At 49.8% G+C, this 69,516-nt stretch overlaps 3 protein-coding genes across 9 annotated transcripts in view; all 3 read left to right on the top strand.

Moving 5' to 3' along the window:
- The first annotated feature begins 2,144 nt into the window (after positions 1 to 2,144).
- SDHB (succinate dehydrogenase complex iron sulfur subunit B) lies at positions 2,145 to 41,006 on the top strand. The gene is made up of 8 exons (XM_004425630.3): positions 2,145 to 2,304; positions 12,549 to 12,676; positions 29,167 to 29,252; positions 32,507 to 32,643; positions 33,256 to 33,372; positions 36,435 to 36,536; positions 38,057 to 38,179; positions 40,776 to 41,006. The coding sequence occupies exons 1-8, from the start codon at positions 2,233 to 2,235 to the stop codon at positions 40,851 to 40,853; spliced, it is 843 nt and encodes a 280-aa protein (XP_004425687.1). The 5' UTR covers positions 2,145 to 2,232; the 3' UTR covers positions 40,854 to 41,006.
- Positions 41,007 to 47,545: 6,539 nt separating this feature from the next.
- Positions 47,546 to 66,404, top strand: ATP13A2 (ATPase cation transporting 13A2). Of its 5 annotated transcripts, none has more exons than XM_087446728.1 (30): positions 47,547 to 47,693; positions 53,520 to 53,614; positions 53,728 to 53,910; positions 54,215 to 54,273; positions 54,444 to 54,558; positions 54,818 to 54,897; positions 55,413 to 55,589; positions 56,110 to 56,187; positions 56,389 to 56,458; positions 57,342 to 57,476; positions 57,565 to 57,631; positions 57,708 to 57,839; positions 58,426 to 58,581; positions 59,084 to 59,194; positions 59,279 to 59,325; positions 59,413 to 59,601; positions 60,785 to 60,991; positions 61,496 to 61,591; positions 61,676 to 61,835; positions 61,949 to 62,069; positions 62,210 to 62,334; positions 63,035 to 63,195; positions 63,313 to 63,429; positions 63,551 to 63,630; positions 63,933 to 64,085; positions 64,173 to 64,269; positions 65,166 to 65,389; positions 65,473 to 65,624; positions 65,732 to 65,901; positions 65,993 to 66,404. In XM_087446728.1, exons 1-30 carry the CDS (start codon positions 47,684 to 47,686, stop codon positions 66,125 to 66,127), a joined length of 3,702 nt encoding a protein of 1,233 aa, XP_087302854.1. In that variant the 5' UTR covers positions 47,547 to 47,683; the 3' UTR covers positions 66,128 to 66,404. The 5 variants fall into 5 exon arrangements, with proteins under 5 accessions (XP_087302856.1, XP_087302854.1, XP_087302855.1 ...); XM_087446729.1 differs by having other exon boundaries at positions 57,369 to 57,476; XM_087446730.1 differs by lacking the exon at positions 58,426 to 58,581 and having other exon boundaries at positions 47,546 to 47,693.
- A 2,648-nt stretch (positions 66,405 to 69,052) lies between these two features.
- Positions 69,053 to 69,516, top strand: part of MFAP2 (microfibril associated protein 2) — a 6,454-nt gene continuing 5,990 nt past the window's right edge. Inside the window, exon 1 of one of the 3 annotated variants that reach the window (XM_087446734.1) lies at positions 69,053 to 69,400. The gene's annotated coding sequence lies outside the window, so the exon portion shown is untranslated. The remainder of the gene's footprint in view (positions 69,401 to 69,516) is intronic. The other 2 variants (XM_087446733.1, XM_087446732.1) reach the window with 2 other exon arrangements.

The following is a 69,516-nucleotide window of genomic DNA, read 5'->3' on the forward strand; positions in this document are numbered from 1 at the left end:
TCCCACTCAAGATTGCTCAGCTTTCTCATTATCCAAAGACTAAGAAAGTCCATAAAATGGGAATAGTTATTCCAACTCAAAAGGGTTGTGATGAGGACTTAACAAGACTGTTTACGTAAACACATTTGTAAGTGATGAGGCTTAGCATAAATATAAATCATCTAGCAGACTGTCTGGTGAAAAGCAATATTTCACTCGCTAGACAAATGGAAACAAACAAACCAACCAACCTCGGGTCTTCTCACGAGGACACCTTGGGAAGACGTGTCAGGAGCAGGACCTGAAAATCTCTAAGTCCTTCTGCAGCTGCGCCTTTCTGGAATCTCAAAGTTCAGGGCGGAGGTGCAGCCGCCCAGGAATTTATTTCTCCATAACTTTGAGCTCCTCAAATCCCCATGAAGCTCAGGAATAATGTGACTGCAGGGCGCGTGGGCCCCTTGGCACCAAGAGCCCTTCCATAAATCAAGGTCTCACTTCTGTTGGCCTCAGCCTGCTTTTTCCAAGGTGATCTGGCCAAAGTAACAGGGTAGTCACTTATCTAGAATTGGCATCTGCCTTTGAGGTGAAAGAACCCCGAAAATACCAAGAGGACCGGTTCTCTAGACTCATGTTCCTTGGAGGGAGAGGACACGCTTCCTTCATCTCAGAAGACAATTTGGCCAGGAGGACTTAGACGGAGAGTGACAATCTTCCCATGATTTCGTCCAATTTGGGGCAGACTCGGAGGAGGCCTATGCCAGTGCTGGGTCAGCCCCAGAGAAAAGTCAAGGTGACCTCAGCCTTGTCACCAGTTACCCACAAGACAGCCTCCCAAGGCAGCCACTTGAATCACGGAATCTTAAATCAGCTGGCCCCATACCCTGACGATACAGGCCAGGAAACTATGGGCCAGAGATGGGGAAGGACTTGCCCAAGGTCACATAGACTTGAGGAGAAGATTCAAGGTCAAACCCAGGAGTTCAGGCTGTTTCTTGTGGCCTCACTACACATCCTTTAATGAAGCCACACGGCAATGTAGCCAGGTTCCAGCCCAGGACTCCAGAAACTTAGCGCCATCCAACCAACTCATCTGACCATCTTGATTTCTCCAGTAGCATCTAAATGGTGAGTGAGGAAACCAAAGACTATAAAAAAGTGCCCTTCCTAGGTCAAAAACAAGTGGACAAAGACGGAAACACGTCATTCCTGAGAAAGACAGGTACTTGCAAAGTTAACTAGCTACATAAACACCTGAGGTGGCCAAAGAGACCAAGGGACTGGGAGGACTGAGGCCACGCACTGCCCAAGGTAATCCAGCCCCTCAGTGAGCCAGGCTCAGAGATGACCCATGGAGGCGTCTGGAAAAAGCAGCTGAGATGACTAAAATGGACACAAATCACACAGACACACAGACACACACACACCCCTCCTTCACAAGACTGTCATGGGGATTAAGTAAGATTATGGATCATAATGTTTGGCACATAGTAGGTGTTCAAGAAATGGTTTTTGACGCTAAATGGCTAACTAAGCCGCCAAGGGCTGGGCTCCTTCTCACCCCTATTTTACAGGACAGAGCTTACTGTTCTGTAATTGTCCCATTACCTCCTATTAGAGTAAATTCAGCGAGGGCAGTAACTGCGCCCGGCTGGCTCGCTCACTGTAGCATTCCAGTGCCCAGCACATAGTAGGTGCTCCATTCATATTTTTTGACTGAATGAATGAATGACACCTTTGCCCGTCATCTTTGAAATCCCCTCCGATTTGCCGGGGACTGAGGAGTTTCTCGGGACGAGGGGCTCTCAGTGCTTGAACCTGAACTGTCTCGAGCAAATCGCACTGTGTCTGACCGAAATGTCTGATTAAAGCCACTGAGCGACAGAGTGATATGATTGACACATTTTCAGGAAGAAAGGGGTTAAAATCGGGACTAGACTTGGATCGGACGGCTCCGCCCGTCAGGCTCTTAGCCCCACCCCCTTTCCTCTCAGACTCCGCCCCTTCCTCTGGGAAGGTCACTTTAGCAACGCGGGAGGCCAACTGGGCATGCGCCGGGCCCGCCGCAACTGCGCACGCTCGCGTTGGCTTTCTCCGCCTTCCCTCCTCCCACCCGGGAAGCCGGAAGCCTCTCGGTGGCTCCTGCGCGGCTAGCGCGTCCTCGGTGGGCGCTGGCTCGGCGCCGCGGTGCTCGGCGGGACGCCGGCGGAGAGCGACCTCGGGGTTAAGGGGTGGGGCTCGACGTCAGGAGCCAAGATGGCGGCGTCGGTCGCAGTCTCCTTGAGGCGCCTGTTGCCGTCCACAGCCCTGGGCGGCGCCTGCCTGCAGGTGAGCTCCGGGGCCGCAGGGAGAGGGCAGGCTTGGGAGTCACGGAGACGGCCTGGAGCTGAGGGGGCCGCGGAGGAGGTCGCGGGAGCCCAGGGCGAGGAAGGCCTGAGGGAGGGGAGCACCCGCTCCCCGCTGCGCAGTGCCCTGGATTGGGCCTGGAGCATCCCTGTCCGTTGTCCTTCTGCGCCTCCCCGCAGCCTGTGAGTTGGTCAGGGTGGAGGCGAGATCTTAGAGATAAGAAAAAGAAAACCGGGAATGTGAATTGTGCAAGGTCGTGTGGCAAGCGAGTGACTGACAGGTGAAGCAGAATTCGAGTCCAAACATTTGGATCCAAGCCCTTTTTCTGCCCCCAAACTGTCGCCTCTGTGGAAAAGTCAGACCTGCGAGAATGTAAAGGGTGGGAACTGGGAAGCGGGGTCACTCCTCCGGGGTGCAAGGCTGAGGGCTCGGTGAAGAGGGGCTGGACCGAGATCGGTAAGGAAAGCGCGGGTGAATTGCTGGGGACAGGGCAGGGGAAGGAAGGAGTGGAGGGAAATCCACTCGGCCCCCTGAAGGATCGGCCTCTTCGCCTAGTGGGGGGGCTGCGGGAAAGCCGGGGCTCCTTAAAGCAGTCTCGTCCTCTCGGTGTCCCTGTCTGTAAAGGGCGTGTAGTAATGCCGACCCCACAGACTGTTGACATGAGTCGCTGCGCCTATTTGGATTATTCAGTGTGCCCTGGTAGGTTTCCCCACACCCCTTGTGTTGTCAGGAAAGTACACACTTCTGATCTGCATTCTAAATGGGAACGTTTAAAGGGTGAAGATTGTCATTGCACACATAAAGGACTAAGGATTTACAAATCCCTTTCCAGTCAGTTTCCTCCTCTGGGCTCCTCAGCAATCCCTGTAAGGTGGGCGAGCAGGAATTCTTGCCTCCTTTTTAGAGATTTGAAAACTGAGGCCGCAGAAAGAAAATTTTTTGCTTGCTCAAAATGTCATAGCCAAGAACTGGCAGATCCAGGACCTAAACGCTTTTTAACATAATATGTGAAAAACTCCGAGTACAGATCTGGGCACGTGGTGGTGTACAAGAAATATTAGTTCGTTTCCTCTTCTTGCACTTACACGAGACTCTCTCTCATTTAAGTACTTGCTGTGGCTGCATAACACCGTACATATGGCCTGTCTTCTAATGCTAGCTCTTTCCAATATGCTGTATGTGAACTTGGACAAGTCATTTTATAGTCTTTCTGAAATGGCAAAGTGGGGGAAGGGGACTGCCTACCAGAACCTCAGCTGGTGTCCTCTGAGCATTAAACTGATGATTGACAATGACCTTGTTTACCATTTCCTTCTATAGTTGCTGAGCAAGCAGTTAAGTTGTGAGAGTCCCACCAGTGAGAGTGAGTTCTAAAGCTCAGGTCCCTTTTCCAAGAATTAACTGTAGAGGAGGCTAGTTTCATAGGTCAGTTTTGTAATTCCAGGTGAGGCCGTTGTAAGGCCTCCTGAGGGCAGAGAAATAGGAGAGTCCCTCCCGCTCACCCCCTTGTAGGAATGTGCATTCATACCCACAAAAGCCGCCTCAAAAGAATCCAATAATGAGCTTGGGGTATTACCTATGGGTAATATTCAGGTTCCTAGGACACGGTGGAATTTCTCTGCCGAATTCCTTTTATGCGTTAGTTTGTACCACTGAACCACAGTTCTGCCTCTAAGTATTTAACTGTAAGGTATTAACTGTTATTTGTGTTGCCTTATTTCTTCATCTAGACTCTGACCTCCTTTAGGGCAAGTTCCACCGACTTTCAATTGTGTATCTCATTGCTCCTTGCACTGGCAGGAGCCAGTCGGAAGAATACAAGAGCTGATAAGGTTGCCAATATTGAAAAGCAGAAATTATTTTCTGGGCTATCCTAGAAGCTTGACCCTCCAGTTATTCTTATGAGGTAGATTTTAATACTCCCTACCCTTTTACAGAAGAGGAAATAGAATCAGAGAAGTTAAGTAATTTGCCTGATTACACACAGCTACTAAGTGGTAGAGCGTAGATTGGAACCAATGCCACTCACACATTTCAGAAACAAGCCTGCACCTTCTGTTTTACTCGGGTTTCTACAGACCTCTTCCTCCTCTCCATTTCGACACCTTTCTCTCCTACCTCCAAATCTATATCTGCTCTATCTAGCTCCAAGCCTGCTCCTTAAGAAGCTTTCCTAGAGGAATAACAAGCAGCCTTTGACACGATCCAGAATTCACCCTTCTCATCCTCCTCAGTGCGGTTCAGTCCAGTTGTTGATTATCTGACTTCTTTCGTTAAATTATAGACTATGAAGTTAATCTTATCCAAGATTTCCTAGAAAGGTACACTCAGCCTTGAATACTCATTGAGGCAGAAATGCTATTGAAGGACCCATCGTGGATTTGTAGTATAAATTGCTGGACAGGCAACAAGAAAAAACCCTCAAATTTTTGCCCACCTTCCAGCTTCTGCCCATATATTCTCCTTGTCTTCCTGTTACCCTGGGAGAATTGGTGACACTGCTATGGCTGACCCTTCATTCATGCTCGCCATCCCATCACTTATTCGGAGATAGCTCTCCAGTCATTCTCCCCTCTCCCCTGCATGATCGGTTTTTCCTTCTCTGTCAGATCAGCAGCAGCAGCACACAAGCATGCTGTAATTTCTCCCATCTTAAAAGAAAAGCCATATCCAGCTACCACCCCATTTGGCTATTCATCTTTAGAGAAAAACTTCTCAAGAGACATCTAAAGTCACTGTCCAAATTTCGTCTCCTCCGGTTTTCTCTCAACCCTATTCCAGTCAGGCTTTTCACCTTCCCCATTTCACTGAAATTGCTCGAGGTCACGGTGACCTTGGCTTTGTTAAATCAGTGGTCGTTTCTCAGTTCTTGTGATATGTACTTTTCACTCAGAAACATTTGTCGCTATTGTTCACTCCCTTCTCAGCATACTTTCTTCATCTGACTTCCAGGACATCGCAGTCTTCAGATTTTCCTCCTCACACGTTGGCTATTCTTTCTGTCTCCTTTTGCTGGTTTCGTCTTATTGCCCCAAACTCTAAACACTGGGGCTCAGTCCTTAGGCCTCTTCCTTACAGACACTCCCTTGGACTTGAGATACCACTTACCTGTCCATGCTGATAACTCCTGAATTTGTGTCTCCAGCCCAGACTGGCCCCAGATCTCCAGGTTCAGGTGGCCACCCAGTTACATTCTCTGAACCTCCACGTAGATGTCTAATAACACATCATAAACTTGCCTGCCCAAAACCACAACCCTGACCTCCCCCGCCACACACACTGACTTGCTCCTCCCCTCTCAGTGGATGGCACCTCCAGCCTTCACATGGGCCAGAAACTCTGGAGACATCCTTGCTCTCTGCCTCACTCCCACTTCCAGTCTGTGAGCAAATCCGGTCAGTTCCTTCTCAAAATAGATTCAGAAACCAACCACTTCTCACCGTTTCTGCAGCTCCCAGCCTGGTTCAGGCCATCGTCATCTCTTCGCCGATTATCGCGGTTGCTTCTTAGCTGGTTTTCCTGCTTTCTTCTTTGCACCTCTGCAGGTGATTCTCAAAACAGAAGCCGGAATGATCCTTTCAAAACATCTAACTGTCACTGCTGCTCAGAGCCTTCTGATAGTTTCCCACCTTACGCAGGGCAAAAGCAGAAATCCTTACAGGGCCCTACGTGATCTGGCTCTCACATTAACGTCCTGATTCCCTCTCCCATTCCTGTCCCTCTCGCTCCATTCTCAACTACACTGGCCACATGGTTGCTCCTCAGACACCTTCCCACCTCAGTGCTCAGTGTCCGCTGCCGACGTGCTCTTCTCCTGGATATCTGTGTGGCTCGCTTACTCACCTCCTTCAGGTCTTTGCTCAGCCGTCACCTTTCCAGTGAAGTCTTCCCTGGCCCCCCCATTTAGGATTGTAGAATTGTAGCCAGGGTCCCCCTCCTCCTTTCCCACTCCCCCCCACCCCATTGCACTTATCAGCACCTGACATACTATAGATTTTATTTATGTGTATCCCCTCCAGTCACTGTGTAAGCTCCGTGAGGGTTGGAATGTATGTCTGTTTTGTCCTTGATCACCAAGGCCTAGAACAGTCCCTGGAACATAGTAGCCACCCCATAATTATTTGTTGAACAAATAAGTGAATGAGTATGTCTGGGCCAGCTACTACCCAAGATCTTGCTGATTGTATGAGTAGAGCAGCAGCTTCTATTTCTCCTTGGATCTTTTTGGGAGAAGGAATTACCTTTTTGTGCTGTTCTATTTTGGAAATGCATTTTCACCACTGGTATAGTGGCTAAAAGGTTGGGCTTTGGAGTCAAATGAGCTGTGTTTGAATCCTGGCTCTTTTGTTATGTGATCTTATTCTCAATTTTTAACTGAGAATAATAAAAATCTCCTTGTAGAGGTGTTGTAAAGATTAGAGATAATTTAGTACAACATCTGGCGCGTGGTAAGGGCTCAGTGAATGAAAGCTATGAAGTTATTACTTCTATGAACACCTACATAACACATTTTATATCACAGCTCCCGTAATCCTGTGGGTTAGCTCTTGGTGCAGCCCTCAAGATGACCAACACCCCATCACTTTCAGAAGCACACCCTCCTCTGCTCATGTTGATCTCAGTATCTGCTCTCCTCATTCCTGTTAGCTCCCCCTTACCCCACCAAGTGTTGTCTAAAATATATTTTTAGCTCAAAATTAATTTAAATTAGCTGTTTTGAAAAAAAAAACTTAATGACACTTTGGGGTACCCCAAAACTAATGTTGGGGTTTTGTTGCCTTCTTATACTCTGTTGTGATACATCCTCGCATTGCTTTTGTCTCACATCATTCATATGGTAAGACTTTTTTAACAGTTTCTAAATAAACCTAACCCCTTTGGGGAAGATCTGCGTGGCCAAGTCTAGACCTCTGTATCTTTGTGGAGTGGCACTGAAGCAGACATTGAAGTATTAGGAGGAGGTGCTGAAGGGAGGACCTGCTGCAGGTAACCATGCTCATCTTTGACAGGCCTTTGCAGGAGCAAGACCAAGCCTGCTAGAGCTGGATGCCTATTGCCCGCTGACAATATTATCAAATCAGGCTTGAGAACCATGGAGTTAAAGCTGACAACCCCAAAGTCCCCGGTTCTGTTTAAAGTCCAAGTTTTACTTTACTAATGTTTTGGTTTAAAAATTTTGAAGAAGTTATATTTTTTAAAAGGCATTTTGTCCCTCTCCTCCTACCGCCTGCTTCGGGCGCAGTGGCCACCCACGCTGCCAGCAGTGGCCGAGTTTCTTGGAAAGCTAAACACGCAACTACGATACAACCCAGCAGTTACACTCCTGGGCATTTATACCAGAAAAACGGCGCCGTGTTCACACAGAAACCTGCCCACGAATGTTCATTACAACTGTATACAACCCAGATGTCCTTCAGTGGGTGAACGGCTAAACAAACCGTGGTACATCATGCCGTGGAACGCTGCTCAGTGATAAACAGAAACACACAGCGCCTTGGCTGAATCTCCAGAGAAGCGTGCTGCCTGAAAAAAAAACAATCCCAAAAGGTTACATACTAGATGATTACATTTATATAACATTCTTGAAAGGACAAAATTATAGAAAAAGAAACAGATTAGTGATTGCTCGGGGTTAAGGAGTAGGGGAGGGAGGCATGAGGGATGCGGGTGTGGCTATAGAAGAACAACACTAGGGATTTTTGTGGTGTTGGAAATGCTCTGTATCAACTTAGGTCATTGTTAATATTCTGGTTGCGATGTTGTGCTGTAGTTTTGTATGATGGGACCATTGGGGGAAAATGGGTAAAGGGTACATGGAATCTCAGTATTATTTCTTTTTTGTGTGTGTGTGAGGAAGATCAGCCCCGAGCTAACATCCATGCCAATCCTCCTCTTTTAGCTGAGGAAGACTGGCCCTGAGCTAACATCTATTGCCAATTCTCCTCCTTTTTTTTTTTTTCCCTTTGTCTCCCCAAAGCCCCAGTAGACAGCTGTACGTCATAGCTGCACGTCCTTCTAGTTGCTGTATGTGGGACGTGGCCTCAGCATGGCTGGACAAGTGGTGTGTCAGTGCGCGCCCGGGATCCGAACCCAGGCCACCAGTAGCGGAGAGCATGCACCTAACCGCCAAGCCACAGGGCCGGCCCCTCAGTGTTATTTCTTATAAATGCATGTGATTCTACAATTATTTCAAAATTAAAAGTTAAATATTTTTAAAAAGCAACAAACTATGGATATATGCAAGAACATGATGAATCTCAGAAGCATATTGAGTGAAAGAAGCTAGACACAAGATGGACTGTCGGGTTGCATTTATATGAAATTCTATAAAAGGCAAACCTGTAGTGATAGAAAGCAGATCAGTTGCAGGGGGAGGGAGAGGGCACTGGTTGTAAAGGAGCACTAGAGGACTTTCTGGATGGAAAGGTTCTGTCATTGTGGTAGTAGTTATACCACTTTATCAAAACTCATCAAATTTTACACTTAAAATTAGTGAATTTATTGTAATGAATTACACCTCATTAAATCTAACAAAAACAAAAAAATGTGGTGGGGGGCATTAAGCAGGCGAAAGCTGCTGGAGCTGCTATTAATATCCTCAGGAATCGATTCTTCCCGCTTCTCCGCTTCCTCTGGTGCACCACAAGGTGGCGCTAGCCAAACGTTCCTGTCGTTTTACAAAATGGAGTCCCTGGTGGAAAATGTTCCCTTGCAGCAATGACTTTTCTTCTGTTAATGATCTTAGCCAGCTTCGTGATAAGGTAAAATACAACTTTTGTCTTCACCTTCACTTTCATTTTCTTCATATATTTTCTTCTTTCGTACTGAGATCTGATATTTATGTTTTCAGCTTCACCCTATTTGGGGCACTTTCTGCTACAAGTAGCAAACACCGTTGCATTTCTCGTAATTACTCAGTTAACCTTCAGAGTTTTTACTTTCAGTTAAGGAAACTTAACTAGATGGCCTGGAATATAGTCTGAATTTTTCTATATACAAATTGAGGGTTCCGCTTTTTCTTTTTTTTGTGTGAGGAAGATCAGCCCTGAGCCAACATCCGTGCTAATCCTCCTCTTTTTGCTGAGGAAGACCGGCTCTGAGCTAACATCTATTGCCAATCCTCCTCCTTTTTTCCTTCCCGAAAGCCCCAGTAGATAGTTGTATGTCATAGTTGCACATCCTTCTAGTTGCTGTATGTGGGACGCGGCCTCAGCATGGCTGGAGAAGCGGTGCGGCGGTGCCGGCCGGGATCCGAACCCGGACCGCCAATAGCGGAGCGCACGCACTTAACCGCTAAGACACGGGGCCGACCCGAGGGTTCCACTTATAATTGCTGTTTGGACTGACAAGATCCTCCCCTCCCCATCACCGTAGTAGGAGCTCAGCAGGACTTGTTGTGGTCTCCGCCTTGTTTCATCTGCCTCAATGGAAAAGGGCTTCACGGACTCTGGAATGAGGACAGCCTAGCTGTTGACTTAGCATTATAACTAAATGTCATATACTGAGGGGTGTTTTTTTAATTTGTCAATGGCTTGGTGTAGGTTGTACTATTCAGCCTTTTAAGGTACATTTAAAATAAACCACGTTTTTGCATTAGTCTAATGCTCAGTTTCTGCTCTTTTCTTCAATCTTTCCTAACCATGGATTAACCTGCTGTATGGAAAGGCCTGGACCAGGTATGCTGGGACATGTAAAGTGTAACCTGTTCCACGGTGTGATGGTTAACTTTATGTGTCAACTTGACTGGGCCACGGGCTGCCTAGATAGTTGGTCAAACGTCATTCTGGGTGTTTCTGTGAGCATGTTTTTGGATGAGTTTAACATTTAAATCGATAGACCGAGTAAGCAGATTGCCCCCCCGACATAGGTGAGCCTTATCCAGTCAGTTGAAGACCCAAATAGAACAAAAGGCCCTCCTCTGAATAAGAGGCACTTCCTCCTGCCTGGCTGCTTTCGACTGAGACATTGGTTTTTTTCCTGCCTTTGGACTTGAACTGAAACATCAGCGCTTCATGGATCTTGAGCCTGCCGGCCTTTGGACTGGAGCTACGTCATCACCTCTCCTGGCTCACAGTCCTCCAGACTTGGACTTGATGTACATCATTGCCTCTCCTAGGTCTCCAGCTTGCCGATCTGGGCACTTGTTATGCTCCATAATTACATGAGCCAATTCCTTATAATAAGTCTCTTTATGTATATATGTGTGTGTATATATATGTACACACTGTTGGGCCTGTTCTTTGTGAGCCCTGACTGATAATACACACACACCCTCAAGGAGTTTAGACATAAAGAGAAGGCAGCACCAGGAAGACCTGAGAATATTCACAGATAAATAGGATAGTACAGTGTTTAGGAACGTGGGTTCTGGAGTCAGACAGGCAGGCCTGGATTCCAATCCTGACTCCACTCAGCAGTTCTGTAATTGTGGGCCGATCACTTGATCTCTGAGCCTCATTTTTCTCATCTTTAAAATGAAGATTCAGTGGAGTAATTAATATAAAGCATTTAATACAGTACCTAGCAACAATAAATAGTGGCTTTAAAACGAGTATGAATTTAAATTTAAAACTTCGTTTTTTTTGAACAACAGCACCCTTTTTGCAAATATGTTTCTAGGGGGAAGCTGTTCTGGTTGAAGGAGGGAGGGAGGTCAGAGGCCCACCCTCTTAACTTGAGCCTCTCACAGCAGCTCTTGAGGTGGCGCTCCACGATTCCTTGGCTAACTGAAACCCACTGGCAGAGACTATAAGTGCCCAAGAGATGTAATAGAATCATCATAGACACCAGGACTCGGCTATTTGTTAGTTCCTGAAATTTGTTTTAAGATACAGTATTCTTTATCGTGTTTCCTGCTTAGTGCTATGCACTGAAGGTTTCTGTTTCCCCCAAATTCATACATGGAAGCCCTAAACCCCAATGTGATGGTGTTTGAAGATGGGGCCTTTGAGAGGAAATTAGGGTTAGATTAGGTCAGCAGGGTGGGGCCCTTATGATGGGGTTAATGCCCTTATAATAAGAGGAAGAGACCCGAGATCTCTCTCTCCACCATGTGAGGATACAGCAAGAAGGCAGCCGTCTAAAAACCAAGGAGAGGGTCCTTACTGGTCACTGAATCTGCTGATACCTTGATCTTGGACTTACCAGCCTCCAGAACTATGAAAAATAAATGTTTGCTGTTCAAACCACCAGTCTTTGGTATTTTGTTATAGCAGCCCAAACTGACTAAAAAACCTAATCTAAAAACAGTATCTCGTTTTGACAGCTGCAATAGCTTTCTGACTGGTTTCCCCAGATGTCATCAGACAATTTTCCTTTCATAACCAGTGATATTCTTCTCAGATGATTATGTCATCCACGTGATAAAAAATGTTAGCTTTTTTTTTTTTTTAAGATTTTATTTATTTATTTTTCCCCCCCAAAGCCCCAGCAGATAGTTGTATGTCACAGCTGCACATCCTTCTAGTTGCTGTTTGTGGGACGCGGCCTCAGCATGGCTGGAAAAGCAGTGCGTCGGTGCGCGCCCAGGATCCGAACCTGGACCGCCAGCAGCGGAGCGTGCACACTTAACCGCTAAGCCACCAGGCCGGCCCAAAATGTTAGCTTCTCATTCATCTTGGGATAAAATCAAAACTTAACATAAGTCTTTCTTGACTTCCTCACATCTGCCACACCTCCATCCTTACTCAAGCCACCCTGCCTCATACTGGACTTCTCTCAGTCCCTCATAGATGCACCGTGCTCTCCCCCATCCAGGCCTGTACACATGTTGTTCTCTCGGCTTATAACACCCTCTCCCTCCCTTTAATCCTATTCATCAAGCCTCACTTAAATATCATTTATGGGGCCTTCCCTAACCTCTTATGCTAGTGTAAGTCTCTGCTATATTCTTCTAGGGCACCTGCTGTATTCATCCCATGAAGGTTACTCTTTACACTTTATTGTGAATACTTCGTTTCTTTCTTGCTCACTACAAAGTAGATTCTCTGAGGGCAAAGGCTCTGTCTGTTTTAAGTGTCATTTCACCAGCCCCCAGCACTATGTCTGGCATATGATATGTAGTTAGTACTTCTTGAATATTGGATGACTGCCTTTCCCAAGAAGACTGTGTCAGTAACGTGTAGGTTTGCATCCAGTATTATAGTTTTTGGTGCCAGCTAAATAGAAGAATTTATCTTGCATTTTTAGTAATTATTTTTCCTTCTTGTGAACTTTTTACATTTCAGGCCTGCCGAGGGGCCCAGACAGCTGCAGCCACAGCCCCCCGAATCAAGAAATTTGCCATCTACCGATGGGACCCAGACAAGACTGGAGATAAACCTCATATGCAAACTTATGAAATTGACTTGAATAAGTGAGTATCTCTGTGAAAGCTGGGTGTTTAATAAATGAAGGTGGGCTCTTAATCTGATTCAGGGACATGCTTTTCACATCCTTGGAAGGTTTAAAGATTGAAATCATCCAATGGCTCTGGAATTTATCATCTCTTTTTAAAACAAGAATGAGATAAGTACCTGGTTCAGAAAGATAATACCGGGAAGAACTTTTGTAAAATTCTTATCCTTCCCCCAAATCAAAGTATGACAAATTTCTAGGAATACTGGTGGAGTTGTCTTTATGCATAATATTTGAAGTCATTTAGCACATTACCAATTTAAAAATATTGAATTGTTTTTATGTTCGTTTCATATATCTGGACCTATGTGTTCTATAATAATGATAAACACCATAAACTTGGCTGGAATGGTGATAGAACAAGATAGGGATGTAGTTAAAATATTAAAAATGATCTGTACCTATGTGTTAGTTTTCTATTTCTGTTGTAACAAATTGCCACAAACTTAGTGGCTTAAAAGAACGTAGATTTATTATCTTATAGTTCTGTGGATTAGAAGTCTGATAGGGTTTCATCAGACTAAAATCAAGGCGTCAGCAGGCTATGTTCCTTTCTGGAGACTATGGGAGAATCCCTTTTCTGTTCCTTCAGGCTGTTAGCAGAATTCAGTTTCTTATGGTTGTAAGACTAAGATCTCTCTTTTTTTGGTGGCTGTAAGCTGAGAGCCATTCGCAGCCCTTAGAGACTGCTGCATTCCTTGGCTCAGTGTCCATCTTCAAAGCCAGCAGCAGCAGGTTGAGTACCTCACATCACATCCCTCTGCACCACTCTTCTTCCTTCATCTTCCACTTTTAAAGATCTCCACAGGTAGCCAAGGGGAAGGAAGAATCTAGTGAGCTAGGCTCTGGCTTCCCACTGCTCTCCACCTCCCCCTCCCAGGATAACCAGAACTGGTCTGTTTTATGATCTGTTTTATTTGTAAGTGAATAAGTATTTTATTTCTTTGAACAAAAGCTTTCATGGCACCAAAAAAGAGATTTAAAAACTACTGATACTCTAAATGCTCTTTTTGACTCTCTGTATCAACACATAAATTCTATTAATGGGATCGAGTTAGTTAATATATAACCTTCTTCTCAAATAGACAAAATTATCAAATACTCAGCAACTAAAAATTATTAATAAAATTCAAAGAAAAGGAAATTGCCCAGGCCACATTTTCTCACCGTAATACAATAAAACTTAAAATTCTTATTAAAAACAAAAAACACTAATTACTTGGAGATTAAAAAGCACTCTTTTAAATAACTACTTGATTAAGAAATAAATAAAAATATTGTCAGATACTTAGAAAATAAAAACATTACATATCAAAACTTACAGAAAGTAACTAAAACTGGAAGAGTTAAATTCATAACTCTATTTTTTAATGATAAAAAAATTTAAAGAGTGATTACATTCACTTCCAGTCATGGCACAGTAGCTTTCATCAGGCCAGCCCTCCTACAAATAACAGCTCTAAAACTCTGGACAAAGTTTAAGCAGCAGCAACCTGAAGGCACAGGAGAGTAACCAACCAAACCAGGCAGAGACTAGAAGGGAGTTGACGCTTGGAAGACTGGAATGTTACTGGGTGAATGAACTGTTTCTGCAGGTTTTTACCTGAGGGCAGCCCCAAGTTGATTTGGGAGTGCACGGGCTAAAACTTAATTTAAAAAACCACAGTCTTACTAGCTTGAATAACAAGAGCATATATTTTAGGGCTACCACAGAAACCAGAAAATAAGGGGGAAATCCTGGAAAGAAGTACAGAGGGGAAGCCACAAATTCTGTTTATGAACTCTACCCAAGTCTTGAGTTCAGCCGTATTAATTGTTGCTTAAAAAAAAAATCAACACTTTTCAGGGGCCGGCCCGGTGGCCTAGTGTTTAAGTTCGCACACTCCACTTCGGTGGCCCGAGGTTTGCAGGTTCAGATCCCAGGCGTGGACCTACACACTGCTCGTTAAGCCATGCTGTGGCAGTGTCTCGTATACAAATAGAGGAAGATTGACATAGATGTTAGCTCAGGGACAATCTTCATCAAGCAAAGAGAGGAAGATTGGCAACAGATGTTAGCTCAGGGACAATCTACCTCACCAAAAGAAATCAACACACTTCAGAGAAACATAATACAATCCAGAGTTTCTACAACATATTATTCACAAGGTCCAGCATATAATCCATAGTGACTAATCATACAAAGAAACAATGAAACATGACCCATTCTCAAGTGAAAAGACAATCAGTGGAGACTAGCCTTGAAGCAAGCCAGTTGTTGGAATTAGCAGATGAAGATTTAAACAGTTGTTATAACTATGCTCATAGATAAAGAAAAATGCTCATAATGAAATAGGAAATCTCAGCAGAGAAGTAGAAATTATTAAAAAAATAGAACCAAATAGAAAATCTGGAACTGAAAGATATAATATCTGAAATAAAAATTCACTGGATAAGCTTAACAGCAGATTAGAAATGACAGTAGGAAGATTCAGTGAACCTGAAAATAGATTAATAGAAATTATGTTCTTAAGAACAGAAAGGAAAAAAAGATTTTAAAAAAAATATACCTCATTGATCTATGGAACAGTATCAGAAGGTCTAACACACGTGTGATTGGAGTCTCAGGAGGAGCGGGGAGAGAGAGAATAGGCAAAAAATATATTTGAAGAACTAATGGCCAAGTCCGGCCCCGTGGCGTAGCGGTTAAGTGTGCGCGCTCCGCTGCTGGCAGCCCAGGTTCAGATCCCGGGTGTGCACCGAGGAGGCACCGCTTCTCCAGCCATGCTGTGGCGGCGTCCCACATAAAGTGGAGGAAGATGGGCATGGATGTTAGCTCAGGGCCAGTCTTCCTCAGCAAAAAGAGGAGGATTGCCGTGGATGTTAGCTCAGGGCTGATCTTCCTCACAAAACAAAAGAAACAAAAAAAAAAGAACTAATGGCCAAGAATTTCCCAAGCTTGTGAAAGACATAATTTACATATTCAAGAAACTTTGTGAACCCTAAGTGGGGTGAATACAAAGAAAACTCCAGGGCCGGCCCCGTGGCTTAGCGATTAAGTGGCTTAGCGATTAAGTGCTCGCACTCCGCTGCTGGTGGCCCGGGTTCGGATCCTGGGTGCGCACCGACGCACCGCTTCTCCGGCCATGCTGAGGCCGCATCCCACATACAGCAACTAGAAGGATGTGCAGCTATGACGTACAACTCTCTACTGGGGCTTTGGGGGGAATAAATAAATAAATAAATAAAATTATAAAAAAAAAAAAAAAGAAAACTCCAGCCAGGCACATCATAGTCAAATTGCGAAAGATGAAAAATAAAGAGAAAATCTTGAAAGCTGTGAGAAAGAAACACATTACATGCAAGGAAACAATATGAATGATTGTTTACTACTCTTCAGAAATAGAAGCCAAGACAATGAAATGACGTCCTCTAAATTACTAAAAGAAAAACATTGTCAACCAGAATTCTGTATGCAGCAAAAAGATTCTTCAAGATGAAGATGAAATGAAGACATTTTCAGAAAACAAAAAGTAAAAGAATGCATAGTCAGAAGACCTGTACTACATGAAACGCTAGGGGAAGTTATTCAGGCTGAAGAAAAATAATACCAAGTGGAAACTCATCTCTTAGGAAAGGAATGAAAAGTACCATATATGGTAAATATAAAACCATTTTTTCTCTTAATTTTATTAAAATAGATATGACTGTTTAAGGCAAAAGTTTAACATTGTATTGTATAAAATATAACATACAGAGGTAATGCATACGGTAACTATAGCATAAGGGCAGGGAGCAGGTTGACCTATAACGTTGGAAGGTTCTTACATCACGTGAAGTGGTACAATATTAACTCTAAATAGACTGAAAAGTTAAGGGCATATATTGTAATTCTGGAGTAACCATTTTTGTGTGTGTGTGTGAGGAAGACCATCCCTGAGCTAACATCCAATGCCATTCCTCCTCTTTTCGCTGAGGAAGATTGGCCCTGGGTTAACATCCATGCCCGTCTTCCTCTGTTTTACATGGGACCCCGCCACAGCATGGCCTGACAAGCGGTGTGTCACTGTGCGCCCGGGATCCAAACCTGCGAACCCTGGGCCGCCGCAGCGGAGCACACATGCGTAACTGCTGTGTCACTGGGCCGGCCCCTAGAGAACCGTTTTTTAGAATGTGGAGAGATATAGCTAAAAAGCCAATATATAAATTAAAATGGAATTCTAAAAATATTTGCTTAGTCTAAAAATATTGCTTAAGAGAAGGCAGGAAAAAACAAAAAAAAATGATGGGACAAATAGTAAAATGACAGACCCAAATCCAGCCATATCAGTAACTATATCAAATGTACAGAGACTAAACACTCCAATTAAAAGGCAGAGATTGTCAGAATAGATAAAAAAGCAAAACCCAACCACATACTGTTTACAAGAAATGCACTTAAAATATTTAAGACACAGATAGGTTGAAAGTAAAAGAATGGAAAACGATACCCATGCAAATTACACTAAGCATAAGGAAGGTAGGTATATCAGATAAAGTAGACTACAAGGCAAAGAATATTACCAAAAATAAGAGGGGACGTTTCATAATGATAAAGGGATCATTTTATCAGGAAGACATAACCATCATAAATGTGAATGTACTTAATAACAGAGCTTCAAAATTGAAAAAATTAAAGGATTTAATTTAAAGAATTAAAGGAACACATAAACATCTGCAATTATTTCAGCAATTGATAGAACAACTAAATTTAAAAGTCAAGACACAGATAATTTGAACAACATTATCAACCACCTTGGATCTAATTAATATTTTTGAGACACCACACCAAACAGTTGCAAAATACACATTCTATTTAAGTGCATGTGGTACATTTGCTAGGATACTGGGCCATAAAACAAATCTCAATAAATTTCAAAAAATTAGAATCTTACAGAGTGTATTTTCTGATCACAATGGAATTAAAATAGAAAACAGTTAACAGTAATATAATCCATGCATCAAAGCAGAAACCACAAGGGAAATTAGAAAATATATTGAACTAGATGATAATGAAAATACAGCATTTCAAAATATGCAAGATGCATCTAAAGCAAGGCTTAGAGGAAACTATATAACTTCAAATGCTTGTATTAAAAAAGAAGAGGGGCCGGCTCAGTGGCGTAGTGGTTAAGGTCTCGAGATCTGCTTCAGCAGCCTGGGGTTCACAGGTTCAGATCCTGGGCACAGACCTACGCACCGCTCATCAAGCCATGCTGTGGCAGGCATCCTGCATATAAACTAGAGGAAGATGGGTGCGAATGTTAGCCTGGGGCCAATCTTCCTCAGCAAAAAGAGGAGGATTGGCGGCAGATGTTAGCTCAGGGCTAATCTTCCTCACTAAAAAAAAAAAGGTTTAAAATCATGATCTGGGCCGGCCCTGTGGCTTGGTGGTTAAGTGCGCGCGCTGCAATGCTGGTGGCCCGGGTTCGGATCCCGGGTGCGCATCGAGGCACCACTTCTCCGTCCATCCTGAGGCCGAGTCCCACATACAGCAACTAGAAGGATGTGCAGCTATGACATACAACTATCTACTGGGGCTTTGGGGGGAAAAATTAAATAAATAAAATCTTTAAAATCAGTGATCTAAGATTCTACCTTAAGAAGGTAGAAAAAGAAGAGCAAAGTAAACTCAAAGTAAATAGAAAGAAGGAAATAATAAAAATAAGAGCAGTAATGCAGGGGTGGGGAGTGGGGGAGAATAGTAGAGAAAATAAACAAAAGCAAAAGTTCTTTCTTTGAAAACATCAACAGAATTTTATCTCCTAGCCAGACTCGTCAAAAATAAGAGAGAAAACGAATCCCAATATCAAGATGGAAAGAAGAGATATCAGTACAGAGCCTATGGATATTAAAATGATACCAAGAGTGTGTTATGAATAATTTTATGGCAATAAATTCAATAATTTTGATGAAATGGACAAATTTCTTGAAAAATACAACTTACCAGACTGATGTAAGATGAAATAGAAAATACGAATAGTTCTATGTCTGTTACAGAAATTAAACATAGGGCCGGCCCTGTGGCTTGGTGGTTAAGTGCGCGCGCTGCGATGCTGGTGGCCCGGGTTCGGATCCCGGGTGCGCATCGAGGCACCGCTTCTCCGTTCATCCTGAGGCCGAGTCCCACATACAGCAACTAGAAGGATGTGCAGCTACGACATACAACTATCCACTGGGGCTTTGGGGGGAAAAAATAAATAAAATCTTTAAAAAAAAAAAAAAAGAAATTAAACATGTTATCAAAAGCCTTTTCATAGGGGGCCGGCCCGGTGGCGTAGTGGTTAAGTGCGAGCGCTCTGCTGCAGTAGTCTAGGGTTCAGATCCCGGGCGTGCACCAGGGCACCACTTGTCAAGCCATGCTGTGGCGGCGTCCCATATAAAGTAGAGGAAGATGGGCAGGGGTGTTAGCCCAGGGCCAATCTTCCTCAGCAAAAAGAGGAGGATTGGCGACAGATGTTAGCAAAAAAAACCTTTTCATAAAGAAAACCCCAGGCCCAGGTGTCTTCACTAGTGAATCATGTCACACATTTAAGGAAAATCTAACACCAATATTACATTCTTTCAAAAACAGGGAATAATCATTTCCCAATTCGTTTTATGAGACCATCGTAACCTGATACCAAAATCTAAGAAAGACATTACAGAAAGGAAAATTACAGATCAGTATCTTTCATGAACATAGACACAAAGATCCTCAATAAAATTTTAACAGATCAAATCTAGCAGTCAGTAAAAAACGATAATGCCTTAATGACCTAGTTGGGGTTTATCTCAGGAATGTAAAGTTGGTTTAACACTGGAAAATCAAGCAGTGTGATTCATCATATTAACAGGTTCCCGGAGGGGGTTGGGAGGGAACTCAAAGTTCCAGCCTTCTAATCACGTGGTTGGCTCCTTTGGCAACCAGACTCCTCCCTTGGTGCTTTCCAAAAGTCACCTCATTAACATAACAAACGACACCTTTATATTACTCCAAGAGTTTTGGGGGTTCTGAGCCAGAAACTGTGTACAAAGACCAAATATCTATTTCTAATAAATAGCGATCGGCAAAATTCCTAAAAGCACACCAAAAAACGATTAGAACTAATAAATTAATTCAGCAACGTTGTAGGATACAAGATCAGTATATAAAAATCAGTTGTATTTCTGTATACTAGCAATGAACAATCCTAAAATAAGAAAATGGTTCCATTTACAATAACATCAAAAAGAATAAAATACTTAGGAACAAACTTAGCAAAAGAAGTGCAAGACTTGTAAACTGAAAACTATATAACGTTGAAAGAATTAAAAATGACCGGGCCAGCCCCGTGGCTTAGCGGTTAAGTGCGCACGCTCTGATGCTGGCGGCCCGGGTTCGGATCCCGGGAGCGCCCCGAGGCACCACTTCTCCGTCCAACGCGAGGCCGAGTCCCACGTACAGCAACTAGAAGGATGTGAACCTATGACAACTACAACTATCTACTGGGGCTTTGGGGGGAAAAACTGAATAAATAAAATCTTAAAAAAAAAAAGAATTAAAAATGACCTAAATAAATAGAAAGGCATCCCATGCTTGTGGGTTGGAAGACTTAACATTGTTAGGGTGGCAGTGCACCCCCAAATTGATTTACAGATTCAACACAATCACTGTCAAAAGCCTACCAGCCTTTTTTGCAGAAATTGGCAAGCTGATCCTAAAATTCATATGGAAATACAAGGGACACAGGCTAGCCAAAACAATCTTGATATCTATGTAGAAAAATGTTATTTGCAGCATTGTGTGTAATAGGGAAGGATTTTAAGCAACCTCAGTATCTTTCCATAGGAAAATAGTTAAGTAATTACAGTCCTTTGGTGGAGTTGTTGAATGAAAAAAGCAAGACGCCATTATATATATTGCATTTTTTTCCAGTTTTATTGAAATGTAATTGACATACATCACTGTATAAATTTAAGGTGTACAGCATAATGGTTTGACTAACGTATTGTGAAATGATTGTCGAAATAAGTTTAGTTAGCATCCATCAACTCTTATAGACACAATAAAAAGCAAAAGAAGAAACAAAAATTTTTTTCCTTGTGATGAGAGCTCTTAGGATTTCCTAATACATACTTTCATATGTACCATACAGCAGTGTTAACTATAGTCACCGTGCTATACATTACATCCTAGTACTTACTTGTCTTGTACCTGGAAGTTTGTACCTTTGACCACCTTTCTCCAATCCCTGCCGTCCCCCGCCCCCGCCTCTGGTAACCACAAATCTGATCTCTTTTTCTATGAGTTTGTTTATTTTAGATTCCACGTATAAGTGAGATCATTCGGTATTTGTCTTTCTCTGGCTTATTTCTCTTAGCATAATGCCCTCAAGGTCCATCTGTGTTGTCACAAATGGCAGGATTTCCTCATTTTTTTAATGGCTGAATAATATTCCACTGTCTGTATATACCACAACTTCTTTATCCATTCATCCATTGATGAATACTTAAGTTGTTTCCATGTCTTGGCTATTGTAAATAGTGCTGCTGTGAACGTGGGGGTGTAGGTATCTTTTCGAATTAGTGTTTTCATTTCCTTTGGATATATTCCCAGAAATGAAATTGCTGGATCATATGGTAGTTGAATTTTCAATTTTTTGAGGATCCTCCATACTATTTTGCATAGTGTCTGTACCAGTTTACAATCCTACCATCAATGCTTTAAGGGTTCCGTTTTCTCCACATCCTTGCCAGCATTTGTTATCTCTTGTCTTTTTGATGACAGCCGTTCTGACAGGCATGAGGTGATATCTCATTGTGTTGTTGTTTTTTTTTAAAGATTTTATTTATTTATTTTTTCCCCCCAAAGCCCCAGTAGATAGCTGTATGTCATAGCTGCACAACCTTCTGGTTGCTGTATGTGGGACGCGGCCTCAGCATGGCCAGAGAAGCGGTGAGTTGGTGCGCGCCCGGGATCCGAACCCGGGCCACCAGCAGCGGAGCGCCCGCACTTAACCACTAAGCCTTGGGGCCAGCCCCTCATTGTGGTTTTGATTTGCATTTTCCTGATGGTTAGTGATGTTGAGCATCTTTTCATCTACCTGTTGGCCATTTGTGAAAAATGTCTTTTGCCCATTTTTTAATTAGATTATTTGTTTTTTTGCTGTTGAATTGTGAGAGTTCTTTATATATTTTGGATTTAACCTCTTATCAGATAAATGGTCTACAGGTATTTTTTCCCCTTCTGTAGGTTGTCTTTTCACTTCATTGATTGCTTCTTTTGCTGTGCTGCAGAAGCTTTTTAATTTGATGTAGTCCTACTTGTTTATTTTTTATTTTGTTGTTTGTGCTTTAGGTGTCATATCCAAAAAATCATTGCCAAGACCTATGTCAATGAGTTTTTTTCCCCTATGTTTTCTTGTAGGAGTTTCATGGTTTCAGGACTTAACGTTTAAGTCTTTAATCCATTTCATCCATTTCGAGTTAATTTTTGTGAGTGGTGTAAGGTCGGGATCTAGTTTCATTCTTTTACATGCAGATATCCAGTTTTCTCAGCACCATTTATTGAAGAGACTGTCTTTTCTCCATTGAGTATACTTTTCAAATATTAGTTGACTGTATTTGCTTGGGTTTATTTCTGGGGTCTCAGTTCTGTTCCATTGATTGTCTGTTTTTATGCCAGTGCCACCCTGTTTTGCTTACTGTATCTTTATAGTATAGCTTGAAATCAGGAAATGTGATGCCTCCCTCTTCATTCTTCTTTCTCAGGATTGTTTTGGCTATTGGGGCTCATTTGTGGTTCCATATAAATTTTAGGATTGTTTTTTCTACTTCTGTAAAAATGCCTTTGGAATCTTTTTTTTTTGTGTGTGTGTGTGAGGAAGATTAGCCCTGAGCTAACATCGTGCTAATCCTCCTCTTTTTGCTGAGGAAGACCAGCCCTGAGCTAACATCTGTTGCCAATCCTCCTCCTTTTTTTTCCCCAAAGCCCCAGTAGATAGCTGCACATCATAGTTGCACATCCTTCTAGTTGCTGTATGTGGGATGCAGCCTCAGCATGGCTGGAGAAGCGGTGCGTCAGTGCGCGCCCGGGATCCGAACCCGGGCCGCCAGTAGCGGAGCATGCGCACTTAACCGCTAAGCCATGGGGCCGGCCCACCTTTGGAATCTTGATAGGGATTGCATTGAATCTATAGATCGCTTTGGGTAGTATTGACATGTTTACAACATTAATTCTGCCAATCCATGAACATGTGATACCTTTCCATTTATTTGTGTCTTCTTCCATTTCTTTTATCAGTGTCTTGTAGTTTTCAGAGTAGAGATCTTTCACTTCGTTGATTAAGTTTATTCCTAAATATTCTATTATTTTTGATGCCATTGTAAATGGGATCATTTTCTTTATTTCTTTTTCAAATAATTTGTTGTTAGTATATGGAAACACTATTGATTTTTCTATATTAATTTTGTATCTTGCAACTTTACTGAATTCATTGATTAGATCTAACAGTTTTTTGGTGGAGTTTTTAGGATTCTATATATAAAATCATGTCATTTGCAAATAGAGACATATTACTTCCTTTCTAATTCTGATGCCTTTTATTTCTTTTTCTTGTTTGAGTGCTCTGGCTAAGATTTCCAGTATTATGTTGAATAGGAGTGGTGAGAGTGGACACCCTTGTCTTATTCCTAATCTTAGAGGAAAAGCTTTCAATCTTTCACCATTGAGTATGATGTTAGCTGTGGGCTTGTCATATATGGCTTTTATTATGTTGAAGTATGTTCCTTCTATACCTAATTTGTTAAGAATTTTTATCATGAACAGATGTTGAATTTTGACAAATGCTTTTTCTGTGTCTCTTGAGATGACCATACGATTTTTTCTTTCATTCTGTTAATGCGATGTATCACATTGATTGATTGGCATATGTTGAAACATCCTTGCATCCCAGGTTTAAATCCCACTTAATCATGATGAATGATCCTTTTAATGCTGCTGAATTTGGTTTGCTAGTATTTTATTGAGAATTTTTGCATCTGTATTCATCAGGGTATTGTGTGTAGTTTTCTTTTCTGGTAGTATCCTTTTCTGGTTTTGGTATTAGGGTAATGCTAGCCTTGTAAAATGAGTTTGAGGGTGTTCCCTTCTCTTTAACTTTTTGGAAGAGTTTGAGAAGGATTGATGTTAATTCTTCTTTAAATGTTTGGTAAAATTTACCAGATTAGCCATGTGGTCCTGGACTTTTCTTTCTTGGGCCATTTTTGATTACTGATTCAATCTCCTTACTAGTAATTAGCCTATTCTGACTTTCTATTTCTTCCTGATTCAGTCTTGGTAGTTTGTATGTTTCTAAGAATTTTTCCATTTTGTCTAGGTTGTCTAGTTTGTTGGTGTATAGTTGTTCATAGTAGTCTCTTATGATCCTTGGTGTTTGTGTGATATCAGTTGTAATGTCTCCTTTTTCATTTATAGTTTTGTTGATTTGGGTCCTCTTTTTTTCCTTGGTTGATCTAGCTAAAGGTTTGTTAATTTTGTCTGTCTTTTCAAAGAACCAACTCTTAGTTTGGTTAATCTTTTCTGTTGTTTTCCTAGTCTCTGTTTCATTTATTTCTGCTCTAATATTTATTATTTACTTCCTTCTGCTAACTTTGGGCTCAGTTTGTTCTTTTTCTAGTTCCTTAAGGCATAGAGTTAGGTTCTTTATTTGGGATCTTTCTTGCTTCTTAATGTAGTAGTTTATTGCTATGAACTTCTCTGTTAGAACTGCTTTTGCTGCATCCCATAAGTTTGGGTATATTGCTTTTTTTTTTTTAAGTCTGAGAAAATTTATACCAAACTTTTAATTTCACCACGTATTATGAAATTTAGCATGAAAGTTTAAAGGGAGGCCTTTGGCTTTTTAACTTTATATTTGAAATTTTTATAAGATGCAGATATTAGCTTTCGTAACTTAAAAAATGAATAAAGAGAATTGTTGTAATTTAAAACGTGCCAGGACAAGAAGAAACAAATCATTCCAATAAAAAATAGTTCCAAAGTAGACTTTTCTCTATAGAAAATTTGAGTATCATAAATAAGAAGCAAAAGAGGGTTTAGTCAATCAATGATTTGGGGCAATTGATTAGCAATTTTTTCAGTTTGAGAGGAGTAGTATAAAAATGTAAAAACTAGAAGAAAATTTAAAGTGTTCATCAAACCTGGGAAAGGGTAGTGGTCCTTTTAGACTTAGAAGCGATAGATAGCATCATAAGGAAACAGTGGTCAGCTGTAACATTGTAAACACTTCAATCTTACATGTGTCTAAAAATGTGTGACTTCAGAATTAGAGGTCACATAGCCTGCTGCTGGTTGAAGGCAGGAGCAGGATTAGCAACAGATATGATAGATGTGTGACACTGTTGTCCACTGAAATAAAGAGTCTTGATAGGGCCGGCCCTGTGGCTTGGTGGTTAAGTGCGCGCGCTGCAATGCTGGTGGCCCGGGTTCGGATCCCGGGTGCGCATCGAGGCACCGCTTCTCCGTCCATCCTGAGGCCGAGTCCCACATACAGCAACTAGAAGGATGTGCAGCTATGACATACAACTATCTACTGGGGCTTTGGGGGGAAAAAATAAAATAAATAAAATCTTTAAAAAAAAAAAAAAAAAGAGTCGATAAAATTTCATTGAAAGAGTTTATTCAGGGGGCTGGCCCAGTGGCATAGTGGTTAAGTTCAGCAGCCTGGGGTTCACCGGTTTGGATCCTGGGTGCGGACCTACTCACCACTCATCAAGCCATGCTGAGGTGGCATCCCGTATAGAAGAGCTACAACTCTACAACTATGATACACAACTATGTAGTGGGACTTTGGGGAGAAAAAAGAAAAAAAAAGAGGAAGATTGGCAACAGATGTTAGTGCAGGGCCAGTCTTCCTCAAAAAAAAAACAAAAGAGCAAGAGATTTAAAAAAAAAGTTTATTCAGTAATCAAGAGTGAGGACTCACACCCGGGAAACAGTTCAACATGATACCGGCTCAACACAAGGTTGACATGAGGGAAGCCATATTGTAGAAAAGAAACTGTATTGTAACTTTGAATGACCTCTGATAAACTAGCCCAGACAGGCTCTGTGGATTTTATGGCCCCTCCCTGCTGCAATAAGTCAGTAGCTTTGTTCTTTTGAGTTCCTTAGGTGTGTGATGACCCCTAGGCGGAGAGTCTATGCTGATAGCCGTCATCAAGGACAGCTGAAAGATCAGGATAGAGGGCGTAGCTCTGGTCTCTGATGCACATCCAGTGAAACCCAAGACTATCAGGAACTAAGAATGGATGCCCCCACCCTGAGACCAGATGCCTCCCCTACCCAGAGACCGGCCCCCCATATAACTGGCCTGTAGTCTTTGTTCTGTAAGATGGTTCTTTCGGACATTAGTCTGCCGTTGTCCCTCTTGATAGCAGCTGTAATTAAGTCCTTCCTCTCCTACCTCCTTGCCTCTTGACTACTGGCATGTCTTGCGGCTGGCACATGACCCCCTCCTTTGGGCAGTAACAGAGTGTCGTGAAGGAAGTGCTCGGAGGTCTACAGATCTGAGCACAGTTTATTTACCTTTTTACAAGGCAGTGTACATGCAGAAAGGGGGCTTACTCATCAGCAGTCATATACGCCAAAGGGGTATCTCTTTGTGACAGGGTATGTCTGGTTTTTCTCTAGATTATAAAGTGGGAATTTCTTGTTCTATATCCTAGAATGTTGGTGTTGTCCACGTGTAGAGGGAGGCAAGTACCAGCGCTGCTCATTATCCCCTTGGCCTAAAAATGTAGCCAGAGGATATGGAGAGCCGGGTACACTGTATCTCTTCTTGTTGCAGGTCTTTTCCCGCTGGCGTCTGTGGTCGTGAGGTGAAGGGTGGAGGGTCATTCTGACACAGGCTTAAGACGACCTGCAAGGCCGCTTCACAGGACTGCAGAGATTTTGTACTGAGTCAGCCTATGCAGATTGCTTGCTAGTTTCGCCTGCTAGACCAGGGAGAGGGGTCCCAATTATTTGTTCACAATAATTTGTACCCAATTATTTATATCATATATTAATATGAAACATATTTTGTTCTTGTCCAAGAAACCCTCTTGTCCAGGGTTTCTGGCTCCTAAAACCCCGTAATCCTAAATGATAAGAGCTATAGGATCATCTTTTGTTATACTTTGGTTTTGTTCCCAGTTCCTAAAATAGCTCCAGATAAATAATAAAGGTGAAATCGTATTTTTTGTTATTCATAACAAGCCCCTTTCAACCACACCTGAGTTTACGTTAATGAGGTGGGTTTTGGAAAGCCCCTAGACAACTTTTAGCCCCAGCCCTTGACCTCCTGGGAGGGGAGAAGGGCTAGAGGTTGAATCACTTACCAGTGGCCAGTCATGTAATCAGTCATGCCTACATAATGAAGCCTCCATAAAAATTTCTGACGTACGGGGTTCAGAGTTGGTTAGTAAACTTGTGGAGGTGCTGGGAGCGTGGCCCGCCTGGAGAGGGCGTGGAAGCTCTGCTCCCCTTCCCACGTGCCTTGCCCTGTGCATCTCTTCCATCTGACTGTTCCAGAGTTGTCTTCTTTTATAATAAACCGGTGAGCTGGTAAATAAACTGTTTTTCTGAGTTCTGTGAGCCATAGTAGCAAATTATCAAACCCAAGGCGGGAGTCACGAGAACCTCTGATTTAGAGTTGGTTGGTCAGAAGCACAGGTGACAGCCTGAACTTGCAGTTGCCATCTGAGGGGAGGCAGTCTTGTGGGACTGAACCCTTAACCTGTGGGATCTGACAGTATTTCCAGGTGGATAGTGTCAGAATTGAGTTACATTCTGGAACACCCAGCTGGTGTTGCAGAATTGCTTGGAATGGAAAAACCCCACACGTTTGGTGACCAGAAGTGTCAGAAATGGAGTACTGGTAGTGACTAGTAGTAGAGTAGAAAAAACAGAAGAGTTTTCCTTTACAAGATGATAGGCTCAGATCTTTAAAAAAAAAGAATCCCAAGTCTTCAGTAAAAGAGGCAAAGAACATGGACAGAGACTGTAGAATTAGTGCACTAGAATGAACGCTGCACACAGGCAGAGATTTTCCTGTTTTGTCCTCTGGTGCATCTCCAGCACCTAGAACAGAACCTGGCACACTCGATCACTGTAGTGTTCAAAGCTCTGCAGTTAAAACACTGACAGTAATAACACATCTCCAGTCTCAGAATAGCGGAGGTTCTTAAAGGTTACAGTTCCCAGCGTTTAGCAAAGGTACAGTGAAAAGGGTTCTTGCATGTTGCTGATAGAAATACAGGCGATGCAGGTGTGTTAACTGACCTTACTGTGGTCATCATTTCATAGTGTATACATATGTCAAAATATCGAGTTGTACACCTTAAATTTACACAATGTTATTTGTCAATTATATCTCAGTAAAGCTGGAAAAAAATACAGATAATGCTAAAGGAAATGGGGGGCGTATTTTTTAAATCCCACACATAGAAAAGTACTGAGAGGAACAGGGGTGGGGATGGCAATCAGGAAATAGATTTGTTGAGCACTTATCTATGTGCCAGGTACTATGAAAATCGCATGTTTTTATTTAATCTTCATAATAATCCTGTGATATAAATATTACCTCCATGTTACAGATAAAGAAACTGAAGTTTAGAAAGAATAAGCCATTTCCATAGCGTCACAGTCTCTGCATGACGATAATCAAAGTTAAAGTAAATGTATGTGGCAGATGCTGCTCTGAGTGTTGCGTTTTCCTGGCCATTCATTCCCCTGCAACAGTCCTGTGAGATGTGGGTGTTGCTCTCCGTGCTTAATAGATGGGGAGCTGGTTAAGTAAATTGTCTATAACCTAGTAAGTGTCCGAGACAAGATTCAGACCAGGCTCTCGGACCCCAGGCCTGCACTCCAGTATCCAAGCCCACTGCTCTGCCCTTCCCACCCCACCACTGCCCCCACGTGCACGGAACACTCAGCACTTTGGATTAGGGGACTGTGGGTGATTTATTTTCTTTTATTCTCTGTACCACATTTTTTGTGATGGTTATCTTTTATTATTACTAACTATCCATTTAAAGCTACTTATTATGTGGATCCTAAAAATAAAACTAAAATTTGAAGTAAGTTATTTGGGAAGACTTTGCACGCAGCTTTAGAAGAAAAAAACAAAAATGGCCAGTATGTGGAAGTTGTTTCCAAACCTAAATACTTCCCTACTTCTTTAGCTTTCCATTTCCTAGAAATCTATATGCAGTATGATCATCAAAATAGAACTCTGCAGTACCTAAAATGTGTAAGAATGTACATTATAAATAAAACTAAGGGAAAAATCCTGAATGTGACCTGAGAAGACCAAATGGATGAGAAGAGCACTAATAAATGCAGATGTCTCAGATCGTCCTGTGATGAAGTGCGGGAGAGTGAGCTTCACGTAAATACAACTGGGGTTTGTGGTTTTTTTTGGTCAGATGTGGTCCTATGGTGTTGGATGCTTTAATCAAGATTAAGAATGAAATTGATTCTACCTTGACCTTCCGAAGATCATGCAGAGAAGGTAAGCATTTCCTTCCCTGTTAGGTCCCAGACACTTATGTTCTGGTTCTCAAAAGAGCCCTGGGCCAGACAAAACTGCTGGAGATCCCTGGAGAACGGTGGGAACACTGCAGGTGACCTTGCTGTGCCGGAAATTTGGGTAAATGTGTCGGAAATTTGAATGTGCTACGAGTTCTGGTTTCTGAGTTTGCTTCCCTTCAGGAGCTTTCTGTCATGTGGTTCTGCATCTGGTGGTCTCTTACAGCTGCTGCACCCTTCCTGGATTCACTGGGATGTGCGAGCCAGCCACCTCTGCACTGCTGAGCTCGTTTGTTAGGGGGGCAGTGGAGAGTTTCTAGCTGTGCTTATGCACACTTAGCACTTGTCCAACAAGGGAGACACTAGTCCCCCTCCAGCTCCCAGTATTACCTGTGCACAGAGCAGGTGCTCAGTAGGACTGTTCTGGATGGGAACGGCGTTTCCCACAGTGTGCTGCTGGTGCCACCTGAGCTGATTTCAGGCAGTGTGCAGACCAGCGTTTTTTACTTTAATAGCTATGTGTTTATTTTACATATTACAAAAATATAATTACTAATGGCAGTGTAACCGTGATATAAGTGGTTTTTTTAATATGAATTTAAGTAAAAATGAGTTGTTTTAAGGAAAACTCCTAAATAATCGTTCGAGTGGTACTCCGATACAACAAAAACCACACAGGGGTGAGTGAAGGCTCGCTGGCCTTGAAGGCCGTGGAGCACGTGCCAGGCTCTGCTCTGTGTGCTTTACGTGAGATAGACAGGTGCTGTTATTTTTTATGCTCAATATACGGATGAAGAAACTGAGGCCCAGGGAGGTTAAGGGACCTCCAGAAAGACATGTAGACAGTGAGTTGGGGAGCCAGGAGTCAGCCAAAGTTGTCAGATTCCAGAACTGCACTTTCGGGTGGTACACTCTGCTGGCCGGCCTGGGAAACCTGGGAGAAAACCAAAACAGAGGGTAACTTGAGCCAAGACCAAGGGCTGTGATTGAACTTTCTTCCTAGAATAACCTTCCATAAAAGAAAAAGTCACTAGATATTGGGCCATTGCCTTTTATCTTTGTTCTGCTGCATATTTCAAGCATTTGAAGTCTTCCTTCTAAGACATCTGTTTTGATTCATCTAATCTTACAGGATTGGATTTAATGTAGCAAATGCTGACAGATATTGTGATAGTTTGGCTGAGTCCTGCTGTTCAGGGAACATTCTGCTGTAATTAAACACCAACCTTCCCCACATAAGTCCTGGCAACACAGGAAATACAGATGCTTGTCAGTAACCTTTCCCCGTAAGACTCTTTCAGAGCCAGGAACATAAAGTGTGGCCCATCTGGACTAGAAAAAATGAGGCCAAATGACATTAATTGCACTCCTTTTTATTCCCTTACTGTTCATTAAGAGAATTTCCAGGGGAACCTTTTCAAGGGAATATTCATTGGGCTTATTTTTTAAATTGTATGCCATTTCTTATTAAAGCATACTGCTCTGGTTGGATGCCAGGTGTACATAAACATGTTGATAATATTCAGTCTCCCGGGGAACTTGAGGAGTATTTGCTTAGGTCAGATCTTTGTGTTCTCTTATACTCTTATTAAGATTTACAGGAAAAGGAGAAAGTATAGTCGTATGAACGTGATAACCCAGTGCAAGTTTCGCAAGTAATCACATTTCTCTGGCCTGATGATCTTCAAAAAACAGCTTCAGAGAAGTGGTACCAGGGGTTTAGATTGCATAGTCTTTTTTTTTTTGAGGCGATCAGCCCTGTGCTAACATCTGCCAATCCTCCTCTTTTTTTTTTTTTTTTTTTTTTTGCTGAGGAAGACTGGCCCTGGGCTAACACCCGTGCCCATCTTCCTCCACTTTACATGGGACGCCACCACAGCATGGCCCGACAAGCAGTGCGTCACTGCGCACCCAGGATCCGAACCGGCGAACCCTGGGCCGCCGCAGCGGAGCGCATGCACTTAACCACTTGCGCCACTGGGCCGGCCCCGCATAGTCATTTTTTTTTTTTTTTTTTTTTAAAGATTTTATTTATTCATTTTTTCCCCCCAAAGCCCCAGCAGATAGTTGTATGTCATAGGTTTACATCCTTCTAGTTGCTGTACGTGGGACTCGGCCTCGCGCTGGACGGAGAAGTGGTGCCTCGGGGCGCGCCCGGGATCCAAACCCGGGCCGCCAGCATCAGAGCGCGCGCACTTAACCACCAAGCCACGGAGCCGGCCCTTTTTTTTTTTTTTAATAATTTTATTTTTATTTATTTTTTCCCCCCAAAGCCCCAGTAGATAGTTGTATGTCATAGCTGCACATGCTTCTAGTTGCTGCATAGTCATTTTTAAACTCTGAAATACCTAGGAAATTTCCATACACCAGAAATGATTCCAGGCTAAGAAAGTTCTCATTTCAGGGTCCTTGGTCAAAACCTTATTTTTGCTTGGTTTGGTTTCACGTTAGTTCATTCTCCTCTTTGGAAAGTCAGTCCTCAGGCAGCTTGTGTGGGTTTCGTATCCCACGGCAACCACTATGCTGCTTGCTTTGTAGAGACAATAGAACGACAGCTCTCTCTGGATGATCTGTATCCAGGCCTGCACGTTAAGATGACCAAGACAACGTTGATTTGCTTTTGGGTACCGTATCTGTTAGAGTTTGAGTTAAAATAAGTGGCTTTAAAAAAACAGAGGCTGGGGCTGCCCCCGTGGCGTAGTGGTTAAGTGCGCAGGCTCCACTTCGGCGGCCCCGGGTTCGCAGGTTCAGATCCTAGTCGCGGACCTACACACCACTCATCAAGCCGTGCTGTGGCAGCATCCTACATACGAAATAGAGGAAGATTGGCACAAGTGTTAGCTCAGGGACAGTCTTCCTCACCAAAAAAAAAAAACAGAGGCTGATTTATCCCTCAAAATACTTGAAGCGTGGAGCTAGGACTGGTGTGGGAACTCTGTGATGCCAACAGCACCCCAGCCTCCTCCTGTCCATCACCACTGCTGTCCTTAGCATGTAGCTTCCACCCTCAAGTGGCCTCATGGTCACAGAATGGATTTTGGAACTATAGCTGTTAGGTCTACATTCTAGGCAGGACGAAGGAGGAAAAGAGAAAAGGGCAGCAGGTACGTCAGCCACAGGTGTGTTCCATGACAGTGCTGCTCCTGGTGGGAGAGGAGCGACCACCCAGAAACAGAATGTGAAGCTGGGCTGACTCTGAATCTGGGTAAGCAAGTGTTACTGTATTTTCTCTCTCAGGTATCTGTGGCTCTTGTGCAATGAATATCAATGGAGGCAACACTCTAGCTTGCACCCGAAGGATTGACACTAACCTCAGCAAAGTCTCAAAAATCTACCCTCTTCCGCATATGTATGTGATAAAGGATCTTGTTCCTGTGAGTTTCTGCATCTCCCTCTCTCTCCCCGTATTTTTTTTTTTTTTGGCAGGGAAAGGGGGAGAGGTGTGTGCGTGTTATGCTATGTGTTCTTTAGGGCAGGCTTTTTTCCTGTCTGAGTTTAATTAAGCAGTTTGAACGGCGGAAGATAAACACGCCTGGAAGATCCTCCAGCAGCTCATTTGGGGAAGATTGTTTGAGAAGAACAGGGCACAGAGTTTTAGAGTTGGAACAGTCCCAGAAATGAAGAATTTGGCCATAACTAGAAAGAATTCATGTGGAAAATACCAGTTGGGAAAGCAACAGTTACGCATTTTACTCTAATTTCTGCTTCCCTATATTTGACCACCTTCGCCAACTGGGTGTTTTCAAGGGTGGGTGGGATTGGAAAGTTTCCCAAGTGGGTGAAGGAGAGATTTCCTGACCACAGTTAACATTGTGACTGTTTCTCCTTTTGTAATCTTTGCACATATCCATGCCAGGGGAAGACAGTCTGATGTCTGTCTGTCCTAGGGTGGGGAAGTAGGCAGTGTCCAGGAAATGGGGTAAAAAAGAAAGGTAAGGGGTGACGGTGGAATCTGACCCTTTTCTTCTTCTTCCTCTTACTCTCAGGATTTGAGCAACTTCTATGCTCAGTACAAATCCATTGAGCCTTATTTGAAGAAGAAGGATGAATCCCAGCAAGGCAAGCAGCAGTATCTGCAGTCCATAGAAGATCGTGAGAAACTGGTCATTAGTCCCCATTTATTGTCTTGATTTGAGGAATTTTGTGGCAAACACCTTTGCTGGGAAGTGTGACTTGGGGGCGGGGGGGACGGGTAGCAGCATGAGATAATGCAAACCATTTAGTGTATTCTGGAAAGGAACTTGAAAAGCATCTGTCCAAGGGGTGGACATCCATCCTCTCAGGGCCAGATGGGTAGCATGAACTCATGAACAGCCCGGAGTGGACCAACGAGCTGGAGTGCCTGTGCCTTGCCTGGAGGGACAGATTGGGACTGTGTTGCCAGATGTTCATCTTTTTCTAAAGAAACCAGGATGCAAATTGCCCGGTCTTTAAAAGTTGACAGCTAAATCCAAGTTGCTTTTTAACACTGTAGGCAGATAAAACACATGCTGGCCATTTGCAGTCCTGCTACCACCACCCTGTTTTACAGATGGGAGCAAAACAGTTAATGCAAAACTGGGACCAGAACCTCGATGTTCCTTCCCAGCACCACGCGTCTAGTGATTGCTCTGCGGGTTGTCAGGGGCCTTCTCCCTCTCTTGGAGTTACTATTCCTCTGTACCAGCTATGAAGTCTCTTACAGTGAAGGAGTTATCATCAGGTTTTTAGTCTCCTTCTCTTGCACTACTTTTACCTCCTCTAAGAAGTCTCTGATTGGCATGCTCACTCCCTGCACACTCAGTGTCCTTGAGGAGAGGGAGAGGGGGGAAGGGGAACAAATGGAGATGAGTCCCAACAACGTGCCGGCATGGGGCCAAGGACGTGTGCTGTCTCACTGTCCCCACTTCATGTGTTCCTCCAATACAGCACTTAGCCTAAGAAAATCATTTACATGCCAATCCGTTATCAGACTGAGCACACCTCAAGGGCAGGGGCTGTGTCTTAACTCCTATCTGGGTCCCTAGACTCTGGCACGTGTTATTTTATCAATAAATAGTAGTTATGTGAATGAGTAAATAAATTCTACCTTTTAGGTCTTGGGGAATATTTAGCCCCTCTCCTCTTCCCCATAAACCGTTAAGAAAGGAGAGTCCTAGTCAGAATGCCCAGCTCTGTCATCACGGAGACGATGAGGGTCAACGCAGTGATGTTCTAAGTCAGAGTAAGCAGCTGACTCCTCTTTCAAGAGTCTCTTGTTCTCAGGACAGAGCTCTGCCCCCCATTTCTAACTCCCAGGGAGTCTGACACGTCCCAGGGTCCAGATTGGAACTGACCACTCTGGCCCAACCCGTCATCTCACATTCCTCAGGCAGGAGGAATACTTGCAGCTAGTGAACATCTCCTTGATGTGGTATTTTTAGGGAATGAAGGGTTCCCCCGAGTGTGTTTTCTAGGTAATCAAAATTTACCCATTTAAATGTCAAACATTTGTTTAGCATTTTTCACTTCCTTAAATTAATATGCTGAACATAAGTTTTGATTTTAAAAGCCATAATGTTCGTTGTAGATAATTGCAAGATGCAGAGAACTATTTTTTAAATAATCTGTAATTCCACCACCCAAAGATAACCTCTGTTGACAACTGCTTTTGTTTTTCTTTTGTATGTTACATGATATTTTTATGTAGCTGGGATCAAAATGTAAATATGCTTTTGTATCCCGCTTTTTTCACTTTTGTTATTGTGAGCATTTTCCCGCATTCTCAAAAATTGTTTATAAGCATTAGCTTACACTTGGCTTTCTACTACTTCAAGTGTATGCACTGTGTATTATTTAACCATCCACTATTGTTGAACAATGAGATTATTTCTGATTTTTTACTTATAAATAAGGCTAGATAAACAGCTTTATCCTTCAAGTTATATCCAGAAAATTCTAGTTAATTTCTTATTACAGATTTTTCTGTAAGTACACTAAAGAATATGACTCATTAAGGCTCTTAATCCTGTGGCCTTGTGCTTTCTAGACCAGTGAGGCCAGTTTACACTCCCATCAGCTGCCTGAGTAGAACATAGATTTTGTTGAAGATTCACGGTTACAATCATGACCATCAACTGTGTGTCGTCTGTTATCAACTGTCACTTCAGATGTCAGGATGCCCTTCTGTTTTGCTGATTTTAGTCAGTTTCTGTTCCCCAAATCAGAAAGCCCAGCTTGTTAGAACTGGTTGGGCACATTAAGTCAGTGTGGCAGGTGTTAAGAGCAGGGATCCCAGAGTCAGACTGGTCCCACCCCAGCTCTGCTACTTAGAGCTGTGTGACCCAGACAAATGACCCAGACTCTCTGAGCCTCAGTTCCTTACCTGTAAAATGGGAACCTGATAGTACTCACCCTGTAGAATTACTGCTCATTGTGATGTTCAAATGAGGTCAAGCCAGTAAAGCATACAGTGCTCCATGCAGGTTGGCTATTATTCAGGATGATGGCGATGTTCCCATTGAAAGCCTGAGGTCTCTGCCGAGCCAGGGCAGAAGCTAGTATACGCTGCTAGATGCCTCAACACCCAGGGCCTTCTTAAATTCTCCTAGACTGGGCTGGCCCAGTGGCGTAGTGATTACGTTCATGCGCTCCGCTCCCAGGCCTCGCAGGTTCGGATCCCAGGCACGGACCTACACACCACTTATCAAACCATGCTGTGGGGGCATCCCACATATAAAATGGAGGAAAGTGGGCACGAATGTTAGCTCAGGGCCAGTCTTCCTCAGCAAAAAGAGGAGGATTGGCAGCAGATGTTAGCTCAGGGCTAGTCTACCTCACAAAAAAAAAAGAAAGAAAACAAAAAAAATGAATTCTCCTAGACTGCATTCTAGGTGGTAAGGTTTTATTCATGTTTCTGTTTTAGATATGTGAGATATTTTTGTTTATTAAAAGACAAATGCATTGTACTTGAACTTAAGAACTCTGGGCTCTAGTCCAACAGATGTTTACATTTCAATTCCAAGATCTTTTTTACAAATCTGATAAATCTCTGCAAACCACCCCTAGGATTTTGCCCAAAAAACTCACATGCAAGTAGGCACTTTTTTCATGCACTGAATCAGCTAAGGACATCAGTCATCACACTTGATCAGCTAAGGACATGCAGTCTTTCCGTCCCGCACTCCTAACTGCCCTTTCCCCCCAGGACGGGCTCTACGAGTGCATCCTCTGTGCCTGCTGCAGCACCAGCTGCCCTAGTTACTGGTGGAACGGGGACAAGTATTTGGGACCTGCGGTTCTCATGCAGGTAAGGAGCTCTTCAGTTACTTTAAGAGAAACTGAGGGGCTGGCCCAGTGGCGTAGTGGTTAAGTGCGCACGCTCCAGTTTGGCGCCCAGTGTTCGCAGGTTCGGATCCCAGGCGCAGACCTATGCACCGCTTATCAAGCCATGCTGTGGCGTCCCACATATAAAGTGGAGGAAGATGGGCACGGATGTTAGCTCAGGGCTAATCTTCCTCACCAAAAAAGAAATTTTTTTTTAAAAGAGAAACTGAAACTCAAGCATCCGGGAATCCAAGAGGACAGTGCATTGTTGGAAACCAGACATTCTGTGGGGCGATGGTTTTCTTTGTGGGCGTCCATTACAAACGGTAATTGGTTGTATTGTCCGCACTTGGCTTTCAGTAAATCTGGGGCTTCATCTGCAAAATGCCTTCATTTCAGTATGGTGAGGGTCACCCCAGGAGGTGATGCCATGCTTTTTGGCAGACCGTGCCTTGCAGATGTTTCAGATGTGTTCCCTGTGCAGCTGGCTCTTACGACTTGCCCACTTTCCCCAGACCACATCTGTCAGAAGGCTCCCCATCTCCCTTCACAGGGTTTTTAATGTGCACGCAGGGGAGAGAGAAAGTTCACTGAGAAGCAACTACCCAGCTGTAAGGCTAGAAGTTGTGTCCAGGCCAGTGGAAGCCTGGGGTACTGGGTTTAAGGGTTGCTTAGAGAGAAAGCAGCATTGCTTTGCATTGCCTCTCACCATAACTATACTTCACGGCAAAGAAAGTCACTGTCTTTGGTTCCCAGAAAGCTTGTACTTTTTAGATTTGTGGTCAGTGCTTTTCATGGACTCAGAGCAACTGAGAAAATAACTTCTCATTTCTTATTTTCCCACAAAAAGAAAAGTTACGTGGTTGTGTGGCCATTTATCAGTATTGATTGCTGGCCACATTAATGATTGAATAATGAGGTACATTCATAGCTGGCACTTGTGCCAATGATCTGAGTTGTGGGAAATGCAGAAGTCCTCAGTACCACTGCTAGAGCAGGCCCAGTGATGGGAGCTTGGTCAGTTTTCAGCGGGCTGATCTCAGGCTTCTGGGATGAACATACTAATTAAAAGAATCAGTAAGTGGAACAGTGTTATCACTGGAGAGGTCTGTTAAGTGATTGGTTTACTCAGCCAGTGGGTAGGTGCTATGAAGACAGATAGAGAGTCGTATGATACAGTCCCTGCCTTCACGAATTCATAATCTGAGTAGGAAGCTAATGAGCAACTTGAAATAATTAGGAGATGATGCCTGATCATATATAATTAAGTACCAGAGTACCAGGTGCAGTGTGGTTCAAAGGTTTGTGGATCCTTAATCAAGAGACATTATAAAAGAGTTGAGAACCTTTCCTTGAGAGATGGCAAGAATTAAAGCGTGCAGAGACAGGCATCTAAGCTGGGAGCATTCCCCTACTTGTGCACTCCCGGGGCCTTGAGTTGAACCAGAGGGCTGCTCTGGCCGGTTAGGTTGACAGCTCAGCTAATAAGTCCTGGTTTCCCAGGCCTATCGCTGGATGATCGACTCCAGAGACGACTTCACGGAGGAGCGCCTGGCCAAGCTGCAGGACCCCTTCTCCCTGTATCGCTGCCACACCATCATGAACTGCACCAAGACCTGTCCCAAGGTACTCGGGGCTGCCGCCCGCAGCTCTGCCTCAGAACTGACATGTCAGCAGTGGCATGTGCTTGTGAAGAGGCAGCTGACAGAGGGCAAACCTGGTCATTCGAGGCAGAGAGAGACCAGAGTGTGCCTGTCCTCTCAGTGTGAGCCTGGGGGCTAGTTTGGCAAAAGGAATGGACTCACTCAGGCCCCTTCGGGAACAGAGTTTACTTGTAGGCTACATTCGAGCATTGAGGGAGTCCAGGACCCCACAGGAATCCAGGAACGGGAACTTGCATTCGCCCTGACTTCATCGGAACCACAGGAGGAAAGCCGGCAGAACACAGGCAGATTCCCTCTCCGTGTCGCAGGGTCTCTGTCTCACATCACTGCTGCCGGTCTGCTCTGCTCTCTGGCACCCAGCCTGTTCTTTCTCTCTGTACGTCTTTTCTCTGTCTCGGAGCTCCTGCTTACCAGCTGTCACTCCCTCTGCCTGCTCATACTTCCTGCTTCCTGGGCTCACTCTGGCCTTCGGCTGCAGCCGTCTGCCTGCCTTCTCTCAGCGTTTCTTAGCTCACATTCCTCAGAGGGAATCTCATTGGCCCACGTCAGCTTTCCATGGCAGCCCACATGAGAGGTGGATGGCCAGCCATGGATTGGGTGCCCTTTGGTCAGGTGCCATCCCAGGTCCAGTCAGGAGGCAGGGAGCAGCCAGGGCTGCCCTTTGAGCAGAGACTGTGAGCAGAGCAATTTCACTTTAAAGGTGCAGTGAGTAAGCAGGCAGCAAGATGGAAACTAGGATAACCAGTTGGCGGTAAAAAAAAAAAGAAAGAAAAGGCAGCATATCTTAAAAAACATGAAGTCCAGGCTGGGTAATAGACTTATTTCTTGTCTGGAAACCTGCTGTGTTTCCGGGGGCTCTCCCCTCTGCCACAGTGCTTCTCATGGGGCCTTGGCATCAGGATCTGCTATGGGGCGTGGTGGGTGTCCCCACCAGGTGAGGGAGAGCACAGGCTCCTGTGTCCCACTGCCTAGTTTCCCCCCAGGCTCTGCCCGGGTGAATTCAGCAACTTCTGAGGCAAGTTATGCTGCTCATGGGCTTAGAACAGTGCCTGGCACACGGTAAGCACTCAATAGATGGGATGCTCTGTTATTTAAAAAAACAAACAGTGTTGGGCCTATTTGAGACTGTCAGAGACAGCATCTCCAAGGCCGGAGCCTGGCTTAGTATTTCTTTAGAAGCTCCACAGGGGATTCTGAGGTGTGCAGAGGATGGCAGACAGCCAAGACCACCAAGAACAGAGGCTCTCTGTGACCTCCTCTGTGTCCCACCCTCCCCTTCGGTAAAGCAGGGATGCACATGAGCTGTGAGACTAGACACAGGTCAAGATTGTTTGAGCTGGAAGGGACCTTGAAAATCATCAAGTGCAACCCTTTTCACGGATGGGGAAGCTGATCCCCGGGGCAGGAGTCGGGAGCGGGCGACTTGCCAAGGTCACTCTCAGGTCAGGGGCAGGGCTAGAAGCAGGCCACTTGCCTCCCAGTCCAGTGCTCTTCCTCCCCGCACCTGGATTAGGTTGACTCCTATGTGCAGACCGTCTAAGTCTAAAATCCCTCTTAATGAACTGGGGGGGGGGGGGGCGGGGGTGATCCATGGTTCCATGTTCAGAAGGCTGTACTGTGAAGGGTCTTCCTCCTCCCCCATCCCCAGCCACCTCCCTGGAAGCCTCGGTGTTAGCAGTTTCTTGTGTGCCCTTCCAGAGATATTTTATGCATATGTGTCCTTTTCTCCCTTTTTTATGTCACAGTCATCTACCTTTTTTCACTTAATACATTTTGGAGATCATTCCATATCAGTCTTCAAAGACTGTCTTCTCTCTCCCTTTCTTTCTCTCTGAAGACTTCTTTTCTTTTTCTTTTTTATTTTCTTTCTTTCTTTCTACACACTTAATTTCAGGGTTAGAGTTGTCCTGCTAAAATGAGGGGACCCTTCACTAACCTCAGATGAGTCTTCGTCTAATTTTGCCAAATACTTGCTTGTCTCCCTACTTCCACGAGGCTGGCATTCACTGGGTTTAATTATTGTGCCTCCTGCAGAACAGATGTGACAGCTGTAGGGCCCAACTGCAGCCAGTCCCAGTGTTACTGGCCAGTCGAACTCACGGTGCTTATGCAGGGTTAACAGAGAGGTCATTTCTTCCGCTTACCTTTGAGGGCTTGTGTATGTTGATGGTCGTGTGTAAGACTGAGAGATGTCTGGCTATTTTGATGCTGGCTGTGGTCACAGAAGAGGTGCTCTTTCCTGGACGTCTGGGCATTTAGAGGACAGGCTCCCGTGGCTCTGCCCTGGGCTCGTTTGCCTGCTCCAGGGAGCCGCCGCGGCAGGAATTCAACTCAGGCAGGGCCTTTGCCAGAGAGGGCTGACCGCTGACCACTTGAAATGTCTGAAAGTGGAGACAGAGGAGAACTCAGCCCCAGCCCCTGGGTGTTAAAGGATGTGATTTGCATTCACCTTACGTTGACACTGTAGCAGCTGGGAGAGGAGTCTCGCCCAAGGTCCTGGGCTTCTTCTGTTCGGTTTCGCTTACCATTTGGTGTTGATTCTCTTCTCTTTTTTCAAGGGGCTGAATCCAGGGAAAGCTATTGCTGAAATCAAGAAAATGATGGCAACCTATAAGGAGAAGAGAGCTTCAGCTTAACTGCTCACATGCTAAACATGACTGTCACCAGCTCAGCTGAACACAATTTATATCTAATTTGAGTTCCTTCAAAGCTCTTGATTTTCCATGAATACAGCATGTATAATAAAAATCTTAAGAAATAAATAAATGTTGTTCTGCTTTATCAAAAAAGTAAGCCTGTTCCTTTTACTTGCTGCAGAGGAATGTGACAGTGCCAGAGGAGGAGTCTTGTCCTTGAGGCGGGGCCAGGGCTCCAGAACTGAGCCCTGGAGGAGGAGGGGTATGGTGGGTACAGGCATGGAATTGGTGTCACGCGGGACCTGGGGCTTATCCCCAGCTCTGCCATTCACCACCTGGACGACCTTGGACAAGCTCCTTCTCCTCTTTGTTACTCCATTTGCCCATCTGTAAAATGGGAATCATAATTGTGCCTGCCTCACCCATATGGTGTGAGAATGCCCAATAAGTACCAGCTCTTATTATACAGCATCCCAGTTTCCACAGTTTTCAGTATTAGAATTATTTAAAGCCAGACCTTGGTATGTCTTTGTATGTCTCATTTAGGCAAGGTTTGAGGTTCCTCCAGCACAGAGCAATGACCCAGATCAGCTGTGAACTCGAGTTAGTTCCACAAATGACCTCAAGCGACCTCTCACGGCAGGCGTCAATTCCCGCTGCTGCTGCCTTGGCTCTGATGCTTATTACAAAACTGGTAACACTCATTGAAAAAACAAATGGTGCAAAGTACATCAAGTAAAAAGTGGAAAGCTCCCCAAGTCCCACATCCCCTGTTTACAGTTTACATATTTCCTTCCAGCCCTTTATGTCATTACGAATGTGTGGCATACATGAAACTTTTTCCCTTCAAAAATGAGAGTATCATAAGGGGCCAGTCCCGTGGCATAGCAATGAAGTTCATGTGTTCTGCTTCAGTGGCCCGGGTCCACCGGTCCAGATCCTGGGCGCAGACCTACTCACCACTCATCAAGCCATCCATGCTGAGGCAGCGCCCCACATAGAAGAACTAGAAGGACCTACAACTACCATATACAACTATGTACTGGGGCTTTGGCAAAAGAAAAGAAACCCGTGGCTTAGCGGTTAAGTGCTCGAGCTCCGCTACTGGCGGCCCGGGTTCAGATCCTGGGTGCGCACCGACGCACCACTTGTCCGGCCATGCTGAGGCCGCGTCCCACATACAGCAACTAGAAGGATGTGCAACTATGACATACAACTATCTACTGGGGCTTTGGGGGAAAAAAAAAGGAGAAGGATTGGCAATAGATGTTAGCTCAGAGCCGGTCTTCCTCAGCAAAAAGAGAAGAATTAGCATGGATGTTAGCTCAGGGCTGATCTTCCTCACAAAAAAAAAAAAAGTAAAAGAGGATGATTGGCAACAGATGTTAGCTCAGGGCCAATCTTCCTCAAAGAAAAAAAATAGAATATCATATAATTGTTATTAGTTTTCTATTTTTCCGTGTGTGTGTGTGTGTGTGTGTGTGTGTGTGTGTGTGTGTAAGATCAGCCCTGAGCTGACATCCAATGCCAATCCTCCTCTTTTTGCTGAGGAAGACTGGCCCTGGGCTAACATCCGTGCCCATCTTCCTCTACTTTATGTGGGATGCCGCCACAGCATGGCTTGACAAGCGGTGCATTGGTGCGCTCTCCTGGGATCCGAACCTGAGACCCCAGGCTGCAAAGAAGAGGCGCGAACTTAACCACTACACTGCTGAGCCGGCCCCTATTTTTCCATTTTTTTATTGTGATAAAATACATAAAATTTACCATATCAGCCTTTTTTTTTTTTTTGAGGAAGATCAGCCCTGAGCTAACATCCATGCTAATCCTCCTTTTTCGCTGAGGAAGACCAGCTCTGAGCTAACATCTATTGCCAGTCCTCCCCCTTATTTTCCCCAAAGCCGCAGTAGATAGTTGTACGTCATAGTTGCACATCCTTCTAGTTGCTGTATGTGGGACGCGGCCTCAGCATGGCCAGAGAAGTGGTGCGTCGGTGCGCGCCCGGGATCCGAACCCGGACCGCCAGTAGCAGAGTGCGCACACTTAACCGCTAAGCCACAGGGCTGGCCCTCAGCCATTTTTAAATGTACAGTTCAATGGTATTAAGTACATTCACGTTGTGCACCCATCACCACCATCCATCTCCAGAACCCTACATCTTGCAAAACTGAAACTCTGTCCACGTTCACCACTAAGTCCTTGTTCCTCCCTCCCACAGCCCCTGGCAACCACCATTCTACTTTCTGGTTCTGTGACTTGGACTATTCTACCTCACATACGTGGAATCATACAGTATTTGTCTTTTCGTGACACTTATTTTCACTTAGCATAAAGTTCTCAAGGCTCATCCATGTTGTAGCATGTGTCAATTCCTTTTTTAAGGCTGAATAATATTCCACTGTGTGCATATACCACATTTTGCTTATCCATTCATTCATTGATGGACAGTTGGGTTGCTTCCACATTTTAGCTATCGTGAATAATAGTTTTCTATTTTTACCCCACAATCTATAAGGGACTCTGGTGCTAATAAAGATGTGTATGTGTGTGTAAAATTTATTTTCTACCTTAACCTTTTTAACCACTGGTTAAGTGCTCTGTGGTGTAGATGCACCGTAACTTATTTTACCATTTCCCCTGCAATTCACATCTGGATGGACCCATTTTCACTCTTAGGAATACTCCAAGGCTGCTTTTTAAGTTGTGGCAGTGAGATCATCCAGGAAACAAAGGCTTCTTACATCTTAAGGCAGGCGGCCAGGAGAAATGTCTGACTCACCGAGGAGGAACTTGAATGAGCATTTCTGGCTTTAAAAAGGGACGATTCAAAAACACTGGTCTCCGGCATAGTGAGAGGTGAGGTGCTGGGGGTAAACATGAACAAGACTTGTTCCCTGCCACCTAGGAGCCAAGGTCACCAAGAAAAAGGGAACAAACATTGAATTATTAGGAATTTAGAAAACAGGGTCTTTGCCCTTAAGTATAGCAGCTCAGAACTCGACCACCTCAGTAAGACCACGCAGGACACAGTCCTCAAGTGTTACAGCTTAAAATTTGGAAGTGAGAACTGAAAAAGACCCAGGCAGACCCCATACCACCCGCTGGGAGGGCAGGAAGGCGGAAGCTGCCTTCCCTGTCCGTTCACACCTAACGGATTTCTGTCAGCCCAGGGAAGGGCACGTTCCCTGGACTCGTGGGTAATTTGACTTTGCTTCTAATCTCTACGTCTGTAGGAAAGATGGGTTTTTCTCATGAATAACTTAATGGCTTGTAAAGATGAGTTCTGCCACCCCAGCTACTGACAAGAGGCAGGGTGAGCTGGGGAGGCGCCACTTCAGATCAGCTTCATCAGACGGCAAGTTTGCAACCGTCGGTCACTCTCAGTCCATTTAGCTCGAGCTAAATTGGAATGTTATCAACGGATAGTTTAACTTACCACTGATTTCATCTTTCATTGGATTGCAGGCAAATGTTCGGTTTCAACAGTCACAAAGACTTTTCTTTTTTTTTTTTTAAAGATTTTATTTATTTATTTTTCCCCAAAGCCCCAGTACATAGTTGTCTGTCATAGCTGCACATCCTTCTAGTTGCTGTATGTGGGACGCGGCCTCAGCATGGCTGGAGGAGTGGTGCCTCGGTGCGCACCCGGGATCCGAACCCGGGCCGCCGGCAGCAGAGCGCACGCACTTAACCACTAAGCCACGGGGCCGGCCCACAAAGACTTTTCTTAAAGATTTTATTTATTTATTTTTTCCCCCCAAAGCCCCAGTAGATAGTTGTATGTCATAGGTGCACAACCTTCTAGTTGCTGTATGTGGGACACAGCCTCAGCGTGGCCAGAGAAGCGATGCATCTGTGCGCACCCGGGATCCGAACCCCGGGCCGCCAGCAGTGGAGCGCACGCACTTAACCACTAAGCCACGGAGCCAGCCCAACAAAGACTTTTCTAATAAAACTGCAGACCTGACCAGGGAAAGACAGGATTTTGCCCATTACGATATTTCTATGCCCTGATTGTGTCCAGACGATGTGCCTTCATTCACAAAAATAATACTGTGGAACACTCCGAGTTTCTCTAGGACTGAAGCCAGCCATCTCTTCTTACTTGGTCTTTGGGCAAGTTGTTGAACCTCTGTGCCTCTGTTTTCCTATCTGTAAAATGGGAATTAACAGCATTCACCTCTCAGAATGGTGGTTGAAGTCTAAAGAAGAATAAATGTGGGCCGGCCCCGTGGCTTAGCGGTTAAGTGCGCACACTCCGATGCTGGCAGCCCGGGGTGAGATCCGGGCGCGCACCGACGCACCGCTTGTCCGGCCATGCTCAGGCTGCGTCCCACATACAGCATCTAGAAGGATGTGCAGCTATGACATACAACTATCTACTGGGGCTTTGGGGGAAAAAAATAAAATAAATAAAATTAAAAAAAAAAAAAGAATGTGAGTTCTCACACACAAAAAAGTAAATATGTAAGGCGATGGATGTGTTAACTCGATGGGTGGAATCCCTTCACAATATATAGTATGTCAAATTGTCAAATCATATACTTTGTCTCTTACAATTTTATTTGTCAATCATACCTCAATAAAGCTGAAAATTTTTTAATAAATAAAAACATTTAATTTTCAAATAAATAAAAAATAAATGTGAAAAGCATCTAGTCTGCAGTAAGGCAAATGCTGCATAAACTCAATTTAACTGATTTGTTTCCAATACCTACTGTGTGAAAAGGATGCTGGGGGGACTACAAAGGTGATTAATTCCCAGCTCTCTGGACTTGACACTTTGGCATATTTCTGACATGACTGGCCACAGTTAGAGACCTCCTGTTCAGAGGATGATCTTTCTGTGCGAGGCCAGTAATGCTCATTTCTCATCTCGTCACGTCGAGATGCGTGAGCAGACGTCACGCTGACTGCTCAGTGCAGGGAGGGAGTGCCCTCGACTGGTCCCCATCACTCACATTCTCCTTCTCCTCCTTGCCCAGGAAACTACGAGCCAAATTGCTGAAACTTGACTTTATGTGTCTACCAGCCATAATCTTGTCATAGGGTTTGTCACTAGTTGAGAAAATCCCCTTTTGTTGCAAAAATCTAGTGAAACTAGAGAAATTGAGAAGTGAAGCAATACTCTAGAATAAACCAGTCCAAACTAGTGACTTCTCAAGCCTTTTGCCAGGCATTTTATGTCCTTCCTGTGGGCCCGCAAGGGAGTGGCAGCCTGGGAAGGGAAGCTCTTCGATCTGTCCTGGCCCACAGGTGACTGCGGCCCAGCCCAAAGACCACCCAGATGACCACACAGCAAGGTCCACTTCCCCAAAGGTAACCCCAGGCAGATGGCAGGGGCTCCCACATCCTCTGTGGTTTGGAAGGAAGCTCCCTCTGGCCTCCTGCCCTGTTTAGGCTATGGGCTGAGGGGCAGGTGCGGCTCCTTCCTGGATGGCTCAGAGGATAGAGCCTCTTCAATGCCAAGCAGTGTTACAGCGCCCGGCACTCCATAAATTCATACTGGATAAATGACGATGGATCGGACCCAGTCCTATTCTTGGCCCTAACATGATCCTTTCATGGTTTGCCCCAGAGCCTGGGGTCTCAGATCCACCCTCGACCTTTGGAAGTCCTTAGTCCAGAGGCCACCAATCCCAGGGGCCGGGGACACCGTATCTGTGCCTGTCACTACTGGGCAGTGTGATACGTGCTGCATACAAGTATGAGGTCTCGGATGCCTTTCAGGGGTCTCCGTGCATCCCACCTGTGCAGCTGTGTCTGCAGCCTGCTGTGAGGCTTCTGGGGTCTGGGTTATGCCACCACTATTTCTCTGGCATTTTAGAGGCCTCCTGTGCATCACTGCAGAGTCTCCCTGTGTCCACACATAAATCTGTGGGGCATATCTGACCATGTGAGTCTCTGGGCAGGGGTGTCTTCCTTCTTGGGCATTTATCCAGCGGGGCCAGGCACTGTCCCAAGTGCTTTTACATGCTTTTTGTCACATGAGCCTTGAAACAACTCTGTGAAGCTAACATCATCGCCATCCTATAGGTTAGGAAATGAGGACCAGAGAGGTTAAGTGACTCGCCCAAGGTCTCATAGCCTGGAAGAGATGGAGGCCAGCTCGAACCAGCATGCATAGTCCTTAACCACCATGGTATGCCACTGGGGCTGACTTCATGCGTGGAGCGCGTGGTGGGGGGTTGTTATATCTATGTTTCTGAGTGTCACACCACTGTGCGTGTGCGTGTTGTCTTTAAGTGGCACCCCTGTGTGTGAATCTGTGTGTGTATGTGAATCTGTGTTGTGTCTGTGTGTTAGGAGTCTGGTCTCTGTATCTCTAAGTGTCACACCTTTGTATGTGTATCTGTGGAGTGGCAGGGGTGCTGTGTACTTGTGTTTGTGTGTCTGAGCGTTACTGTCTCTGCGTGGGTGTCTGTGCGTCCATGTCTGAGGGCTGTCCTGTTGGATTCCCTGAGCGTCCCCTCTGTGTGAGTGCGCGTGTGTCCGTCTGACGGCTGCGCGGTCTCCGAGCGCCCCGCCCCTGCGCGTGCGGCGGAGGCGGCTCGGACTACAAGTCCCGGCAGCCCGCGAGCGCGGCGGGCGGACGTGGGGCCGCAGTGGGCTGGGCGGGGCTTGGCGGCGCGCAGAGCCCGACTGCGGCACCTTCCCAGGCGCGCCAGCTGTTGGGTCCTGCAGGTGCCCCCGGCCGGCCCGCCGCGCCCCCGGCCTCCCGCCCCGAGCCCGCGTCTCCCGCCTCGCGCCCCCGCCGCGGGGCATCGCGACGCCCGGGCCCCGGCCACGGGCCGCAGCGCCGCGGCCGGCGATGAGCGCGAGGAGCCGGCATGAGCGCAGGTGAGTGCGCGCCCCGGGCTGCCCGTCGTCGCACCTGCCGGGGGACGACACCCCCACCGCGGGGCCGCAGGCCAGAGCAGCGGCCCTCGGGGGGATTCTCGCGCCCGTCCCCTCCCCCGTCACGGGCAGTCGGCCCCTGGCCCTTCCCAGAGAGGCCCGGAGCCCGGGGATGGCGCCGCGCAAAGGCATCCCCACCGCGCCTTCCTACAGCCCTGGGAGAGGAAGCACCCGGCGCTTGTGCAAGGGGGTAACTGGGGGCCCGCGGTGGCGGGGCGCGGGGGAGATGACCCGCTCCCGCTGGACTCCCTTGCGCAGTGACGGATGTCCAGGTCGGGGAAGAGACGCGCAGGCCACTGCATCCGCGGCCTCTGGGCAGTATCCTCTTGGCTGAATGAATGAATGGGGTTGGAGAAGCCAGGGCTCCTGAGTCCCTGGGTCAGAGTGTTCTGGGGCACAAAACGCCAGTCCCAATCCCGTGCCTCAGGTCCCCAGAGGAAGCCTGTCAGCACCCAGGTCCAAGGACCACGCCCTCTAGGTTACCCACCCCAGGCTGGGCGTCCCATCCTTCCTAGAGTCTAATCTAAATCCTGCCTATGCCAGTGGGGCGAATAGACCTCTCCTCTCCAGAAGGATCTCATCTCCGTGCTGGTCACTCAGACCCCAGACCTCAGCAAAGGGCCCACCAAGGCTTGAGCATCCTGTCTCAGCTGCAGACCCCTCAGTTCAGGTCTCTCCTTCCCCAGCTGCCCCCTCACTCCCCACCCTCCAAAGTCTGGAGTGCACCCAGGGTGAGGGAGGGGAAAGGCTGAGGAAAGATGGCCCCAGACTCTGGATTCAGAGATCGGGGTGCTACTGGCAGATTTTCCCTCACCCGCTGGCCTGGCAGAGGGGAGGAGCCCCTGGCCACAGGGAACCACCGAGAAGGAGGAGGCAGCATTGCTGCTTTGGGCTGCTGCCAGGTCACCAGCAGGAAGCCGGGGGCTTCCGCAGGAAACAAGAGGTTCCCAGATGCCTTTGACTCCAGCCCCTCTGCTCTGCAGGGCCGTGGAGTCAGGCTGGGTTCGGCTCTAGTCTGGGCCACTCACAGCCTTGTGACTTTGGACGTGTTAACCTGTTTGCGCCTCATTTTATTTATTTTTTTAAAGATTTTATTTATTTATTTTTTCCCCCCAAAGCCCCAGTAGATAGTTGTATGTCATAGCTGCACATCCCTCTAGTTGCTGTATGTGGGACGCGGCCTCAGCATGGCCAGAGAAGCGGCGCGTCGATGCGCGCCCGGGATCCGAACCCGGGCCGCCAGCAGCCGAGCGCGCGCACTTAATCGCTAAGCCACGGGGCCAGCCCGTTGCGCCTCATTTTAAATGGGGATCCTGATGCATACATTTCATGGGGTGGCTGTGAGGATAAACTAAGAGGAATGTGTTCATCCAGACCACTCGTTTCCAGCTTCTCCTCTTTCAAGCTGTATGACCCTGGGCAAGGCACTTCAGAGCTTTGTTCCTCAGTTTCCCCAACTGTAAAATGGGGATAACAGTAGTCCCTACCTCAGAGGGTTCTATGTGAAGATCAGTCGCTTCTATTCAGAAGAGGAATACAATCGTCGTGAACTTACTCTCCCCCAACACAGCCTGCGTGTGCCTGCGCTGGGCTGGCCTGAGCTGGTGGTACCGAAAGAGAAGAGACACCACCCTGTCCTTCCTGTGCCATCCCTGGGGAGGCTGAGATGTGACTATAGATAAACAAACATATCGGAATGTTTTGTGTGTGTGTGTGTGAGGAAGATCAGCCCTGAGCTAACATCCATGCCAATCCTCCTCTTTTTGCTGAGGAAGACCGGCTCTGAGCTAACATCTATTGCCAATCCTCCTCCTTTTTTTTTTCCCCCCAAAGCCCTAGTAGATAGTCGTATGTCATAGTTGCACATCCTTCTAGTTGCTGTATGTGGGACGCAGCCTCAGCATGGCCAGAGAAGCGGTGCATCAGTGCACGCCTGGGATCCGAACCCGGGCGGCCAGTAGCGGAGCGCATGCACTTAACCACTAAGCCACAGGGCCGGCCCCACATTGGAATGTTTTGACAGGTGTCCTGTGGGAGAGAGGGCCCTGGGCTTGACCTGCCAGGAGACTAGACTTTTTTGCAGCTGTGACTTCCTCCTCCAGCTCCTCTCCCTTCCTTCTTCCCAAGGTTGACTGGGAGAGCGTCCCTGTGAAATGACAGGTGTGGGAAAGGTGCAAGGAAGAACTTCCTAGAGGGAACAGTGTTTAGACCCTGGGGGAAGCGAGCAAGCGAGGGTGGCACAAGATGCTCTCTGGCAGGGCCCTGCAAGAAGAGGCTCGCACCTCTGCACCTCCCAGCTGACCAACCCAGAGGCAGGAGATGGACACCATGACTCCTAGCACTGTCACTTCCACACTCTCTTATGTCAGCGAGATGTGCATTCATTCATTCATTCATTCATTCAATAAAAGGTTCCTGAGCCCCAGCCACGTGCCAGGCACTGTGAGCAGGATGGGCGATGACACCACGCAAGCCTGATGTCGTGATGGGTGTCAGTGGATGTAGGTGAGGTGGGCAGAGAGGACTTGGAGAGACAAGTCGGTCAGCAAACACCTCTTTTTTTTGAGGAGGATTAGCCCTGACCTAACATCTGCTGCCAATCTTCCTCTTTTTTTTTGTCTCTCCAAAGCCCCAGTACACAGTTGTATATCCTAGTTGTAGGTCCTTCTAGTTCTTCTATGTAGGACGCCGCCTCAGCATGGCTTGATGATCGGTGAGTAGGTCCGCGCCCAGGATCCAAACCGGCGAACCCTGGGCCACCGAAGTGGAGAGTGCAAACTTAACCACCACGCCACCAGGCTGGCCCCCAAACAACCTCTTTGCAGCTCAGTTTTCTCATTTGTAAAATGGATAAATTGCAGGATGAAATGCACCAGCAAAGTGAGCTGCTGGGGGTCGGCCCAGCATGCTGTGGGCTTCTTTCCCATCCCCAGCCCAGCTGTTGGCCTAAGGGTTTTAAGGCACAGGGAGAAGCTGTTGAGTGCACACAGGGAGCAGTGACACAGCTGTGGGTTTTCAGACAGGGCAATGGGAAAGGAGAGGGGAGCCTGAGAAATGGGTCAGAGCAGAGCCACACCTCCTTGGCTGCAAAGCTGGCCCCCGCCCATGCTTCAGGAAATTCAAACACCCCGTGTGCCAGCTGCTTCGGGGTTATGATCCTAGAGATGGGAAATGGAAGCCAAGAGAGGCTAAGGCACTTGCCTTACAAAACACAGCTTGCTTGTAAGAGAGCCAGGGGCAGAATTACTGATGGAGACGAAGATGACGGTGATGATGGTGGTGGGGCCGCCGTTACGAGTGTGGACCCTGGAACCAGACTGCCTGGGTCCAGATCCCACCACTTGCTGGCTCTATGGCCTTTGGGCAACTTCCTTCACTGCTCTGGGCCTCAGTTTCCTAGTCTGTAAAATAGGGATAAAAGTAGTACCGCTTCATAGGGTTGTGTTGAGGAATCAGTGCATTAACGGATGTAGAGCCCCTGAACGGTGCCTGGCCTGTGTCAGCCCCGTAATCTGAGGCGCTCTTTCCCCTTACACCTCTGAATCATCCCGAGAACCAGCCCCAAGGTGGGAGAAACTAGCCACCCTGCCTGACTCAGGGAGTGGGTCTCCGGGGTGGGTGAGGGGCTCTGGCACAAAAGACAGCTGGGACTCCAGTAGCAACTGGGACTGCGGCCTTTTGAAGAGGGACAAGAACAGGGCTGTGGCCTGTAGGTGGCCCAGCTCCTGAGAAGCCAGTGTTGCCAGACTGTGTCAGTTGTCCTGAACGCCTGCTCCTCTGCCCCCTAGGCCAGGAGCCAGAGCGAGTCCCCCCCAGGCTACACGGGAATGCAGAGGGGCCTCAGCTGTTTCTTGTCCACCCCCAGGGACCCGAGCTGGGGTCTCCTGAGCCCCAGGGAAGAAGGCCGGCCTGGCCTGCTGCCCCTCCGGCCTTGAAACTCTGCCTGGGGCTTGTCCTGGAGCTGGTGGCTCTTCGGTTTGTTTTCTGAGTCAACTGCGTGGCCAGGCGGGATTGGCTGTGGGTGGGGCTTGGGTTGATTTGGTTTTTGAGTCACCAGGCCGAGAGAGGCCTCAGGAGGTGCAGGGCACGGGCCCTCTTCTCTGAAAGTGCCCACATGGTCCCAAAAGCACAGGGTCTGGGCTCCAGCGTCCTGGCCCCACCATTTGCTGGGGAGTCTTTGTGCCTCTGGTCCTCAGTTCCCTCATAAGAGTCCCCTCCTCGTGTTGCTAGAGGGTTAAACGAGCTAACTCGTGTAGGGGCTTCCAGCGGCTCTCACCTGGGAAGTGCTTAATGGACATGGGCTGCCCCTATTGTGGTCATTACCATAGTAATTATCACCATCATTACGGGAGGAGATATGGGGGCTGGGATACGAGAGAACAGACTCTGGTCTGATGGGGACACGGGGCCCCCAGTCCTCGGGTGCTCCCAGGTGGTATAGCAGAGGGATTAAAATCTACCCTGGAGTCAGCCTGCCTCGCCCTGCATCCTGACATGACCCTGTACTTGCTCTGTGATCTTGGGCAAGTTACTTAACCTCTCTGAGCCTCATTTTGTTCTACAAAAAGGGGATAAGAATTGTGCTTACGTGGCAGAGTTACTGTGTTAGCCATACAAAAGGGCCGGGGCAGAGCCGCACACAGTGGGCCCTCGGGAAATATTGACTATTCTGGTTGTTGTTGGGCTTGGGGGCGCTCTAGAAGCCCACGTGTTTGGGGATGGAGCAGCCGAGGGGCTGGGGATGTTGTGACAGTGGCAGCTGCCTGGGACACCCTGGGCTTGTTGGGTGGAAACTTAGATCAGGCCTCTGCAGGGTTTTGGTTGGGGAGCAGGAGGGGAGGGAGCCCAGAACATCAACAGCCTGCTCCCACATGCCCGGCTTTCCCATCCCCCTTAGTGGAGTTTTCCAGAGGCTCTTGTGAAACATGCAGATGCCCAGCCCTGCCACCACGGCTCCAGCAGGTCTGGGGAGGGGCCCGGGCATCTTCATGTTTAACAGCTGCTCCAAGAGGTCCAGGACCTGGAGCAGTGAGCCCCAACCCTCCAGGGCCCCAGAACACCCACTATCTGCCTGCCCTGCTAGGACCACAGCTCTGTCGTAGGGGAGGCAAGAGAATGAAGAGTTTCTGCAATGGAGCCACCTGGTGCTAGTCCCTGAGCCTCAGTTTACCTATCTGTAAAATGTGGGTGATAACAGGCCCTTCCTCACAGAGGGTTAAATAAGGAAGGCTGTGAACTGTTCAGCTGGGCCCTGACACTAGCTTCTCTCCTCAGGCCTGGGGGTGTGCTCAGCTCACCCCTCGCCTCCGGCCCTCCCCCAGTGGCTGTGTTCCCCGCCATTTCACCTTTGGAGGGGAGCTGCCCCTTTCCTGCCTGCCCTCAGGGCAGGCCTGACACTCTATCAGTCCAGCCAGGCCTGTGCTGGGCGCGGGGGCTGAACCAGGGTAAGCAGCGGAGATCCCTGCCCTCAGGGGGGCCCGGATGGAAAAGTGGGACACAGGAAGCTGATAGCTGGATGTGCGGGTGCTCTAGAAGCTTAGGGTGCTCACCAGGCCCGTCCCCCGATTCTCGGCCCACACCCAGTCAGAAATCACCAGATGCACAAGGAAACAAGGCCGTGTGAGTGAGAACCAACAGGACAGCCGGGTCACAGACCCATGAGGACTTGAGTTATTGGATTTATCAGACCAGCTTATAAAATGACGATGCTTATTGCGATTAAAGAAGAGGAGCCCCGCAAATGACCTTTCTTTCTTCTTGTGTCCCCAGACAGCAGCCCTCTCGTGGGCACCACGCCGGCCGGTTATGGGACCCTGACGATAGAGACATCTATAGATCCCCTCAGCTCCTCAGTTTCATCCGTGGTAGGTGGGGAGGGGAAGGGGACGCTCGGGGTGGGACTAAGCCCCGGGGGCCCAGACGCTTGGCCTCCTGCCCCGCCCCGCGCCCACCTCGCCTGGCTCGCCTGCGTCCGCAGAGGCTCAGCGGCTACTGTGGCAGTCCATGGAGGGTCATCGGCTATCACGTCGTGGTCTGGATGATGGCCGGGCTCCCGCTGCTGCTGTTCCGCTGGAAGCCGGTGTGGGGGGTGCGGCTGCGGCTCCAGCCCTGCAACCTGGCCCGCGCCGAAACACTCGTCATCGAAATAAGAGACAAAGAGGTGAGAGTGGGGCCAGCGAGGGCAGCCTGGAGCCGGAGAGGCGTGGGCTGGGTCAGGGTTCGGGGCGGAGGATGCCTGGGCCCTCAGCCCGGCCCGGCCTCTGCCCTTATGCAGGTGGTTCTCCTCTCGGGACCTCAGCTTTCCCCTCTGAGCAGTGGGCGGAAGGGGCAGCTTGGGTGGTTCCTGAGGGCAGTCGCTTATATCCTTGATCCCTGCCTCCTCCAGCGGGGCCACCTGGCTGTGGGGAGGGGCCTCGGGGCGGAGGGGGCTCTTCCAGGACTGAGCCCACACCTCCGTGTTCCAGGATAGTTCGTGGCAGCTCTACACGGTCCAGGTGCAGACTGAGGCCATCAGCGAGGGCAGGTGAGGCAGCCCCGTAGCCGCTTCCCAGAAGCCCCTGCTCCCCCAGGCCCCTCCCACAAAGGCTCTGATCCTGGTGCCTCCCAGCCCAGGGAGGGAAGGTGGCTCTGCGGGCAGGGGTCGGTGCTGGGGCAGCTCCCGGAGCTCGGCAGTAACCCCCACGCCCCCCCCAGCCTGGAGCTGCCCCCACAGGCCCGAGCGGAGGACGGCAGGAGCCAGGTGGCTGTGGGGGCAGTCCCAGAGGGTGCATGGAAGGACACCGCCCAGCTCCATGGGAACGAAGAGGCAGTGAGTGGACGGCTGGGTTCTGGGCAAGTCCTTGCCCCTCTCTGGGCCTCAGTTTCACACCCTGTGCAGTGGGGGGCGGGGGGGGGCGTGTTCTCCAGGCACCTCTGGTTCTGTTGTCCCAAACATCTGTCCGAGATGCTGGGTGACCTCCTTTACACCTCCAAGCCTCTCCCGCCTCTGCCCTGCGACTCTTCTCCCCGCCCCCAGCCCCCACGCCCGCTGCTGGGGCTGCCTCAGCCCCGCCTCTCCTCTCCCCTAGCGGCGGATGCTGCGCTATTACCTCTTCCAGGGCCGGCGCTACGTCTGGATCGAGACCCAGCAGGTCTTCTGCCAAGTCAGGTAGGGGGCGGGGCTGGTGTGGTGCCGGGGGGCGCAGAGGAGGTGGCCCGGCCTGGGCTCCCCTCTCAGCCTGGGCCTCGGCCCCCTGCAACCGTGGGCAGGTCGCTGAGCCTCTCCAGGCCTCGGGGTCTCTGTCTGTGAACAGGGCGTGAAGAGATCCCCGCCTCTAGGGTTACTTTGAGGGTGCAGTGCATACGCTTCCTGTCAGGCTTGGCACAGCCTCTGGCCGAGGCGGTAACACCGCTGTGATTCAGACCATAGGCTGTGGACTTGGCCCACCTGTCTGGGGTCTTGTCCCTGCTCTGCCGCCTGCTAAATGCTTGATAAATGTGAGCTCACGACACATCTTAGTTTGAGCCCCAAGAAGCAGACCCCGGGACAGGGACTCGAGTGCAGTTTGTGTGGAAGGTGATCCCAGGAAACACTGGGAAAGTGAGGCAGGGAGCAGACAGCAGCCAGTGGGGGGCTGTCAGGGCCCCTGGAGCTCAGTCCCTTTGGGGATCTCTTTGAGCCAGTGCAGAGCATGCACCTTGGGGTGCCCTCACCCATAGAGTGAGGAAGCCGGGGTACCTATCCATCACCTCCCTGCCATTATTGGTTGCCGGCTGCTCCCGGGGACACGAACTCTTCCTCGCTTCTGGCCTTCCCGGCTCGCAGGCAGAGGCGCTCACACAGCCAGGAGAAGCCCTCAGGTAAAGACAGGTGTTGGCAGGCAGCCTCTGCATCATGCAGAGGTGAGTGCCCAGGGGAGGTGGGGATGGCACCCACAGCCTCGGCTACGTAAGAAGAAGAGCAAAAACTCGCTGATGTGTCTGTGGCTCAGTAAGTGCCGGGCTCTGTCCATTGGCTTTGCTGGGCTTGTCTCATTCAGTCCACCGAGCCCTATGAGGCAGGGGCTGTCACATCCCCATTCTGCAGATGAGAAAACTGGGGCAGAGAGGTTAAGTGACTTCCCTAAGGCATCACCATTGTAAACAACGGTGTTGTCACTAGATAGTTGCTGCTATTGTCACTATGAAATGTTATCATCCCCTCTCATGGTTCTGTGAGATGGTTTGGAGTCCAGTCAGAGGAACAGAAGGAGAAAGTTAAGCCCAGAGTTAGTGAGGGTCCTGCTTTCTCCTGGGAGCTCAGTAGCAGAGGTGGTCGGAAGGGGTGGGGGAGGCAGAGCTCAGGCCTCGTCACCCACACAAGCACCCTCGCCCTCCCCAGCCTGCTGGACCATGGCCGCACCTGTGACGACATCCACGGCTCCCGCTCCGGCCTCGGCCTCCACGACCAGACCGTGAGGTGTGTGCTGCCCTGGGCCAGAGATGCCCTGAGAGCTGGGGACCCCTCTCTTGTCCCCCCCCGGGGGGTGGCCTTCTTTCAGTCACCTGCCTTCTCTAGGCCTGTGTTTCCCCAGCTGTAAAATGGGGAGCTCTCTCACCCCGGAGGGTCCAGCTGCCACAGCCCCTCCATCTGATGGCCCTGTCACTTCTCCTCTTACAGGAAGACCATCTACGGTCCCAACGTGATCAGTGTACCGGTCAAGTCCTATCCCCAGTTGCTGGTGGATGAGGTAGAGCTGTCCCTGGGCCTTGCCCCAGCTCTGGCCTAGGCGGGCTGTGTGACTTTGGCCAGGGGCTTGCCCTCTCTGGGCCACTTTACAGTGGCAGACTAGACCAGCTGTCCCCTTCTCCATAGTGGGGAATTGTCTCAGACCCAGCCCCAGTCAGCTCAGGGTGAGGAGTAGGAGGTTCTGGTCCAGGCTGAGGCTGGGGATTGGAGGCCGAGAGGCAAACCCACGCAGCCTGGGCTCCTACCATGTGCCTAGAGCCAAGCTCCAGAGGCTGGGGCCTTTCTGTGCATTACCCACTTTCATTCTCCCAGCAGCCCCGTGAGCAGGGACTAGGAGTGGGGACACTGTTCAAAAATGAGGAACCCAAGCTTCAGAGGCGGGATGTGGCATGGCTAAGGTCACACAGGGACAAAGGGAAGCAAGTGACCCAGACACATCTAGAGTGCACTGTCAACACCCCTGCCGTCTGAGCGGGGGCAGACGCCCATGAAGGGAGACGCCTTGGAGTCTGGCCTGATGTAAACCCGTCAGGCACTTGGGAGCTACGTGGTTTTAGGCAAATGACTTAACCCTTCTGCACCTCAGTTTCCTCATCTGTAAAATGGAGCTGATGGTAGCATCCACCTTGTGGAATTGCCATCACCATTGTATGACACTTAGATGAAGTGCTTAGCAGGGGCCTGATGTGAACATCTGTGTCCTCTTTAGAGCCAAGAGCCTGGGGGCTTGAGGGACATCTGGATGGGATGACCAGGAGAGAGGCCTGGCTTTAGTCCTTTGGCAGCTGCCAGGCCCTCTGCTCCCATGGGCACAGGAGGCCCGGCCTGTGGCTGGGTTGCCCCCAGGACGTGGGCCCTGACGCTGCCTCCCCACCCCTCCCCAGGCACTGAACCCCTACTATGGGTTCCAGGCCTTCAGCATCGGGCTGTGGCTGGCCGACCACTACTACTGGTATGCCCTGTGCATCCTCCTCATCTCCACCGTCTCCATCTGCCTGTCGCTCTACAAGACCAGAAAGGTGGGTGGTGTGAGCTGGACGGGGCGGTTAGGCGGGTCCCCCAGGGGGCCTCCACCCACCCACTCCCCGCTTGTCCCCCTGCCCACAGCAAAGCCAGACTCTGAGGGACATGGTCAAGCTGTCCGTGCGGGTGTGCGTGTGCCGGCCCGGGGGAGGTGAGAGCCGGGAAGGGCGGGGCTGGGGGAGGGGGCGGGGGGCCCGGGCCCTGCTGAGGCTCCCGCTTGCCCGCAGAGGAGGAATGGGTGGACTCCAGCGAGCTGGTGCCCGGAGACTGCCTGGTGCTGCCCCGGGAGGGTGGGCTGGTGCCCTGCGACGCCGCCCTGGTGGCTGGGGAGTGCATGGTCAACGAGAGCTCTCTGACAGGTCAGCCCCCGCCCGCCGCCTCCGTGCTTCCCTCCCACCACCCAGCCCTCTGCCTCGCACCAGAACTTTCAGTGTGGGTTTTCTTTCCCTCTCGCTCAGGTAACAATCCTGGCTTCAGCACATGCTGATCCTCCAGTCCTCAGACCCTCGGGAAGGGATCGCTCCTCTGCCAGGTGGCCTGCTCGGGGCTGTACGGAGGTCACGCCCTTCCTGTCAATACCTTCATTGGTTTGAATTATAAAAGTAATACAGCTTGTTATAAGATAATTCCAGCAGAAGGAGAAAGTCTGCCCCCAAGCCCCCCACTATGTGCATGCGTGCGCACACACCCTGGCTCCCTCGAGAGATGGTTCCTGGTAACTGGCTAACACAGGTCCCTCCAGGCTTGTTGCACTGTGTCTTCATGTCTTTTGCTCTCTCTGAGCCTCAGTGTCCCTCTCTGTAAAATGGGGTTAGTGAGCCCTTCACACATGTTACGAGAATTACATGAGACCTTGTGAAACAGTTTTGGGCATAACTCTTGGTTCTGTTGGTGGGAGGCAGTGGCCTGGAGGCCCTCGTGGGCCTCACACCGCATCCCTCCCAGGGGAGAGCGTTCCAGTGCTGAAGACGGCCCTGCCGGAGGGGCCGGTGCCCTACTGCCCAGAGACCCACCGGCGGCACACGCTCTTCTGTGGGACCCTCGTCTTGCAGGCCCGGGCTGTTGGAGGACCTCAGGTCCTGGCAGTGGTGACGCGGACAGGTGGGAGTCAGGGAGGGACGCTGGGCCCAGCACCTGGAGGAGAGGTGACACGGGGCAGGGCAGTACCCATTTCTGGCTGCCCTGCCGTGGGACTGTGGGCAAGTCCCCCCCAGCTTGGGGTTGGCTGGAGTGGGCAGGGACGTGGCGAGCAGGAAAGAGCCCACCCCTTAGGAAGGGAGCAGCGCTGCACAATTCCAGCAGGTTCTTGCCATGTGGGAATGGGACCCAGTGTCACCAGATGTGACTTTTTCAGCAAAAGCCACATATCTGGATTTTAAGTGAAACCCCCAATTGTAGATGCTATCCACTAACTCAGTTTTTATATCCTACGAGGGCTGGGCGAGGCCTAGAGGCCATGATGCGTGACCCCACACTGGGCAATTGCTAACCCCGGGAGCGTGACGTCTTACAACCCCAGAGATGCAGGTGGGGTGGGGTAGGGGTTGGAGTGACCATTCTGACTCTCAGCTTCCGCTGCCTCAGTTTCCCCGTCTCCTCCCAGGGTTCTGCACGGCTAAGGGGGGCCTGGTGAGCTCCATCCTACATCCCCGGCCCATCAACTTCAAGTTCTACAAACACAGCTTGAAGTTTGTGGCTGCCCTCTCTGTCCTGGGTGAGTGTCCCCCCGCACCCCACTTGGCCAGTGGCCCCCGAGGCCCCATCCCAAATCCCGCTGAGTCCCTTGCTGTCTCCCCAGCTCTCCTCGGCACCATCTACAGCATCTTTGTCCTCCACCGCAACCAGGTAAGCCTTGGGGGCCAGGAGGGGGCTACTAGTGGGGGCCCAGGGCACAGCCAGCCTGGCCTTGGCATTCACGGTGCCTCCTCCCAGGTGCCTCTGCATGAGATTGTGATCCGGGCTCTGGACCTGGTGACAGTGGTGGTGCCGCCCGCGTTGCCGGCCGCCATGACCGTGTGCACGCTCTACGCCCAGAGCCGGCTGCGGAGCCAGGGCATCTTCTGCATCCACCCGCTGCGCATCAACCTGGGCGGCAAGCTCCGGCTCGTGTGTTTCGACAAGGTGGGAGCCGCAGGGTGGGGCTGGCGCGGGGTGGGGGGCACGGGCACCGTGGCTGTGCCTCCACACCTGCATTCTTCATTCAGCAACGTTGACCGAGGCCCTGCTGGGCGCCACGTCCTGTCCTGGGGTGGAAACACTCAGAGGAACCCGCCCCCCGTTCCCACCCATGTCAAGCTCATGGTCTGGGAGAGGAAGTGTCTGAAATCATTGATTCATTTGTTTGAGAACCACTGAGGGCCTTCTGTGCACCCAGTGCTGCTCTCAACACAGCAGTGACCCACACAGAGATGTCCCCGCCACCAGAATGAGTGAACCGGGGAGCACAGAGAGCCGCAGGTGGTGATGGGTTTTAGGAAGGAAGCAAGTGGAGTATGTGATGGGTGGTACGTGGGGGTCCTCCCTTAGAGGACAGTCTTGAAAGGCTTCTCTGAGCAGGTCCCTTGGTGACCTCAGTGTGGGGCGGGCCACACACCCAAGACGTAGGCAGGGCTGGCGGGGTGGAGGGGAACAAGCAGTGTGGCTCGTGGCTCCTTGGAGGAACAGACCGTGTGCCTGGGGCCTGGGGAGCAGTGGGGAGCGGGGGCAAGACGAGCCAGGCCAGGCCCTGATCGGGCAGAGGCTGGCGGGCTCTGCTGAGGAGTGTGGACGTTACTCTGAGGGCAGGGGGGCCACGGAGAGTTTTTAAACTGAAAGGGTGGGACGTGGTCAGATTCACAGAGCTCCAGGCTAGCGAAGGGGCCAGACGTGTAATGGAGCAGTGGGGATACAGTGTAGGAGACGCAGGCCTTCATTCACTCGTTCACTTGTTCATTCAGTAATTACACTGAGCCCTGTTCGTGGCCTGGCCGTCTTCCTGGTGCTGGAGTGAACAAATGGAGGGGAAGCAAAGCGGCCGTGGGTGGGAGCCCAAAGCAAGGGCCACCTGACTCAGCTGTAGGGTTGAGGAAGAAGACTTCCTGGAGGAAATGGTGCCAGACAGAGGAACAGTGGGGGTTGGGGAGGGCGACCCCGGCAGACGGACCCGCACGTGCAAGGGTCCGGAGGCGAGAGAGGACCTCTTCTTGCTGCAGCTCTAGCTCCTGGGGTTCCCAGGCGACCTGCCTGGCCTGGGTTGTGGGCGCCCAGCTCAGCAGGGCACGGCGCATCCAGGGCTCCTCACTGGCCCGCCCCCTTCCCCCCGCAGACGGGCACCCTCACGGAAGACGGCTTGGATGTGATGGGGGTGGTGCCCCTGAAGGGGCAGGCGTTCCTGCCCCTGGTCCCAGACCCCCGCCGCCTGCCCATGGGGCCCCTGCTGCGAGCGCTGGCCACCTGCCACGCCCTCAGCTGGCTCCAGGACACCCCAGTGGGCGACCCCATGGACCTCAAGATGGTGGAATCTACTGGCTGGGTGAGGAGGCCGAGCAGGCCAGCCCCCTGCTTCTGGGCAGCAGGGCCCTAACTAAGCCCACCTGATCTTCATCCTTGGATGTCCAGGGTGGTCTCTGTCATGCCCACCATCAGTCATAATAATGGCCAAGGCCACATGCTAAGCACCTACTGTGTGCCAGCACTCTGCTGCATGTCCCTTGTCCCATATTCTCCCCGTAGCCCAGGAAGGAAGCTTAAAACCTGCTTCACAGGGAGGAAACTGAGGCTGCGGGAGATTGGGGATAACTCGCCCAAGTTCATCAGCAGCTTCTAAGTGGCAAAGCCAGAGTTGGAACGTGGGTCCACCCGACTCCAAAGCCCACGTTCTGGACTTCTGTTCGATCCAGTCCCCCAGGAGGGAAGTCTTCCATGAGTCTCACTTGAGTTTCTCCCGCTGCCTCTCTCCATGGGCTAAGGATTGGCTGCCCCAGGCCAAGCCAGCACCCAGCCCCTCGGATGCTAACCTTCTCTGCCTGCCTCCCAGGTCCTGGAGGAGGGCCCAGCTGCAGACTCGGCGTTTGGGACCCAGGTCTTGGCGGTGATGAGACCCCCGCTTCGGGAGCCCCAGCTGCAGGGCACAGTGAGCTGAGGGTGTGCCTGGGGGTGTGGGGTGGGAGGGGTGGGCTTCACAGGCCAGCCCCTCAGCACCCCCTCGACCTTGCAGGAGGAGCCCCTGGTGCCAGTCAGCATCCTCGGCCGCTTCCCCTTCTCGTCAGCCCTGCAGCGCATGAACGTGGTAGTGGCGTGGCCGGGGGCTGCTCAGCCCGAGGCCTACGTCAAAGGCTCCCCGGAGCTGGTGGCAGGCCTCTGCAACCCCGAGACAGGTGAGGGGCAGGCCCCAGAGTCTGCTGCTTGGCACTGGCACAGACTGGGGTGGGCACCCAGCCTCTGTCCCTGCCCCCACCTTATCCCAGCGACACGTGCTTCTCCCTGACAGTGCCCACCGACTTCGCCCAGATGCTGCAGAGGTACACAGCCGCCGGCTACCGCGTCGTGGCCCTCGCCAGCAAGCCGCTGGCCATCGCGCCCAGCCTGGGAGCAGCTCAGCAACTGACGAGGTGGGCCCACCCCCTGCCCTGCCCCGGGGACGGAGCCTCAGGCCCAGGTGTGGACAGAGGGCGGCCCTCATGCAGGCAGAGCCCAGAGAAGATGCCCTGGCCACTTCGTGACCTCTGACCCCATTCTGCGCACCCTCCAGGGACACCGTGGAGCAGGATCTGAGCCTCCTGGGGCTGCTGGTCCTGAGGAACCTGCTAAAGCCACAGACAGCACCAGTTATCCAGGCTCTGCGGAGGACCCGCATCCGCACCGTCATGGTGACAGGTACCCGCAGAGCCTGGATTAGGAGGGCAGAATCTGGGCACACCACCCTGGGCAGAGAGAAGGGTGCCCAGTGTCCCTTCCTGGGGCATCTCTTTGGGCCCCTGCTTCAGGCCAAGTCCTTTTCAGACATTCACGGATCCTCATGATATCCCTCCTAAGTGGTACCTGTCGCCCCATTTGACAGATGAGGAAGGTGAGGCTCGGGAGTAGAGTGACTTACAGAGAGCCAGGGGTGTGTCGGGCAGCCTGGGTTGCAGCCCGGCTACTCACCTGCTGGGTGACCTCTCCAAGTTCCAGTTTCCACCTTTGAGAAATGGGGGAAATTATGTCACCCTCAAAAGTTGTAACAATTTCATGGAGCAAGAAAAGAAAGATTCTAGCCAGGGTGACACGGAGGTCAGTAGGTCTGTGTCCTTCTTGTCCTCCCTGCCCCCCCACATGCTTTCCAGCAAAGTCCCAGAGCACTGAGTAGTTCATGTGGAACTCGAACCCAGGCCCCAGTTTCTCCTAAGACCTTCAGTGCCTAGTTTTGTAGACGAGGAAGCCGAGGTTCAGAGACATTGATAATCTGCCTGAGCTCACTCAGCCGATCAGGGCAGACGGATTCTGTCCGGCCTCAGTTTTCCCATCTGTAAGTGTCAGGGCGAGGACGGCCCCCTCGGATAGCAGCTGGACCCTGACCTTGCCCCACACCCCCCAGGGGACAACCTGCAGACAGCGGTCACTGTGGCCCGGGGCTGCCACATGGTGGGCCCCCAGGAGCGTCTGGTCATCGTCCACGCCACCCCCCCTGAGCGAGGCCAGCCTGCCTCCCTTGAGCTCCTGCCAGTGGAGTCCCCCGCAGCCGAGAACGGGGCTAAGGTGAGGCTGACCCAGAGTTCCAGCCACACACCCCACCGGTGACCCCACCCCTGTGTCCCCGACCCCAGCTTTCCGGGGTGGGCAGGGGGAGCTGAGCTGAGCTTCCCGGGCCGCCAGGATCCTGACCAGGCCGCCAGCTACACCGTGGAGCCAGACCCCCGGCCCAGCCACCTGGCCCTCAGCGGGTCCACCTTTGGTGTCCTCATGAAGCATTTCCCCAACCTGCTGCCCAAGGTAGGGCTGTCCCCAAGCCCCCCGCCATTGCCCCACGCCCCCCTGCTCTGCTGTCTCCTCTTGGCTCTCCCACCGCCACCCCCTGGCTGCTTCAGCTCCTCCCGTCTCCCTGTGCTCCCAGGTCCTGGTCCAGGGCACCGTCTTTGCCCGCATGGCCCCTGAGCAGAAGACAGAACTGGTGTGCGAGCTGCAGAAGCTTCAGTGAGTGCGTGTGGGTGAGGGGCCTGTGGGGGGCAAGCTGGTCCCCAAGTCCCTGCCTCCCACCTCAGGCATTAGAGAGCCATCACCTTCAAAGAGAACCCCAGCAGGCTCCTAGAAGTAGTCATTGCACCAATTTACTCACCCGCCACGTGTACCAGGCACCCAGCGGGCAGCAGGGAGCCAGCCATCCCCGGGTTCTGCCCGGTGAGGTGGGCAGGGTCATTTCACAGATGGGGAGGCACCTCACAGGCCCAGAGCCAGTGCGTGAACCTGGGCCCCGCCTGCCCGTGCCTCTCTGTCAGGTACTGCGTGGGCATGTGTGGGGATGGCGCCAATGACTGCGGGGCCCTGAAGGCGGCCGACGTGGGCATCTCGCTCTCCCAGGCCGAGGCCTCTGTGGTCTCATCCTTCACCTCGAGCGTGGCCAGCATTGAGTGTGTGCCCATGGTCATCAGGTGAGACGGGCAGGGGGCTGGCAGGTGGGGGCTCGGCAGGGCCCGTCAGCCAGCCTGGGCCCCTAATGCCCCTACCCCGCTACCCAGGGAGGGTCGCTGCTCCCTTGACACGTCCTTCAGCGTCTTCAAGTACATGGCCCTGTACAGCCTGACGCAGTTCATCTCCGTCTTGATCCTCTACACGGTGAGTGTCGGCAGAGCCCCCTGCACAGAGCCCTGTCCGAGAGCAGGCCCAGGGCAGGGACACTCAGCAGAGTGGTTAGGAGCCTGTAGGTTCTGGAATAGATGGCGTGGCCTCAAATCCTGCTCTGCCCCTTTCTGGCTGTGTGGCTTGGGCGACTCCTGAGCTGCGGGAGGCGAGGCTTGAATGAGATGATGAAAATGCTGAGCACAGAGCCTGGTGCACAGTAGTCCTCAGAAACGGGAGCCACTGTCCTCCAGGAGCTCCCCGTCTGCAGGGGAGACTGAGGCAGAGCCCAGGCAGGGGTGAAGGAGGTGGAGCAGGAGCGGGACAGAGCCCAGGCCCCTGCCTCCCTCCCCCGGACCCACCCATTTCCCCACTCGCCCGGCCCGGACCTTGGCTGGGGCTCCCACACCCTACTCAGAGGGCGTCTCCCTGCCTGCTCTGAGCATGCGCTTCTCACCCCACTGAAAGCAAGTGACGCAGCGGGGCCATGCAGCTCTTGTCCCTGTAAATCTAGGAGTTTCCCAAGGGCGGGAACTGTGTGCCCCCAGTAACCTAGGGGCTCCAGAAGGCAGAGCCTACGCCTCCCCCTCAGGCTGTGGGTGCCCTGCGGGTAGAGGAACCTGTTCCAGCAGATTGTGGCCTCCCAAGGCCAGCTCAGACTGGGAGAGGGGCTCCCTGAAGGCAGTGCAGTGTCTCTTCCATCAGACTGGGGGCTCCCCAAGGGCAGGAGGGTGCTGCCCCCCATCAGATTGGAGGGCAAGGATACTTTCCCCATCAGACCCCTCACAGACAGGACTGGTACCTCCCCTATCAGACTAGGGGCTACGCTGGGGCTGGGGCTGGGCTGGGGCCAAGTCTCAGTTTCCCCTCTGCCCGCCCTCCCCTGCCGGCAGATCAACACCAACCTGGGTGACCTGCAGTTCCTGGCCATCGACCTGGTCATCACCACCACCGTGGCGGTGCTCATGAGCCGCACAGGGCCGGCGCTGGTGCTGGGGCAGGCGCGGCCGCCGGGGGCGCTGCTCAGCGTGCCTGTGCTGAGCAGCCTGCTGCTGCAGGTGGTCCTGGTGGCTGGTGTGCAGCTGGGGGGCTACTTCCTGATGGTGGCCCAGCCCTGGTGAGTAGGGAGCCCACCCCCAAATCCCACCCCACCCCGTCCTCTCATACTCGTTCCCTGACCCCCAATCCCTGTACCCCCAGGTTTGTGCCGCTGAACAGGACAGTGCCCGCACCAGACAACCTGCCCAACTATGAGAACACAGTGGTCTTCTCTCTGTCCAGCTTCCAGTACCTCATCCTGGCCGCAGCCGTGTCCAAGGGGGCGCCCTTCCGCCGGCCGCTCTACACCAACGGTGCTGCCACGTGTGGGGCTGGTGTGGGTGGAGGGGGAGGAGTCTGTGGGGGGCTGGTATGGGAGTGTTCTGGGGCTCCCTGGCCTGAGAGACTCCTCCACCCCCAGTGCCCTTCCTGGTGGCCCTGGCGCTCCTGAGCTCTGTCCTGGTGGGCCTCCTCCTGGTCCCCGGCCTCCTGCAGGGGCCGCTGGCGCTGAGGAACATCCCCGACACCTGCTTCAAGCTGCTACTGCTGGGCCTGGTCGCCTTCAACTTCGTGGGGGCCTTCATGCTGGAGGTGGGGCCTGCCCCAGGTTGGGGTTGGAGGGGGGCGCCGGGGGTGGGACTCAGCCACAGCTGCCCCTCTGCGCCCTCCCTGTCCTCTGCAGTGCGTGCTGGACCAGTGCCTCCCGGCCTGCCTGCAGCGGCTCCGGCCCAAACGGGCCTCCAAGAAGCGTTTCAAGCAGCTAGAGCGGGAGCTGGCCGAGCAGCCATGGCCGCCGCCCCCGGGGCCCGGGAGGTAATGCAGGCCCTGCCCGGCACACCGGACACTGGATCTCCCTGCCTCTGAGCCACGACTGGGACCGTCTCCAGAGACACCACCGCCGTCACTCCCGCAGCCCTGTGTTGGCGGTTGTCACACTCCTGTTCCACATCTGCTGGGCCCAGCCTTCCCTGCCCTCACCTGGGGAAATGCTAACTATTGTCCCCCTCCCCAGACCATCCCGCGTAGAGACGGCAGCCACCCACCCCACTCAGCCTGCGGTCAGTGTAGCAAATAAAGTCATAATATTTTCCTGGCTCGACTGTGCCTGTCTCCTACCAGGGCCCACTGACCTGGGTGCCCAGCTGGCAGCCCCTGGCATGTGTCTGCTCCCAGCACCCCCCGACTTTTCAGATCACCTTGCAAAAGTCCCCTCTCTGGGCCTCCGTTTCCTTGTCTGACAGTAATACTATTTCTGAGTTGCGACGTGCCTGGGACTCTGTTAAGCATTTTATATGCGTTGTCGTTTAACCCCCACAACTGTAGAGACCTGTCCCCATTTTACAGATAAGGAAACTGAGGGTTAGAGATTGCACGAGTGGTCACAGGTGGGGCCAGATCACTTTGACTCCAGTGTCCACACTCGTAACCTCCCTGCCCTCGGGGGCAGGAAAAGAACAGACTTGCCTCGACAAGTGCCGCTGGGTGCCATCGCCAAGAGGCATTTAACTGGGGCAGTTCCCTTCTCTCCTCCCTGCCACCCCCCACATCCTGGGACGTGTTTGTGGTCCGGTTCCTCCCTCAGATGAAAATGCATGCTCTGAGCCCTCGTCTCCCAGCCAGAACCACATGCACTGTCCCCCGGGGAAGGGTGGGTGCTTCTGACCTCACTCCACCAGTGGGACACTAGCCAGGGCCTACTCTGGAGATGCAACTCAGTCATCTGGCCCATCTTGCTGGGCAGAGGAGAACAGGAAAGAAAGACTGTGTCCTGTCCTCCAAGAGCCCCCGCCAACCTCATTACTGGAAACCCTGGCGCCGTCCCCAGGCCTGCCCTAGAAGGAGCCCAGTAAGTGTTGAATCAAACGGGAGAAGGGACATGGGGCATGACAAGGTAACTCATAATATCAGGCACATCCACAGGCCTGCTCTGGGCGCTAAGTCCTCAGCCAGCAACAGTGCAGGGAGGGCAGATGCTGTTCAAGGGAGGCCAGAGGACACAGGGAGAGGCCTGGGTTCGAATCTCTCCTCTACCCTTAGCCAACTCTTCATGCATTTACTGGGCAGTCATGTGCCAGGCACAGGGGCTACAGCGTGAACAGCAACATGGCCTCTGCCCGTGGGCCGCTTATAACCCGGCATGATAGGCGGGCAGGGAGGGAGCAAATCTCCAAGGACATTGGAAGAAGAGCTCCCACACCCACGACCCCCTCCCGGAAGAGCCGCCACCTCTGCCTGGGTCCTTAGGGCCAGTGGATAGAAGCAGCACAGAGGATCTGGGAGCCAGAACACGATTTGGCAGCTTCAGAGCCTCAGTTTCCCCCCAAGTGTAGGGGACAGCATTTCCGCCAGGCAGTTCCCCCTCCTACCCTCCTGGATTGCACCTGGCTGCAGTGAGGGGCTAAGGGAGGGCACAAAGGGCTGGCCCGGCCCACAGGGCCCACAGTGCTCCAGGGGACAACAGTCACTGCTACATTGTGATAGACACTGGAGGGGGGCTGGCAGATAGTTATTCATTCATTCATTCAACAAACCAGCTGGGGAACAAATGATGCATGGGACATGTTTAGTCCCTGTCGAATAGGATTCAGGGTCTAAGGGACAGGCAGTTGTGGGCGGCATGACTGGGGGCAAGGAGATCTGAAGCTCCGGGGCAGGCAGGGCTGAGGACTGCCCAGAGGGAGGGGCCTGCCCCCCCACCCAGCCAGTCTCTCCCAGGAGAATTGAGAGTACATTCATTCATACCACAAATGTTACTAACAGCTGCTCTGAGCCTGGCACTGTGCCTAAAGAGCAAAAACTGAGGATAAGCAAAAACAGACCTTGTCCCTGTCTTCATGTGGCTGACAGGCTCGTTGGGGAGACGGGCAGGATCTAAACCATCACAGGCACAGGGCAGACTGACAGCTGTGAGCAGTAAAGCAGAAGGTGCTTAAAATCATAAGGGAGAAAGGGAAAGCTCCTCAGAGCAAGGGACGGTTTGATCTATAACCTGAAGAAGGTGGACCCTACCAGTGTTCCAGGAGGAAGAAACAGTTTGAGCAAAGGCCCTGTGGTCTTTATGGCAGAGGAAAGGGTTAATAAGACTCCCAAAAGGCCATGTGGCTGGAGGCAGAGCCAGACCACGATGAAGGGAAGGGCTCTTGGAGGCCACAAGGTAGCTTACCCTTGATCCTAGGTACTAGAGAAACTAGCGGAAGGCTTTAAGTAGAAGGGAGCCCTGGCTGAGGTGGGTGGGGGAGGGCAGCGCCCACTTGGGAAGGCCCAGATTGGAGATTATTACAGAGTCCAGACAAGAGACGTTGGAGGCTTACACCACGGTGGGGGCAGGGGACAGACTCAAAGATGTTTGTGAGGCAGGATTAGTGGGCGGATGCTGGACTGCAGGGAGGGCTGGGGGCAGGGGAGGAAGCCTGGGTAACAGAAGGATGGTGGGGCCTTCCCAGAATGGGGGAGGGTCGGGAGGTCGTGAATTTGGACTTGGATCCTTGTTGAATCTCATGTGCCTTGGGGACATTCGTGGTGCCAGGCCCGGTAGTCCCGTAGCCCGTGGGCTGAAAGAAACGCTGGTTATGGACGTAGTCTCCATCCGCCCAGAGCGGGCTAAGGAGACCCAGAAGGCACAGCCAGAGAGGCAGGAGGAAAACCAGGCCGGGGAGGGTGTCCCGGAAGCCAGAGGGGAGAGCAAGGCTTACTTCTAGCTGAGTGGCCGTGGGTGAATCGCTTTATGAGCCTCGGTTTCCTCCTCTGTAAAATGGGGGTAACACAGCCACCTCGCCCACCGCACAACGTTGACTGCGGGCCACACGTGCTGAGGAGACGAGGAGGGAGCCTTCTGCACCGTGTAAAGGGCCGACAGACGTGCGGACGGCCCGGCGGGCGCCTCCTCCCCGCAGGGCCGCCCCCAGAAGAGGGTGAAGCCCCGAGGGCGCAGCGTGGCGGCCTGGGCGGCGGCGCTCGCGTTAGGACCCAGCGGATCCGGGGCTGGAGGGCGGGCGCCGGCCCCGTCGGGGGCCCGGAGGGGGGCTCGGAGCGGGCAAAGGGGCGGCTCCGGCGGGCGGACTCGGAGCGGGCGGCGGAGTGACCCGGACAGGTAGGCGCCGGCCGGTGGCCGGACCCGGCGGCCGGACCCGGCGGGGGCGCTCGGGGGGCCCGGGCGCGGGCAGGGGCGTCGGAGGGCCCCCAGGTGCGGGGGGCGCCGGGCTCTGC

This window comes from Ceratotherium simum, chromosome 22, assembly GCF_057802395.1.
Source record: "Ceratotherium simum simum isolate JZ-2026a chromosome 22, ASM5780239v1, whole genome shotgun sequence".
NCBI classification, from domain to species: Eukaryota; Metazoa; Chordata; class Mammalia; order Perissodactyla; family Rhinocerotidae; genus Ceratotherium; species Ceratotherium simum.

Bases quoted from the DNA above. Each gene is read 5' to 3' on its own strand.
- SDHB (XM_004425630.3), top strand. From the start codon at position 2,233: ATGGCGGCGTCGGTCGCAGTCTCCTTGAGGCGCCTGTTGCCGTCCACA. The intron at 29,253-32,506 runs GTAAGCATTTCC...TTTCTCTCTCAG, and splicing joins CCGAAGATCATGCAGAGAAG to GTATCTGTGGCTCTTGTGCA. The intron at 36,537-38,056 runs GTAAGGAGCTCT...CTGGTTTCCCAG, and splicing joins GACCTGCGGTTCTCATGCAG to GCCTATCGCTGGATGATCGA.
- ATP13A2 (XM_087446728.1), top strand. The intron at 59,602-60,784 runs GTGGGAGCCGCA...TTCCCCCCGCAG, and splicing joins GGCTCGTGTGTTTCGACAAG to ACGGGCACCCTCACGGAAGA. The intron at 63,631-63,932 runs GTGAGTGCGTGT...CCTCTCTGTCAG, and splicing joins TGCGAGCTGCAGAAGCTTCA to GTACTGCGTGGGCATGTGTG.